The sequence below is a fragment of the Epinephelus moara genome, chromosome 21, assembly GCF_006386435.1.
Source record: "Epinephelus moara isolate mb chromosome 21, YSFRI_EMoa_1.0, whole genome shotgun sequence".
NCBI classification, from domain to species: domain Eukaryota; kingdom Metazoa; phylum Chordata; class Actinopteri; order Perciformes; family Serranidae; genus Epinephelus; species Epinephelus moara.
The window spans coordinates 16,891,137-16,963,225 of record NC_065526.1 but is presented as its reverse complement, the minus strand read 5'-3'; the positions used below and the strand labels follow the sequence as shown (position 1 = coordinate 16,963,225).

General features: G+C 39.5%; 2 protein-coding genes across 3 annotated transcripts in view; both read left to right on the top strand.

The window, feature by feature from the left end:
- Positions 1 to 639, top strand: part of ints15 (integrator complex subunit 15) — a 6,528-nt gene extending 5,889 nt beyond the window's left edge. For both annotated transcript variants that reach the window (XM_050033401.1, XM_050033400.1), the window contains exon 8: positions 178 to 639. In XM_050033401.1, the coding sequence (XP_049889358.1) occupies positions 178 to 412 (235 nt within the window). In that variant the 3' untranslated portion in view covers positions 413 to 639. The remainder of the gene's footprint in view (positions 1 to 177) is intronic.
- Positions 640 to 13,103: 12,464 nt separating this feature from the next.
- tfr1a (transferrin receptor 1a) lies at positions 13,104 to 42,155 on the top strand. The gene is made up of 18 exons (XM_050033362.1): positions 13,104 to 13,219; positions 24,549 to 24,593; positions 27,664 to 27,901; positions 28,880 to 29,063; positions 29,153 to 29,378; positions 29,464 to 29,586; positions 30,705 to 30,800; positions 33,317 to 33,456; positions 33,575 to 33,726; positions 33,824 to 33,943; positions 34,141 to 34,226; positions 34,375 to 34,438; positions 34,723 to 34,790; positions 34,891 to 34,952; positions 35,178 to 35,271; positions 35,758 to 35,979; positions 37,040 to 37,198; positions 38,404 to 42,155. Exons 2-18 carry the CDS (start codon positions 24,561 to 24,563, stop codon positions 38,644 to 38,646), a joined length of 2,310 nt encoding a protein of 769 aa, XP_049889319.1. The 5' UTR covers positions 13,104 to 13,219; positions 24,549 to 24,560; the 3' UTR covers positions 38,647 to 42,155.
- The last annotated feature ends 29,934 nt before the right edge of the window (positions 42,156 to 72,089 follow it).

Below are 72,089 nucleotides of genomic sequence, written 5' to 3'. Positions count from 1 at the left end.
TATATAAAGTGGCAAGTTTAGGACAGTAATCCAGTTTTGAAGCCAGACAAGTAGTCTGTCGATGTGTCTCAACTCTCAGACTTTAATTGCGATGAACAAAATGTTTCCTGTCCCATCTCAACATTTCTTCTCTGTCCTCTCCTCTTTGTCGTCTCTGTGCGTCCTCTGTCCCCACAGTTTGCTCCAGCTGGTGTTGTCAGGCCCAGTGATGTACTACAACAACATCCACACCCCTCCACTGGCCTTCAGCCCGCACGCAGCTCATTCCCCCATCGCCTCGCACCCGACACACCCCGCACACCCAGCACACACCCCGCACACACCTCTGGCCACCCACCCCTCCTCTCACCCTCAGTACCCTGCTCAGCCTTTCATGACGGGGATGCCGTTCCCCTTCAGACCCAGCCACTAAAAAAAATAATGTCCAACCTGTTTGCAGATGTGAAGTTGTGTGTTTATGTGTGTGTGTGTGTGTGTGTGTGTGTGTGTGTGTGTGTGTTAGATAATGAGTGTTGGTGTCTGTTTGTTGAATGAAATCATGTGTGAGTGATGTGTTATGGTGTTAATGAGCAGATCTGCTTCTGCTGAAAGTCTCTGAGGCGAACGTGTTTGTCCAATAAATATTTTTTTTTTTACCTCACTCTGGGTGTTGTTCTTTGTACCGACCACTTGTGGTCGCTGTTGTCACAGCTGCAGATACTGCACACCAGCTTTCAAATGTCATGCAGGTTGGGGCTTTATTTGAATTATTGCAAAGTACAAGATGGAAAGAGAAGCTGTAATTATGAGTAATGCAAAATGTACTTGCTGGTTTCATTTTATGGTACAGAGCAAGAGTCATGGTTAGATTAGACTAAACTCCTTTTATAATCAGCACCAAGCAAAACTCCTGCATTTAAAGAAGATAAAATGGAATAAGAGGAGATACAGAAACGCCTATAGTATAATTTGACCCATGTAAATGCAGACGTACACACCATCAGAGGCTGCATGACATGATGTTGAGCACAACAGACCCCAAAGGTAGACTGTTCACCTCTGTCCCAAACCAACCAGGGTCATTACATAACCAGAGAGCCTTCTGGAGCCAAACCCTGTGTGCATAAGCTTGGCAGTGTTATTAGACAGATAGCATATCATTCCTCTGCAGCTCGCCAAAAAAAAGATGGTCACCCCGCCCCCCTTCAAGGACCCTGGCTGCTCTCATCCAGGGTCAGAATTGCATCATCCATGGTGGTCTCTGTACCGCGTCTGTGACTGCTTCAATATTTAAGTAATTTGTGCATTAGAACAGGTGCAAATTTCAGATTTTGTATGAACAGTTAGGTTTTGGGGATCTAATGGACACGCATGATGTCTGTACATCCCTCTGTATCTCACCTTACTTCCTCATAATCTTTAATGTGTGGTCTACGTGTGCTGAGAAGGAAATAACACACAGACATGTGGCCGTAATTAGCAGTCACTACTTCCTTATCTATTCTATTAGTACATTCAGCCAAATCGGTGCCATTTACATGTTGTAACTAGAATCAAACTTTGTGTTTTATCTTTTTTCAGCACTGTATCTAAAAACACACATTTTAATTAATTGGAATGTGTAATGGTCAATCTGAGGCCTTTTCATTTATATTTTTTCAGTAGGTTTCTACATGGAGGATGTGAGAAACAGGACTGAAAGTAACAGGACTGAGGTTTTAGCATATCATTTGAAAATATGTGAAACATAGCCACGTGACATCAGTGATGACAGCATGATGACACTGGCACCTTCAAGGGGTTTACCAAAACTATATTTGAAAGAAAAAAAACCACTATAAATTTTAAGAAATGATTTAGGTAACAGGATCAGTCTGTGTGGGCCCCCTGCCTGTCCTCTCTTGTTTCATGTCTCTCTCGCACCTTTTGAATTTTTTATTCACAAAGTCCTTTTGCTTTGTCTCCCTTTCTTTCTTGGGGAGAGACATGACAGTGTAAGTTGGTGCTCCAGCAGCATAAGCAGTCATCACTCAGCTGTAGCTGCATGTAAAGACGGGGTGGACTAAACCATTTTGCGCCTTTAAGGGCTGAGAGGGGCCTCAGTGAGCTTCCACTGTCTTTTTTTATATATAAGTTCAGTCTTTCAACAGCTTTTGTCATCAAATTTTAATTTAGTTATGGCACTGTTTACTTAGAAACAGGGCGTTATAGTGGGGGGAAAAGTGGGACTGATTACCCCGTGCAGCAGTTGGAGGGCAGCCCTCTAAATGCCTGGAATAAAAAGTTTGGTTTTGTTTGCAGTTTTTTATTTCTAATTATTTGCTGAATAAATCAGTTGAGTCTTTGAACAGAAAATCATACACACTGCTCTTGCTCAGCTTCACAATTTAATAATAATAAAAATAAATGTAATCCCAGAGGTCTGGAAAACTGCTTTTGTGCTCCTGCTCCTGAGAGGTGGTGACCCCAAAAACCTGAATAACTATAGACCGATTCCTAAGCTCTCTATTTTAGCCAAGGTCCTTGAACACTTAATTAATGACCAGATTAAGGATTGCCTGGGTTCCCACAATATTTTATCACCCCTTCAATCTGGTTTTAGGAAGCAGCACAGCAGTGTCCGCTGCAGTCAAAGTGGTTAATGACATTATGGAGGCCCTAGACAAAAAAGAACCACTGTGCTGCACTTTTTGTCGACCTGTCTAAAGCGTTTGATACCGTTGACCACAGTATCTTGTGCCAGCGCCTGTCTGACATTGGGTTTTCTTCTCATGCAGTTGGTTGGTTTGCTAATGACCTGTCGAACAGTCTGTGCACTTTGGCGACCTCTCTTCCAGCATGCTCAATGTCTCAAATGGGGTACCGCAAGGCTCAGTCTTTTCTGCACTGCAGTCTCAATTTATATTAACAATACTGGGTCTATTTCAAATGCATCTGTTCATTTATATGCCGATGACACAATTTTATATTGCTGTGCATCCTCTGTATTTAATGCCATTCAATCTTTGTCTCCAGTCTCAATCGCATCATCTTAAATTAGTATTAAATGTAGATAAAACTAAAGCCATGCTTTTCTCTAATAGCAAGTGGGTGCCAGCTGCTCTTCCCAGCATTGTTTCTCTTCAGGGTACACCGATTGAACTTGTGTCCAACTACAAATATCTGGGCATCCATATTGATGATGGCCTTTCTTTTAAAGTCCATGTGGATAATCTTTTAAAGAAACTTAAAGTGAAACAAAGTTTTTTTTTTAAGTTAAAGTTAAAGGCTGAACTTAAGAAAAAATAGTTGAAGCTCTCTGACGACCCTCTCAACCCCTTAAAAGTGCAAAATGGTTTAGTTCAACCCTGCACTAGGATCTGTCTTTAAACACAGCTAGAGCCGAGTGAGTGACTGTTTATGTTGCTGGAGCACCAACACACACTCTCATGCAGTCCCACAAGAAAGGGAAATCAAGGCTCCAAAGAGGAAAAGATAGAATGAAAAGGGAAAGAACACAAACTGACTTTGTAAAAAAAAAAAAAATAATAATCAAAAGGTGCCTGAGAGAGACATGGATCAAGGGCATGGGGCCAACAGAGACTGCTTATGCGTAGGGCCCAGAAGGTGATGCTACGTCCCTGCTAAGAAATAAAAAAAACTGCAAACAAAACCAAACTTTGCATTTCAAGCTTCTCGAGCCCCACCCCCAACTGGGGCCCTGGGTAATCAGTCCCACTTTGCCCTCCACTATGACGCCTCTGAACAGGACTGTATGTTGGGACTGACATTCTCACCCATACTTAAAAATATCATCAAAAAGAAAGAAAGAAATTAAAGTAAGAGAACTAGCCTTCCCATGGCCTTCAGGAGACTCAAATGATGCTTCTCTGTTGATCATTTGACTTCTGTAACATCCCAGATCTTTTGGAGGGGGGAATGTGTAGGGTAACAGTAGTGTGGAAACCTGGGGAAACGACTATTTGAACTAAAACATTATGAATTTCCAATGAGAAAAAACAAATTTTGTGTCCGAATTGGAAATATAGTCGCGCAATTTTCTGTGTAGTTTTTATTAAGGTTCTCGACGATGTATCTTTAAATTGCAATTAGGACAAAGTGCAGGACACTTTGCAAGATAATATAAAGTATTATACAGATGCTTTTCATGCATATGGCCCAGTAAAATCTTACAGTCGTGCAGCTGTAATTTGTTTTAACATCAAGTCTCAGATCTTTCCAGCTGTCACCTCACATTGTCTCTCACAAGCATACAGAGGGTACTGTTACACGCTGATTGTACTGTACTGTAGATTGTACCATCTGTGAGTCTCCCCCCTGCAGAGCTCATGGGTGGGTCAGCGATAATGATATCTTTTCTGCGAAAGTGATGCATTGACTGTTAGGTTGCTGGACGGTGACAGCTGATAATATTCAAGTGAAAAAGGCGGGATGGAAGAGAGCATGTTAAAGTGTGTGAGTGTTTGAGGTTTGTTCTTATGAATCATACAGCAGATGTTGGGTGGTTGCAGGCTTGAAGAGACAGGAAATTAGACATTTAAAATGACCTTGTTTTCCACCTAATATATGTGAAAGTTTTCTGATCACGTGGTCGTAACATTTTTTTTTCTTCTACTGCATCTTGTGTTGCCTGATTATTCATCTAACATTAATCAATTGTTTTGCCGGTGTAGCGTGACTCCAAACACGCTGGCCGAAGCTGGTTTCGTCTGTGCACGGTTATATAAGGTCATAATGGGTTTCAGAGGAGATCTTGGTTTGAGTTGGTCCACCTCCCCCTTGCCTTGCAGGTGTGTGCTGTGGTTGCGACTGTCTGTGTCAGCACCTTCATGGTTTCCTGTAGGAAAAAAAGTACCTCTCCCAAGGCCAAACACCAAATCTAAATTTCAGAAGAGCTCTATTTTCCGTGCTGACTAAAAACCAGAGGGTGAGTCCTTGTTTTGAGCCACTCTGAACTGAGCCTTGTCGGTTATTATACAACGAATATCTGCTGTGCATGGAGTGTTATCAGATGAATGTCACAAAGAAGTACTAGAAGTAACAGAACACAGAAATAGAGAAGAGACTTTCATTGACTTCTTCCCCTCTTTATTGTGATTTTGCATAACTAGAACGCAGGTGTTCAGGGGTTCATGTATTTACACTTCCTCTGTCATCAACACAGTAAATCACCTGCAGTTTCATACATATGAATACTTGCAAACCTTTATTGCAGGAAGACAAAGAATAAAAACAAATCTCTTTCACCTGGCGTTTGGGAATCATCTAATTAACGGTGTCCTGTAAGAGATGTGTACACAGTGTAAGGTATCATTAACAGGCTTGTTTTGTCAGATCCTGCAACATAGGATTTTATCCGAAGTAGATTATAAGTCCAGCTGTGGTTGCAGTGAGACCACCCTCATGTGCTTCTCTCAAAGAAAGGATCCCCTCCACTGAGTTTACATCCTGAAAAATCTGATCTCATTATTGACTTCATGTCATAAACAAACAGATCAGTGTTCACCAAAGAGGGTTTTAATGGGATTTAGCAGCATTATGGGAAACGGAAAATGCTTCTTCTCGACTCATAGAGGATTGTGCGCCTCCATGAAACTGAAGCTTTCTCTAAGATCAGAGTGGGTTTCTCTAGCAGCAGCACAGTTGTCACCTTTTTTTTTAGTAAACATATCCTTTTTAGTGAGAAGCAAACAATCTTAAAAATCCAGGATTTTTAAGTACATGAAACGGCATTGAACTGTAACTTTTGTTATGAAAAATGCCAATGCTTGATTAAGATCTTATGCATTTTTAATATTGGTGCAGCTTGTTTTTGCACAGTCTCTTCGGCCCAGCAGTCTCTTTGAGTGATGCTGGACATGATATTCATGATGACCCCGATAGTGAAAGCATATTGTTGATGTCTTATAGTGCAATCAGCACTCCAACAACCACCGACTTTCACACATGGAGGCCGGTGCTCACTTCCCGTATGAATGTAAAACCAAACCCTGTTCTTTTTTCCTAAACCCAACCACGTGTGTGGGTTGGCTAAATATAACCACGAGCATTTGTGGCTGAAGGAAAAAAACATAAATTTGTGGTGTCTTACAGACATAGTGCATTCATTTTGTGTGCAAACTGTACATGTCCTGTGAAAACGGGAGTGTATCTTGAAAGATGACAATGCATGTAACAAGCTGAACTTGACATGGCGTCCCAGAACGTCAACAACCAACACACTTAGGGTACCTTCCATGTCGACGTGGAAAGTCCATGACCCAAACGTCGATATGTGACGAGGTCGGAGTGAGGATGTGTTGCTCTACATGCTTGGAAAAGTAGGGATGAGCAAGTCGTATTCGGTTGGTTGCAACCTCACCACTAGATGGCAAAAAATCTGACACGTTGGACCTTTAACACAAAGTACAGCTGAGGCTGAAGGGAATTAATTTGGCAGGTGGTCCCTGAATATCTGTAGGAAATTTAATGTATTCAATAGTTGTCAATATACAGTCAGTGTCCACTTTATTAGGTACACATACGGTCCACTACAATTGTTCTGCCAAATTGTCTGTCTTCACGAATCCTGTAATGTTCTATTTCTGTCAACACTGTCATGTAGGTGTTACTAATATTATATGTTTTGTCACTGAGGTCATCGTCAGTGGTGGTGTTGTGCGTGACTGCATTATATTTAGAGGTGCTGCACCCCTCCTGTATGTAAATGAAGAGGACAACTCTCAGTATAATGTAGGACAGAACAACACCACCTTTAGCTATGAGCTCAGTCACACACACAGGCTGTTATGAGTTTTGTAAAGATGTCGTATTGGACTGTGGGTGTGTAAAGAGAGCACTGAGTGCATTTGACTGTGAACCAAAATGTCGGCATTGTGTGTGTGGAACAAATCAATTCTGCAATCACTTTTATTTGCAGATATTTTACAACTCAGACAGTCAGGAGCTCGTCTGTGTTTCCTCAGTGATGTTAATTGTTAACATATCCTGCACAGACTCTCTTATCTAACGTCTCTTTGATGACCTTCCTCAGTCGATTACCCAATGATGTCTTGAGCTTTTGCTTTGGACTTCAACGAACAGTTTATTATTTAGAAATATGTAATTTTACGTGACATGGTGCGTTATCCTGCTGGAAGTAGCCATCAGAAGATGGGTACACTGTGGTCATAAAGGGATGGATACGGTCAGCAACAATACTCAGGTAGGCTGTGGTGTTTAAACCATGCTCAGTTGGTACTAAGGGGCCCAAAGTGTGCCAAGAAAATATCCCCCACACCATTACACCACCACCAGCAGCCTGAACCGTTGATACAAGGCAGGATGGATCCATGCTTTCATGTTGTTCACACCAAATTCTGACCCTACCATCTGAATGTGGCAGCAGAAATCCAGACTCATCAGACCAGGCAACGTTTTTCCAATCTTCTATTGTCCAGTTTTGGTGAGCCTGTGTGAACTGTAGCCTCAGTTTCCTGTTGTTAGCTGACAGGAGTGGCACCTGGTGTGGTCTTCTGCTGCTGTAGCCCATCTGCTTCAAGGTTGGACGTGTTGTTGGTTCAGAGATGGTCTTCTGCAGACCTTGGTTGTAACCAGTGGTTATTTGAGTCACTGTTGCCTTTCTATCATCTTGAACCAGTCTGGCCATTCTCCTCTGACCTCTGGCATCAACAAGGCATTTTCACCCAGAGAACTGCTGCTCACTGGATATTTTCTCTTTGTCAGACCATCTGTAAACCTTAGAGATGGTTGTGTGTGAAAATCCCAGTAGATCAGCAGTTTTTAAAGACCAGCCCGTCTGGCACCAACAACCATGCCACGTTCAAAGTCACTTAAATCATTCTGATGCTCAGTTTGAACTTCAGCAAGTCGTCTTGACCATGTCTACATACCTAAATGCATTGAGTTGCTGCCACGTGATTGGCTGATTAGTTATTTGCATTAACAGTGAGTGTATGTCAACATAATCAATCCCAGACTGAAAGGTAGCTTCCACACTTTTTGTCTCAGCACTTCAAGTAAAATAAGATTTAGTGCTAATCTAAAAGCCTGTTCCTATATTCATTCACCAAAGAGGATGTTTTCACATGAAGGAAGGAACTAAGTTGTTGCATGAGGTGTTTCTTGATCATTTCACCACTGTGGTTTAGTCTTGCAGCCTCCTGAGTCTGTGTCATGTGTTTATTAGTTGCTTAAAAAAGAGGTCAGACATTTCCAGTGAAAGCAAAGAGCCACCTCCACCTTGCATTAATACTCATTCTGAGAGGTGCCGGGGTGGAAGTTTCATTTACTGTAATGTGGAAAGCTTGCTGTGCTGTTCACGTCCAACATATTTGCCTCCGAGTTAACAATTCAACCAAACAACACAGGCTCAGGCATTATTACCTGTTGCTCGACAACAGCCACATCAGAGTGTCATGTAATGATTACACAGAAAAAAAGAGACAGTTCAATCTGCCGACAGTCTCTATGGCGACTTTACATTCTTGGCCTGCGACTGCATGAAACTACAACGACGACTCGCTGTGAAAAATGCTGTTGAACTTTCAGAACTCTAAATCCTTGACTGTGAGACGGCTCCTTATAGGGAAGGACAGAAATATCTTCCCATGGAGTCGACTGTTTTGTTCAGCAGGAGATATACAGTTGCTTTAAGTGTCTGAAAACAAGAGGTGGTTGTTGAATACAGCTACCTGAAAAAAGTATAGTATCATAATATAATTTGATGTCACTTGATGGACCTTGGCCCAAAATGTGGGAACATTACGCTGTGGGAAATTTATTAAACCTGAGCTCAGACCTCCCAAAGACTGGTTTGCACAAAATATACATTAGCAGCCTGCACTGGGCATAAACATGTAATTACTGAAGACACCCAAAAGAGCAATTAGAGGGACAGTAACACAACCTTACAGAGGCTGTTTGGGTTCAAGAATCAATAATTAAAAGTGACGGTAAACACAACCCCGATTCAACAAGAGCTGGGACACTGCAAATACAAACAGAATGTGATGGTTTGTAAATCCTTTCTGACCTATATTCAGCACAAAGACAAGATATTTAATGTTCAAACTGATGAACTTTAATGTTGATACCTGCAACAAGTTCCAAAAAAGTTGGGACAGGAGCATGTTTACCACTGTGTGACATCACCTTTTCTTTTAACAACACTCAGTAAGTGTTTGGGAGCTGAGGACAGTAACTGTTGGAGTTGTGAATGTGAAATGCTTTCCATTCTTACTTGAAATGCGACTATAGTTGCTCAACAGTTTGGGGTCTCCTTTGTCTTATTTTGTGAGTCATAAGGCTTTACATTCAAACAGGAAGTCAATACCGGCCATTATTGTTTAACGGCGTTGTGCAGCATCAGGGGGTAATGTGTTGGGACAACAACAAACGTTAATGGGGAAAAAAGTCCAACTAAGGTGGTGTGGTTGTGTCCAACAACCATCGGCTTTCACCCGAGAGACTGGCAACCGGCAGCGTATCATACCAACATGAAAGAACAGCTTTTTGACATGAAAGTCACTGACCAAGTGTTAGTTTTTGACAACTTCAGAGAGACACCGGTCTGGTATAGTACCTGGGCGGTTACTTAAAAGCAGAATGTGTCTCATTGTCTTACTGGGACACTCAGGGACGTCCCTGAAACAGACGTCGTCTGGATGGCAGCATATGTTGCTCCAAAACCTATATGTACTTTTCATGGTGCCTTCACAGATGCGAAGCTACCCATGATGCCATGGGCACTAACACATCCCCATACCATCTCAGATGCTGGTTTTGAACTTTATGCTGGTAACAATGTGGATGGTCTTTTTCCTCTGTAGTTCGGAGGACACAGCGTCTATGATGGACTCGTCAGGCCACAGCACACTTTCCTCCTATCAGTCCATCTCAGATGAGATTCCAGAGAAGTCGGCTGCATCTCTGGATGTTGTTGATAAATGGCTTTCACTTTGCATGGTAGAGTCTGAGCATGCATTGGTAGCTTCAGAGATGAGCTGTGTTTACTGACAATGGTTTTCCAAAGTGTTCCTGAGCCCATGTAGTCATATCCTTTATACCATCATCAAGATCACAGACATTGAGTGTTTGTTTTCAGCCTTGCTCCTTGAATGCAGAGATTTCTGCAGATTGTCTGAATCTCTTGATGATATTATGGCTTGTAGATGGTGAAATCTTTAATTTCATTACAAAGTCCATGCAGTAAACAGCTGAGCCTTTTGATGATGCCTCTTTTCAACCCAGTCATGATACATTAATCTTTTACTAGTTCCTGTTTACATGTGACATGTTCCAGACTTTTGTGAGCATGTCACAACTTTCCCCTGGATAAAGCCCCAAAAAGATTTGCAAATCACTGCATTCTGTTTTTATTTACATTTTTACACAGTGTCCCAGCTTCTTTGGAATCGGGGTTGTAATGAGATTGCAAAACCACCCTTCAAAAAATAGAAAGAGCCACCTGTTTACAAAGACTTACTAATAATTTACCACCACTGGCGTCTGCTCTGCTGCTGCCCACCACAAATGCCCAATCCCAGGAGCTGTAGATGTATCAGCCCTGTCTGTATGGACACAACACCTGGTGGTATAATAACCAAATTATTGATACTGTCTGGGTTTCAAGCTGCTGGAACAGATGTGCTGTTTTTCTGATGAGTAAAGGTCAATCAAACACTGACTTTAACTTTGACTAAATAATTTTGTTGGCTTCCAAATCCTGCACGTTTAACTAAAGTTGTATAAGACTGCATTACTTGTGGATATTAGAAAAGAAGGAGCCCAAAAGGTCCCAGACATCTTAACTGGAAAAAAATCTGTGTGTCTGACTTAGTCAGCACGCTGATGACCAAACTAAATAGGCCTGCACTCACTTTCCTTTACCAGAGCTGATGTTTTCACAGCTGGACTGTGGGTCTGAAAGGTACTAGCGCTCGGCACACTGGTGTTGTGCTTGTTCTCATTTCAAGGTGAGCTGCACATTGAAGTCGCCAACCTGTCTGTGACACACTGGGGGTCATTCAAGGTAATCCATGACTGAGGTGGCTTCTCCCCGACACAAAATACTATACAGGAACCCAAAAAGTTTATTATGCAACATAAGCTTTACTCAATTTATCTCTACTGGTGTGGAGTTTTCATGAATATAGACTCGTCTTTATACTGTCATCATGTCATATGGATTATCCATATTGTAATTTTATCGTGCTGGTTATTCTGCACATCTGTTGCACCTCTGTTCATCCTGGGGGAGGGATCCTTCCTCAGTCGCTCTTCCTGAGGTTTTTTCCATCCTTTTTCCATTGGAGGGAATTTTTCCATCTCCACTGTGAGGGTCTGAGAACAGAAGGAGTTGTGTGCTGCACAGATTGTAAAGCGAACTGTGATTTGTGACATGGGACTATATAAATGTAATAACTTCTCACCACTGACAATGGCCTTATTTAATTTCATGGTTTTCTGTTTACTATCCAAAAGAGCTGTCTGTTTTAACGTTTAAAGTTATCTGCTCACATAAACGTCTTCATTAAAATAAGTATAGAAGCCCATTTTCACCATTATGATGATGAATGAAAAAATCCTGTAAGTTCTGAAAATAATGATTTAGGTAATATCTTGAAATAATGAGAAATGGTTTCAAAATATTGACTAAGTAATGTTTCTAATTTTTTTTAGGTAAGTATTTTCAGAAAGTTTCTCATTATGTTGAGTTGCTGATTTTTTTGTTTTTTAGCTATAACTCACTATTTTGAGAATGTTTCTCATTATTTTCAGATATTAAGTCTTTTTTGGGGAAAAATATCTTTATTATTTTGAGAATGCTCCTCATTATTTTGAGATACCATGTCATAAATGTCATAAATAACATGTCACCAACTCAGTATTTCTAGTTAGTAACTCATTATTTTAAGTCTGTTTTAACGATTTTGAAATACTAAGTCATTTTTTTTTAGATGAGTAAGACATTATTTTTAGAAACAACTCATTGAATGAGAACGTTTCTCAATATTTTGACATATTAACTCATTATTTTTGAAAAAAAATCGATCATTTTTTGAGATACTTATTATTTTAAGAGAACTTCTGATTATTTTGAGAAAGCCTCTTTTTATTTTGAGATACCAACTCAGTATTTCCATATAGTGAGTCATTATTTTGAGACAGTTTTAGTGATTCTGGGATACTAGCTCATTACTTTGAGATACTACGTCATTTTTTTTAGATGAGTAAGTCATTATTTTTAGAATGTTTCTCATTATTTTGAGATATTAACTCATTTTTTATTTATTTTTTTATTATTTCAGAAAGTTTCTCATTCTTTGAGATACCAACTCAGTATTTCGAGATATTGAGTCATTATTTTGAGAACATTTCTTGTCATTTTTAGAAAGCTTCTTATTATTTTGAGATACCAAGTCATTGTTTTAAATACCAAGTCAGTATTTCGAAATGGTAAGTCATTATTTTGAGACACTTTTAATGATTTTGAGATACTAACTCATTATTTTGATAAAGTCTCATTATTTTGAGTTACTAATTCATTACTCTGAAATACTAAGTTATTAGTCTGAGAGAGTTTCTTATTATTTTGTTATACCAAGTCATAATTTTAAGATACCAACTCCATATAGCCTATTGAGATAGCAAGTCAATTTTTTGTGACAGTTTTAATGTTTTTTTAGGTACTAAGTCATTATTTTCATAAAGCTTCTTATTATTCTGAGATAACAAGTCAGTATTTTGATATAGTAAGTCATTTTTGAGATGAGTAAGTCATTAATTTGAGATATATCTCATTATTTTGATTAAGTTTCTTATTATTTTGAGTTACTAACTCATCATTTTAAGACACTAAGTCATTATTGTGATAAAGTTTGTCACTATAATAACTCACAGGATCTTGTTTTTCATCTATAATATGAGTGCAAACATTTGAAGCAAGAAAACCACTTGCTCCTTGTTCTACACTACACATGCACAACCACTTCTCTGACACACCAATGTCAAACAGCACGTGGAGCCCCCACCGAGATCTCGCGATAGTTCTGTGTGTAATTTGGCGCACGCTACAAGGAAGTGACGTTAAAGTAGTACGCTGGTTGGTCTAATCTGATAGGTATAACTGGAAGCAGCGTGGTCAAGGACACCGGCTGAACCAGAGCAGATATCGAGGAAGCAGCAAGCAGAGGAACCTCGTGTCAAAGGCTGACAGAGAAGCTGTGGTGTAGAGAAGGTGAGACATTTATCCGCGACTAACGGAGCTAACGAAGCTAACTAAGCTAACGGTTACTTAGTTACAGAGGTTTCAAACTGAGAGGTGTTAATGCTCATTGTACAGATTTATTTTCAACTAACGTTACTGTGCTAAGACTGCTCTGCTGAAAGACAGAAAACCCTCGTTTGTCTTTGGAGAACATGTTAACTTATGCCAAACATATTATATATCTTGTTAACTCCTTTAAGTAGCTGAAAGTTTGCTACCCTCATGAATGTAATACTAACGTTGGCGCGTCCTAGCATGTTGCGGGGGCAGTCACACCACCTGTCACTTGTGTTAGGACACGTTTCCTCTTCATCGTACTGCAGATATGAGTCTGTATCCATATCGTTGTCACGTTGCCAATGCAACAACGGCGCCATAATGAGGGTAGCCAGTAGTCACGTTAGCAGGTCCTGCAGATCCGCTGAGTGATCCGCACTGTGCGGGTGTCAAACACAGCTAGCCTCCCCTGAGTGACCCTTCCTGCTCAGAGGTAACCGTGTCAGTGGGTAGACATGACACTGGCCCTGTTTACTGACCTTGACAGGCAGCAATAGGGCTGCTGCACAGATAAGCTATCTTTACCACAATATTCATAGCTGGATCCTTCAGTCTAGACTGCTTTTTAAATAAACCAACCTGCTTGTGCTCATTTAGATGCAGCTAAAAAGAGATTGGAAATAAGCACCAGGCAAATGCTGGTGAAATATTAAAGTGACTGCTTGATTTGCTTCACTCACAAGCTCACAATCCATCTGGCACAATGGCAGGTGGACAAAACGGTTTTGATTTGATGCTGAAAATGTCTCTCTTAGACATTATGTGAATATGTGGTAGGAGCGGAGCTATATTTGTTTATGGATGAGCTGTCCCTAAGGGGAATAGTGTGCTATTAGTCATTACTGAAACATTCAACATGCTGTTCAGACTAGCAGCAGGTGAACTCGACAAGCTGTTGCCTTTCATTGTCCTGAAAAGTGCAATAAATTACTGTTGCATGTAAGGTCACATACACAGTAAAAGAGGTATGACTTGTTTTTTATTACAGCAGTAATAAAGAAAGACCTGCTTGCAATTTTAATCACATCTGCAGTGGTGTTAGTCATCTGAAAGTATCTTTTACTGCCTTAACTCTTGACTAGAGATAGATTTGTCTTAGTATTATTTGTGAGAACAGACCGACAGTCTGTGTAATCTGTAAATATAAAACAAAAGTACAAAAACACAGCTGCAAATACACAATTTCCAGAAATAAATGAAAATATCTGTGAATACATTCAGTTAATTTACAAATACATGAAAAGTATTTGAGCATCTTTCTAGCATTTTCAGCTAGCGAACAGATATTTGTGAATCCAGTTTTTATTTGTGAATCTCAGTTCTGTGCCTTCAGCTTTTTATTTCATGCACACTGAGTCTTTATTTTTTTAGTTTTGGAATTTGGGTATTTGCAGAGTCGTTTCATATTTGCAAAATATTTTTTTTAAGTTTACAATCTTTGTGTTTGTAGAAGTTGTTTTATATTTACAGATAACACATTAACACACAGACTGTTTATGCCTTCACATAAAAAACGCTGAGACAAATCTATCTCCATACTGCCACAAAGGCTGTGTGACATGCACACAATGTGGTGCTGCTCGGTGGATCCCCTGCGTGCTGCTGTAATAGAAATACTTGTGCAGGCCCTAATAAATGGGATTTGTCTGCCTCACTGTTCTACTTCTTGGTCTTTTTTTCCCATGAGCTACTTGGAGCTTTTCCCCAATGTGACTCTCACATGATTCCCCCACGGCACAATGACTCCTCCGCACCCCTGACCCCTCTCCCCTCCTCCTCTCGTGCTACCCCTATCTTTGTTCCCTTTTCTCACCACTGCTATTTGTCCACCACACCTAAGTTTTCCCCCCTCGACAGAGTTTCCTAAGTCTGTCTGTCTGTCTGTCTGTCTGTCTGTCTGTCTGTCTGTCTGTCTGTCTGTGTGTGCCTGAGTTCACTCTGCAAAACTGGACAAAATGGGGTGGAAATAGTTTGGCTATGTTGCAAGATGCCTGCAGGATTAGACCAATGTGTGATTTAGTGTCAGTGTCAACATCAGTCTCTCTTTTTTTTTTTTTTTTTTTTGTCACTTGCCTGATCGGGCAAATTGGTTGCCCAAAGTCAACTTTTACATGCCCAGAAATTTTCATTACTGGCTGCTATTTTCTAGGAAGTACCTGATCTGTACTGCACATGTGCAGCTTCCAACTGAAATGAGAAGAAAGCAAGATGACTCAGTCTTTGTCTACTTTCATCATCAGCACTACAAAACAAAAGCTGTTAAATTCTTTTTTCCACAGGCAAGTGAGATGTTGGAATTACTAGTCCAGCGAGGTTTTGTTCCTCCTCCAGGCAATCGGATGATCCCTCTCGTTAAGCCCTGAATGTTAAAAAAAAGTTTTTGCCACCATTATCACTTTTTAAAAGTGATAATGTTCAAGAGGATTTTAATCAGAGAGAAACATTTGACATTAAATTTCTTAATTTGAGGAATTATCTAATCAATCAAGTCAAAGCAGCAAATATCTTATGCTGCTTTGTACATGTCTATAATAACCTTTTGTTAAACCGTATAATTGTCAGTTTTCCAAGTGTTTATTTACAAAGTAAACCAGCTTATTGGTGATACGATTGACACCAGTGAGCTGCAGGTTGTTCTGTTGTCTCTGACTATCATGAAAGGGTACACTATGTGATAATAATTTAATTGAAGTAATGATTTGTATCTACATATAGAGTGCTGACACATTTTTCTAGGGCGACACCAAAGTTAGCTTTACCCTGGTGGCCTCGTCAAAATGCCAAAAGTATTCTTCCATCGGATTTGGATTATTGCAGAAAATAAGCTCTGTGTGTTTGATACCTAAATGTTTTCTTTAGCAAGATAATCTCCACAAATGAACATCACTTATGTGATTTTTTTTTTTTTTTTTTTTTTTGAAGCGTATGTCCAATCACCCGAAGTAGAAAACTAATGTTATGCTATAAATGAACTACACTACTGTGGCATGGCTTCAACGTTATCACTGCAAAGAGGCTGTAACGCTGTGTTTAGCAGGATGACCCTCTGTAGTCTCATTAGCCACTTGTTAGCAACCGTCTTTTTAAAGACATGTAAAGGCTTCAAAATGTCGTACATTTGTTGTAGAACAATACGTGAAAGTCGCTGAACCTTTGTTAACCACAGACCTTATTTAAGGTGTCTAACGGAAAACTACTCAAAAATTCCTCTGATTTTGAGACAAGGAAACTGAGAGCGCAAAAATGCAACTCATTTCCTGGATTAGGAATTATTCCTGCTCCACCCTGTACAGATATGTACAATGTCGTGTAGTTGGGATTGCTCTCCTGTTGCACGTAAGATTTCTCAAATAATTTGAATAGATCTCAAGCTACACACAGGCATGTACAATGCTCAAAATACCATCGATTTAAAACAATTAAGTCAAGTCCAGTGCTTCTCCACAGCAACGCTGCTATTTCCTGATGCTTTGTGCATGTTTCCAGTCAAAGCTCAACCACTAGTTAGACAGGGTTTTCACTTAATTGCATGGCTCCAGGAATCCCTCAAGGCTTTTACTCTAACAGGAAGAAGTCGATATGGCTTTTCCTTTTGGTCGAGAACATCTGATAAAATCCCGTCGTACCATTTAATGAAATCTGATAACATATTATTCTTGGATGAGTTGAATTGCTCTCACCATGCTGGGTTAGGATGCAGTTTGCCTTCTGCACCAGGTCCTGACTTTCCACATAAAAACGGTGCATTAGGAACCTGATCATTTGCTAAAGGCAGAGCCCTGTAAACAAATAGGCTCGGTCTTTAACATATAATGATATGTTTTCATCGTTGTGGCAAATGTATGTTTGCACTGATGAGCAATAATAATTATGCAGTGTAAGGTATGACTTCGCTTGTTGTTTGAGTGTAGTGATCACGTCAGCATTATAAAACATCTACACTAGGCTGTCCACTAACAGTGGACTCGCGTGCATGTTCAGTTAAGTTAATTAGGGAATGAGTGTGATTCACTCAGTTATTGTAGGGAGGGCGTGTTCACCTCCGACTTCTTCGCCCCCTCTCAGCGACCCTTCACTGACTTCACAATAGTTCTGTTGTAATGTTTGAACAATGGTCTTCTTGCTACAGCTTCAGTAACCTATTTATGAAGCAATGACTACGTTTTTTTTTTTCAAAGGGATTTGTTAAGTTACTAAGAACGCTATGAGGAAGCTACTTTTGCAACATGTTTGACCCTGGAAACCAGAGACGAATTCACCTGTCAAACACTGACAGTAGGGCTTCAACTAATGATTATTTTTATTGTCGATTATTTTTCGATTAGTTGTTTGGTCTATAAAATGTCAGAAAATGGTGAAAAATATTGATCAGTGTTTTCCAAAGCAAAAGTTGACATCCTCAAATTTCTCGCTTGATCCACAACCCAAAGACATTCAGTTTCCTGTCACCAAGGAGTAAAGGAACCAGAAAATAGTCACATTCAAGAAGCGGGAATCAAAATTTTAACTTTTTCTTAAGGGGAGACACCTCAGGTGAATAAGGTAAAATTTTAACTAATAGATATCACCTTGAAACTTCCCCAGTTGTTCTTAAGTTGTATGTATAACTTGGCAAGGGATACATTATTTAATTAAATGCATAGTTTGCATTAATTTCCAGAGCAGAAATTTCATTTTGTTGACATATTGGAGTCAAAGGTTTTTACAGAAGGAATTTTGGATATCTCTTATCAGCACATAAATTAGAAAATAATGTCTACTACCGTTTAAAAAAAAAAAATCAATCTTCACTGTGTTTTTAGGAACAAAATGTTACATAAACCAGACTATGAATAATATATGAATAAACCCGCAGTGAAAACCTTCAGAACATAAATGGAAATAAAACTGTAAAGTTTGGTGTATGTTAGTGCTACTGAAGTTAAGATTTTTGGCTCAGAATATGAGAAAAAACAAATTTGGAGAAAATGGCTTTAAAGATATGTATTGTAAAGTTTCATACATTTTTAGACAAAAATTAAGACACTAGGGTAAAAATTTGTTGAAGTTTGACTTCTTACTTGGACACTTTTTCCAGTGTCTCACATGTTTTTTAAGTTTAGTTTCTTTCCCATTCAGTTTGCATTATGTTGAGGAAAACAAGTCCTGATAACAGAATGGCAGGCTGCTCCACGTCTCATTGTTATGGCCTTGACTATGAATGCTCAGAGTGCAGATGAACTCTGTCCAATTACTTTGGCTAAGGTTCAGGGAACTGTGCGGTCCTGCTGTCATTCAGTTCAACTGCCTAACAGGTTTAAGGGTGCGAGTGTGAGCAGGGCGTGACTCAAGTTTACTCTTACTATCTCTCTCCTGCACACACTTGGCTAAAAATTATTCAATGGAGATACAAGTCGAGCCTCTCACTCGTTGACCCCATCAAGGACATGAAGCACACTCTATCACCTTCTAGTGGAGTTGTCAGTGCGGTGTTAAAAGTTGTTCATATGCTGTGTGCGCAGCTATTCTTGATTTGTGTTCTGTTTTATGTTGCTCATATCCATAGGTCTCTCAACTGAAAGAGTAGCTAATCAGATTAAAGTATTAAGGCCCGGTATGTTTGGTATGTAAGATTATAGACATAGCTCTGCCCACCTTAGAGAGCTATTAGCTTTACAAAGCAGCTAAGCCTAGTCTGATACCTTTCCATATTACCCAAGTGTCTTTAAGTTGTGTTGCAAAGCAGGGTACTCATTCCTTTTAGTTTGAGACCTTTAGTTTGTGACCTTTAAGTCTAATGCACTTGGTTCTACCAACCCTCAAGGTTGTCAAGCTCGAGGAAGTCCTGGGGTTAAATGAGGCCAGGTTCTAAAGTTAGCTGTGCTTCATAATGCCTGTCATAGCCAAAGTGTTTTCCAAGCTAAGTTATTATATGGCTGGGTTCCAACATGACTGTGTCCTCATTTGCTTGATTGATACACACTTGAGAGTACGTGTTGGGCGTTTTATCTGTGCTGGCATGGGAGCATGCTGTCAGAGAGGAGCAAGGACCATGCTTTGGTTCTGCAAATTAGTGCAGGCCTGCTTGATCGTTTGTCCCCTTGGCATTGGCCCACACAGGCTCTCCTCACGCAAACCCTAGTTTGGGATCTCCTTCCAGTGGAGCTTGTGAGTTGGCCCGAAGGGATCATTAAGAGTTTCCTTCTCTGCTGTGTGATGGCACAGCACGGATCATAATCAGTGCGGACGAGCTCGATGTTTTCAGTTTTAGCTTTACTTCTGTTTCATCACAAATAAAGTTGTGAGCCAAATTTCACTATGCTTGGAGTATGTGGTTTGTGCATGAGCCCACTGTCAACAAAGCAGTGTTTAATTCAGTCCAAAGTTCGGCAAGTGTGGTAAAGGTTTAACCCCTGCGTCCATATAAGTCTTACATATAAGTGAACTGTGAAAAGCTGCTGATAAACCTACTTCAGAGCTTGATAAGACCGGGGTTGTTTGACAAGTTTTGGTCTGTTATGTTCTTCTTTTAAGGTCAGACAGCGCTCTCAGTCACATCATGCCTTGCTTGTGTCTGAAGAAGTTAGCTGGATGGTTTAAGGTGGAGATGTGTGAAATACTGCTACCTTTTCATGGAAACGCCTTTTGTTAAAAGGGGTTTTTAATAACGAGGCCCAGACACACCAAAGCGACATCAAAGAACTCGTGGTGACAAAGGCAGACTGTTGTGTCGTCTCAAATTGCATGTGTCTCATCATCTTACACATCGCAAAGACTACAACCAACTGTACTCATAGTACATTCTGCGCCTGCAAGAGGAGATAACTCTCCATACCAGCGGGTGGCGGTAGTGTGTATTCGCCATTCAAAAAGGGGAAACCAGACGACTGATAGGACGGATTCAAGACGCTAGTTAGCCAGTTAGCACATTAACAACACAACCTGATGTTAAAAGAGCAAAGGATGAAGTTTGTTTGCTTTCATCACTTTCGTTTTCCGTCTCGTGCACTAAGATGAACTGTTGATTAGAGTGATTTCATTCACTGACAGGCTCCGTCGTGTCCGATGCTAATTCCAACACACTGAATTGGCTGAAAAACAGCTGACAAGGACCGGCTAGTGCCAACAGACACATCGCAAAAACTATGGTGACAGACACTCAGCGACGACCTGACATTGACCAACGGCCGACCGGATTGGTGTGTCAGGACCCTTATATGCAGGTTTTCCAAGGTCATGGAAAGACTGAAATAGTCATGAGATTTCAGTCACATTTTCTAGGCCCAGAAATGTCATAGAATTAATAAAAATCCTTGAATGTTTTGGTAAAGTCATTGAATTTTGTTGTGTGTAATGAAATTGTTACAGTAATCTTGCGTGGATAACCTTCCACATAATGTAACGTAACGGCAAATGTATTTTCTGTAGCTGTCAACGTAAAGTAGCTCTAATATGCGTCTGTGTGACAAAGTTGTGTTTAACATCACGAAAGTTGCTTCATTTTATCCCCGCGCTCCTTCTCTCCCTTCATGTTTTCCAGACAGTTGAAATAATGTTTGAATAGAGTTTCAATCTATGTTTGAAAAGCAGTGGGCAAGTGGGACAAGAAGAAATAAAATTGTTATGGGTCCTTGAAAGGTAACTTTTTTGGGATCCCCATTCTTACTTTTTCATGATTTCATTTGGACAGTAACCATCAATTTGGGGCTAAATTTTGCTCTGATTACATGATGATGCTCCATTATTGTAATATTAGACCAAGTAATTAAATAAGACACACATTATGTTTGCATTAAAATAAATAGTTCCCAGGAAAAACAATTTTTACCATGCATGAAGTTCATTACAGTGTACGAATCATATTATATAGGTCACCTTTTCTTGTAGTCTCGTATGTAAAACATGAAAATTAGATTAGCATGCTAACAGAAACCATCACTAGCTAAATGTCCCTGCACTACAAACAAAGACAGACCCATCACATCCTGAGACACATGAGTCACTTACCTTTGATATCAATTGATTACGCTTTGACAGCTATGCTTTTGTCTGTTTTATGGATAATCTAAGTCTTCGTCAAAGGTGCTGCTCCAACAGAATTTTAAATCTAGCTTTACTAAAAGTCATGGAACAGTTTTGAAATCTTGTTGTGGGAACCCTGGACATGTCACCTACTGAGGTATCTTGCATATGTATTGAATGTGGAGGTCTTGTTCTGGTGAAAAGGATCCCTGGACCCAGAAAATAAAGTTGTTGTGCAGCCGACACTGGTTTCCTCTCTCCAGTGTGTATTTAAAAATACTTTTTTAAAGGAGTTTTAAAAAGAGCCCCGTGTAGCCAGAGAGATGGAAACAAAAGGTCACGGTTTTCTAACCTGGTTACATGGCCTTTTGTTGTCTGTAATGTTTCCGTGTTAACTATCAGACGGCCTTCCTCTAACCCCATGTGTGTTTTCAACATCTGCATTGTTGTCCGTGTGTATTGTCATAGAAACATGGTGTAACTTTGCCCTGCTTCTATTGTCTGCATCCCTTGTTGTATGGGCCACATTATAAAACCCCAACCTTGTGCTTTTATGGTGAACGAGGAAGTGATGCCACTGTGATTGTTGTGCAGCGTTTGTGTTGTTCGTTGGGTAAGTACCCAAAAGGGCACAAAGACCTCAGACCTGTCACTCAACAAGTATGTTTCCAGTGAAGCTTCTGAAGTATGGCGAGCCTGAACATGTTTACTCTTCCTTTTCTCACACCTTTGACTGTTATTGTGAAACTAATTTAATTATCTCAGTGCATGTGTTCCTACATGTGCTGTTATCCTGTGAACCTTATCACAAGGGATGTTTATGGGTGTGATGAGCCTTGTTTAGACTTGTTGACTACTGTAGTTGCATACAGTGTCTTCTACCAAGCCACGGCTAAATTCTGTGTATCTCACTGATGTTACTGACCTGTGTCACCTTTTTGAAGTAATAATAATAATAATAATAATAATAATAATAATAATAATAATAATAATGACTTTTTATTTGGTTACTGTAGGTATTGGCTTATATTGTGGCTCAGGCCGTGTTGTCAGTTGGATGGTCACTATTGTGACTCAGAAGGAACACAGCTGCAGAAGGGCATGAAGTGACTGTGCAGTGTCAGATATCAGTGAGTCAATAGAAATCTCACTGAGTGGTCAGAAATTGTATACTGTAGCATCGTTTGTCTCGCTCCTTAATCTGCATTTATAACAGAAATGATGATTCTTCTGATACGTGTATAATCTGAAGAAATGTGCAGAGAAGAATGAGGTATGAAAGCAAATTTGGTTTATGATTAGACATTGTCAAACACTTGTTTTGTAGTAAATGCAGTGTCATCTGCAGATTGCAACCAGCTGAAACTTCTCCTAGTTAGGATTCCTTCAGTGTTTATTGTTAAGGAGATTTTTACCGGGAGCTGCATTGTCCACTGCAGTCTTTGGAGGCGGCTGTAGCTCAGAGGTAGAAGGGGTTGTCCACAATTTGGAAAATCAGTGGTTCGATCCCCGGCACCTCCAGGCATGCCGAAGTATCCTTGAGCAATACTGAAGCCCAAATTGCTCCTGATGGTTGTTCCATCTATAAAAGAAAGTATGCCAAAAACTGAGTAGCAGGTGGCACCTTGTGTGGTAGTATGAATGTGTGTGAACGGGTGAATATGACTCGTAGTGTAAAATGTGCTTTGAGTGGTCGGATGACTAGAAAGGCGCTATACAAATGCAGGTCCATTTACCATCTTTCTTTGCGTACGCACAAAACGAGGCCTGAGAGAGGCGTACGCCATTTCCTATCTAAGCATGGGTCAATGTTTCTCCCCTCAGTCTGTTTTTATAGATCACAACTTTTCCAAACATTATGGAGACAGGAAATTGGCGACACAGATGGTGAGGTGGAAACATGACTGAAGAAATTGAATATTTTTTGGCGCATGCCATTTTAAGGTTTTGTCCATGCGCACATTTTTAGTAAGGATCCTACGCATTGTTTTATAAATGAGAACCCAGGTGATTTAAACCAGTAAGACCACTGAATAAAGCAGTTTCATGTCATTTTTTATTTTTATTTTTTTAAAAGTGTTTTTCCAACACCCTCATCGCTGAAGGTGGCCGATGTGAAAACGCGAATGGCCCCATCTAAAGCCAGTGTTTGGTTTGTCCATTCTGGGCTACCATACAAACATGGCAGTGCAACAGTGCATTTTTTTTTAAATTATTGTATAAATGATGAATATTAGAAATACAAATTACACTTTTGATTTGCTGCTGCTTTTTCAGTCCACTAGATTCAGTTTGCTGTGATAAAAATTACTCAAGTGACACTTACAGCCTGAAAACTATCTTATTGGCTTAAACAGACGTTGACAAAGTTTTCCTTTGGGGACATAATCTGCAGTTGAAAAAAGGTAATCAATTGCAATATATTTTATCGCACTAATCAGCATCTCAGCATGTTTAAAATCGCAATAATGTTGTATCATGAGTTGAGTATTGTGATAATATCTTATCGTGTGGCCTCTGGTGATTCCCACCCTTATCATACACTAAAGTTTGAGAAACTCTGTGTTAAGAGATGCAGGATTTGACCTATCTGGCCATCCATAGCTGAAGCACCTTACATAACGGGCATCTCTTCTGAGGGCGATCACATACATAGCTCTTATTCCACTGATAGTATATGACAATACTTAAAAAAAATATACAAAAGACTTGTATTTCGGGTCTTGTTCCCCTGTTAATTTGAAACCCTGCTTTGTTTGGCTCCTCTTTCGAATCGAAGCTAGTGGGAAGCTAGTTATTCTGTTATTGTGCTCTTCTGGCGAAAGAGTTCACACGGAGGCACAGAGTCTGTGTTGACCTGTGCTGGACACTGGTCTTTTGTGCCCAGGAACAGTGCTGCCTTTCAAGTTAGCAGCAGAGGAAACCCCATGGATGTTTGGACAAGAGGTGGGACGTGTTCTGTGGACACCCCATTATTCCTAGAAGTGAGACAGTAACACACTGTACTGAAATAAGACCACACTCCACAAAATTCCACCTAAAATCTACCATGTGAGGCTGAAACACTCATCGGAAAAAGAGCTGTGGAAAAGAGACATTTTATTTATAGCCATCAAGTTTGCAGGGGATGAGTGTTTAATACTCAAGGTGGAGTGACATTTTTAAAAAGACGACGACAATCATTCTGTCTCTAGGTGAGATGATTTATTAACAGACTTCTCCTGTTTGTTTCCCTTTTTAGATTGAAGCAGCAATGGACCAGGCAAGGTCAACGATATCCAAAATTGTGAGTATAACATCCTAAATCCGAAAATAACAAGCTTTGCTCCAAAGAATTCTCCTCCCCTTACCACCACTAATGAAATTAGTATTATTGTAACTGCCTGTGTTGCATTATTGAATATTTTTTCCATCTTGTGAACAAATAATTATGACTTTTATCAACAGCATGCTGAATGATTATTAGGCAAAGTGACTTGAAAATATTTTTACTGCAGTTAAATTGCATATTAAGTGCTGTAAATTCCTGTTGAGTTAGTGATGAGATTATTTTTCTAATCACTACAAGGGTCATAAAATACCACTTTTAAATGAGTTGTATTTTATAAAACGTTTTTGTTTCTTTTTTTGGCTCTTGAAAAACAACCATGTGCCAATATGAACTAAAAAAAAATCTGCAATAGTTAAGTATCATGCATCATTAAATAGAGATGCACTGAGTTATCAGCCGAACATCTGCATTAAGGTAAGGTAAGGTAAAACTTAAATGTTCCAGAGGGGCAATTTGAGATACAGACAGTAGTCATTAATAAAACAAAACGGACAGTACAATACATAACACACAGAATCCAGTATCACACACTGTCGGGGGTAAATCATGGACAATTAGTGTCACTGTTGGTTAAGATGAGCGATAGCAGATGGGACAAAGGACGATCTGTAACGCTTAGTGCTGCATTTAGGGAGGCAAACCCTCCGCCCTGATGGATAGATCTGAAACTCAACATGGAGGGGTTGTTGAGAGTCTGAGGCAAGAGACCGAGCTTTAGAGGTGACCCTCTCTTCATACAGATGCTGTAGGTTATTCAAAGCAACACCGGTGATCTTACAGAACAACTTGATCACTTTTTCCAACTTGTTCTTGTTTCAAGGCTCAGATTACCAAACCTACAGACAATGTTAAAAGAACGAACTGACTCAGTAAAAGCAGAATAGAACCATTTCATGATTGTCCCATTGGCTTGTATTTGCCTTGTTGGCTACCATCGGCCTGTTGGCAGTTAAAATGATCTTCACCGATGGCAGTGGCCGACATTTTTCTGTTGTGTCAAATCAGTTTTGCTCAGGCTCAAAAGCAGGGCTTGAGTTTAACAGCATCCTGTCTCCCCAGGGACCATAGAAAACGCGTTGGGGCGACAGATCTTCCGGGGGTGTCTTCAGGACAAAAGAACGTTGTGAACTCACTATGGACATGTCAGATGATGTGCCCTATTGTTTCCCTGATAATGCTAAAAAGGGAACAACAAATCCTTGTTGAAATTGGCGGGAGAGCTAGTTAATGCTAGCTGCTAACTGAGGTTGTACTGGATTGATGCTTTAAGCTCTATTCAATAAAAAATATTAAGCAAAGGTAAATTATAACATAATGTGTTCAAATGTAATCTTGTAAATTTTGGTTTTTGGCGCGAAACCTTGAATAAATAGTTGTTTGAAGGAGAAATTTGTTTTCACAGCAATATCAAACTTTAGAGAGGGGATATGATACATTAAATGTAGTAAAGGCTTTTAAAGCCTGAAGGTTATTTCAAATGTTTCATAAATTCGTATAATTAAATTTATGCACATTTGAAGCTTTTTGAAGAAGAAGATATCTTTATTATATCTTTCCCTGGCTCAAAATGGTGAATACATTACTACAACAACAACAACAACAACAAAATAACAACAAAAATAAATACAACAAAAAAAATTATATAATATAAATATAAATAAAATAAATAATCCCTGAGATTTTGACAACTGTCACAGAAAGTTTAAGGAGACTGAAAATGAACATCACGTAGTCCTGGTTTGACCAATGGTGAACAACTTCCTATCAATGGTGAACTACTTCCTGTCAGACAAATGGCAAAATAAACATTATTCACCATTTAAATGTATATTTTTATTTATTTACTTTTACATTTACCCAGCACAAGCTGTTTGTGTTGGTTTGTTACAATATTTTTGAAATTACATATACAACGAAATAAGAAGTAGACACGGAGACTATAACAAAAACAGAGTGTAGTTTCCATTTCCCCTTTGACGGATCAAGGTAGAAGGTCTGCTACGTGGTGCTCATACTTAGTCATCTACCATCCTTCTTTAAGAGCCCTCAGAAAGCAACTGATGTAAGTTAATTTTGTTATCCATTTGTTTGGCATTCTATATCTTTGCATATTATTTAGTAGAGAGGTTTTTGATTATTGGCACGTGATGAAGTTGTGCTTTGAGGATTATCTGCCATGTTCTTAGGCCCAAAAGCCTTTCTGTGGTTTGTCAGAAACCATAGCCTGTTCGAGTGCAAGACATTCTGATCAAAATAGTGAAACAGTGATCAAAATAGTGAATGCACACTGAGGGATTAGTTAATTACCATACTTTGTGAAAAGACAGAATAAAAAACAGCTAGAAAGAGTGGGTGATCACAAAAGTGAGTCAAAACAGAAACTGAGCTCTTTTGGTTCTTTTTTGTTTTAGTATTTTACTGTTTTTTACTTTATAAATAACAATTAACTCTAGTTGCTGTGACCTGGTAGCCCAAAAATTGGTTTTCATCACTGACCAAAGAAGTGTGTCCTCCGCCTAATTCTCTACTGCTACAGACTATGTCGCCGGTAGCACAGCGGGCAGCAGCTCTAGAGACAGATGCCTAGTTAGCGGCCACAGCAACCTAAATTCAGCCATCGTAAACCCCAGCTCTGGGGGTCTATCCTCAAATTTTAGTGGTTTTTGTTTTTGCCTTTTCTGGAAATCTGCCTACTGCAGCTTTAAGTCATTAGCTACAACCTTTTATACCCATTTATTTAAAGAAGGGCTCATCAGAAAGTGGTACTAAAGACTTGAGTGCTGATGTTGGAACATACAAGGATGATCCTTTATACATTCATACATTCATTCATTCATTCATTCATTCCTTCATTCTACATCAATCGAGTCATAATTTTACAAAAACACTTTATGCAAATTCCTATTGGTCAGAGATTCCAGCTGAATATCTTGCAATCAAAGGTTCCATCTTCAAAAAATATACGTTCTTAGCTAAATTATAAACTGTATTTTCTCCTCATACCTGCATCGGTCTGTCATTACAGTTTAACGGGGAGCCCCACTCCTACACCCGTTTCAACCTGACCCAGAACATGGAAGGCGATAACAGCCAGGTGGAGATGAAGCTGGCGTCCGACGTGGACGAAGAGGTCGGAGTTAATGGCGTGGGAGAGCACCTCAATCACAACTCCACCCGCAAACCCTACGTGGCTCAAAAGCTTGGACGCACACCGAAGAACCTCTGCTTCATGGCAGCAGCCACCCTCCTCATCTTTATCATCGGTAAGAGGGGGTCATTAATGAAGATGCTGCATTTATGGTATTATTAATAATTATAATAATACTTTTCAGAACACAGTTACAAAGTGCTTTATGAGACAAATAAAACAGTGTACACCATTAAGATAAAAACAGCAGTAAAAACATTGAACATAGGCTAAGACTAGATAAATCAGAGTGTGTAATAAAAATATATTAATAATAAAATTAATAAAAGAAGGATAGAAACAAGGTCAAGGTCTGCTTGAGATTAAAAAAAAAAAGTTTTACTTTTGCAGTGTTTCTAATTTGATGACAGCATGATTGCACGACTTTGGTTAGGTCGGGTTGGTCGGGTTGGTCAGGTTTGGCGGTCCAAAAACAAGGACCTCAGATTTGGACTCATTGAGACAAGCCATAACATGAGCGAGACTGTCACTGTCATTAAGTTTGCATCACTCTAAAATGACTTGGTGCTCCTCAAGAATCAATCTTAGGACCACTACTTTCAATATATGTTGATGGTGTCACCAGGAAACGCCGGATGCCTTCACCCTTATTGATGACACACAGCTTTGCGCTTTAAACTGTATTTTAGATATAACTCTTTTTACACTGAAACCAGGAAAAAACGTAATTAGTTAATGTTCTAAGTCTCAGAAAGAGTGTCTGCTCCTTCTCATCTAAAATCTGTAGTGTAAGTGTGACCATGTCTCTCTGAGCAACACAGAGAGACTGAGGTAAGCTTTTATACTGAGCAGTTGATTCAATGAAATGTAATTTACTGGGTGTGTATGTAGGAACGTTCTTGGGCGGTTTCAGTTGTACATATTGTACAGTGCTGTTGTAGTCAGCTGGTGGTATAGCATTTCAAAATGCTGACTGTGCCCTTTTAGGCTTGTAACTTGATGCCTTTAGTCTGTCCTTGGATGTGTACTGTCCTTTCTGTCGGTGTGCTCTCTCGTTCCCTGGTTCCTCATTTAAAACCTATGCCACTTACAGGGTACTTGATTGGCTACCTGGTTCATCGGAAGAAGGATACGGCTCCCATCTGCTCAGCCTCCGTGGTCCGTGTCGAGGGGCCCATTCCCCATGAGACAGGTGCTGCCGCCCTGATGGACTGGGACGATGTCAAAAACCTCCTCGCTCAGAAAGTCTCTGCAGACAAATTTGAATCTGTCTTCAAGTAAATATGAACCCCACGCTGCATTGAGGCAAAATGTCTTTACTTGTCTTACAGTTTTAAACGTGAGCTCTTGTTTCTACCAATCCTAGTGAGTTGTCCCTTAAGGAACACCGGGCTGGTTCTTCGGGTGACGAGTTTCTGGCGAACAAGGTGGTCAAGAAGTTTAAAGAGTACGGCATGATGACCTGGACTGATGAGCACTTTGTTAAGGTTCAGGACCCCCCAGCTACTGGCTCCAACAGATTTAGTTTCAAGAATGGGAGCGATGAGCGCCCAGAGGGATTCCTGTCCTACAGTGCCAACGGAGTAGTAACGGTAATCTATGAGCTGAATGAAGTAGAGAAGGTTTTTGAAAATTAAGTGGAGAAAAAGGCAGTAAATGTATTTGTATTTGCTCCAGGGTGCTGTCTTGTATGGATTTTACGGGCAGGAAAATGACTTGAAGTTGCTGCGGGACAAGAGCATCAACCTGACTGGTAGGGTGCTGCTGGTCAGAGCTGGTCAGATCAGCTTTGCCGAGAAGGTGAGTGGTTTTGGTAAAAATAATATATAGTAATAATTCTAATAATCTTTCTTTATCAAGCACTTTTAAAAGAACTGATAAAAACACTTTAGTGTATAAACACTGTGAAAATAAAAGACAGTTTAAATGAACTTGAAAATCAGGTAAAATCTCCAATAAAGTATGTTTTTAGAAGGGACTTAAAAGAGATCACTGACTCGGCCGACCTGATTTCCTCAGGCAGACTGCTTCAGAGCCTCTGGGCCCTGACGGCAAACGCTCTATCCCCTTTAGTTTTCAGCCGGGCCTCTGGAACAGACAAAAGACAGCTGCCGCAGGACCTCAAAGTATGTCCTGGTGTGTACGGCACGCAGTAAGAGGTCAGAGATATAACTGAGAGAGACCATGAAGAGTCTTAAAAGTAATCAGTACAATCTATTCTGAAACATACTGGGTGCCAGTGTAAGTTGGAATTTATACTTATGTGTTGAATCGATGCCGTAGCTATGGCATAGGCTCTGCATCGATGTAGAGCCTATGCCATAGCCTGACGTGCACCTCTCCAGAATGTAACTACACGTCGCAGCGTCGCAGACCTCCTCTTAAAAGCTAGCTAAAACCGTTTCCCTCCATGGAAATGAAGCTCATATGAGTAGGGGAAATCTCCGCTAGCTGCTAGGCTAATTTATACAATGTAAAATGCCATAGGCTTGTGCTAATAACATTGGCATGTTGTGTTTGTGGGGAAAATGTGTCCAACAAAAGACAAATGCTTTGTCTGTGAATGCTGTGAGTTATAGTGAAGCTGATTTGTGAACTTAACAGCACTTCATAGAAAGCCCACTGCCGACTAGTGTTTTGGAGGTGTAACTGCAGAGTGACAGACACACCACCACACAAGTATAAATGCTCACAACAGAGAAGGTGATGCCATAGGCTACAGCGTAGGGTCTGTCACAAAAGTATAAATTCCGCTTTAAGAGGCTAAAACTGGAGTGATGTGATCGCGTGTAGTATGACCTTTAATATCACTGTAAACTACTTCTTTTTCCCTTCATCAGTGTGTGATTTTTGTCCAAATTCTTTTGCTGTCATTGATAATAGTAATTTCCATGACCTGTTTTTCTTTCTATTTTCAGGTGGCCAATGCTGCCAAAATGGGTGCCTCTGCTGTTTTGATCTACCCAGACCCCGAGGATTACCCTATCGGAGACAACACTCCGCTCTTTGGACATGTGAGTGTGGACAGTCACATTGAGGTTAAGACCTCAGAACAAAAAAACAACTAAAGAACATAATCAGCAAAACAGAAACAACACAGCTACAATAACAGTTTCAATACTACAAATAAAAATCAACATTGGAGACTTAAACTTTAAAATCACCAGGTGGAACATAGACTCAAATTTGAGGGCAGTTCATTCCAGGTAAAGAAAGGTAAAGGTGTGTAGCACCTGGAACCAGTTCTGCCTGCATTAGTTGGGACATGCGGGATATCTAAGGTTAAGTGGTTATGAAACGTGTACTGTGGTAATATGAGATGGCTTTTTCTTCTCACTGTAAGGAAGTCCATTCAAAACCAAGCACGGGAGGAAACTGCTAATGGTTCCACATTAGTCCATTAGTGGTGGTGGTCATTTGCGTAGAATTGTAGTGAGCAAAAAGCAGGGAAGAAGGGATGACTTGTCGTTGTAAACATGGAAGTTTACAATGTAGGTCTGCAAGTATTAAAAAAGATAAGCTTTGCCAATGTTTTGTGAGGAAGAAAATGTATTTGACATGCTTGGTTGGACTCAAGGACAGTTCATACACTGACCACTGAATGTAAGCAAAACTGTCCATGAGAGAAAACAGGTTCCAGCACGCCAAGGACAGTTTATTTATGTAGCACGTTTCAGCAACAAGGCAAAGTGCTCCACGTAAAACATCAAGAGGGTGTCTGCAGGTCCTTTAAAAACTCAGAGAATGTCAGTTTTTTTTAAACTATTAGGCCTTAAAGGTCAATAAATGTTCGTAAATTAATTGAATTTCTGAGTTTAATTGCCACAAACATTTTGTCTAATTTAATTTATCCATCTTTTAATTACTTTTTGTCAAAATCACTGAACCTAATACTGTCTTATTACTTAATACTTGTACAAACGTTTTGGTCAAATGTGGCATAACCTTACTCACTCTAATAACCATATTCCTACATAAAACCTGCCTCTACGCAGGACCACATATACTACTCACCTTCATACTTACCTGCAGTGTTTTAATAGGAATAAAGTGATTTGTCTAAAAATCAGTTTTAAATTTGGTTAAAAGTTATCTGGAAAATGTCTGAAAAAGCGTCAAATTAAAGTGTCTGATACCTGTAGACATGCTGAGACATATGAAATGACAAAATGACATTTAACTGCAATTAAAAACATGAATTATAGAGCAAGAAAAGAGAAAATTAAAACAAGCTAAAATAGAAAAAGACAAGTATAAAAGTTACAGTGCAGTGTAAGAAATAAATAATTATTGATCTTATAAAATGCAGCCACAAACAAAAGTTTTAAGCCTTGCATTGTCAAACAAAGCCATCCTTGGAGCAACTCAAAATCTGGTGAAGGTGAAATGCATCAGTTTTATCAGTCCATCAGTTTTAAATCTGTTTTTGGAGCCATGCTAATAGTTTTTTTTTTTTTTTTTTTTTAAACCTGAAAACTTGACACAGTACTTTTCTAAAAATAAACATTTGTCACAAGTACAAGCCAGCCAGTTAATAATAAGCCAGATGGGGGGAGCCAAAGCCTTAAAACTAGTACTTGAACAGGATTATTTCTAATGGGAGTAATTTGTTTTTTGGGTTATCTGTCTGTGTGTGTTCCATTCTCATGAACGCGATATCTCAAGAATACCTTTGGCACAAACATCCGCTTGGGCTCAACAATGAACCAATCAGATTGTGGTGATCAAAGGTCACTGTGTTTCATTCTCATAAACGCATCGTCTTTGCCCATCAAATTTGGCACAAACGTACGCTTTTGGTCAAGGATGATGTGATTAGAGTTTGGTGGTCAAAGGTCCAATGTCAAGGCTACTGTGGCCTTGCATCATTCTAATTCTTGTGAATGCAGTATCTCAAGAACACCTTAAGAGTTTCTCCAAATTTGGTACAAACTTCCACTTGTAATAAGTGAATAGAATTTGGTGGTCAAAGGTAACTTTTTGTCTGCTTTGAGTTTAGGATGATCTGATTAGATTTTGGTAGTCAATGGTCAAATGTCAAAGCCACTGTGACCTTGCATCATTCTCATTCTAGTGAACGTGATATCTCAAGAACACTTTGAGGGAATTACTTCTATTTCGGCACAAACATCCACTTGGACTCCAATGAAGTGAATAGAATTTGGTGGTCAAAGATCATTGTGACCTCACAAAATATGTTTTTGGCTCTAACTCAATAATTCACAGGCTAATTATGTCAAATTTCTGAAACTGAGCTGATAGTATAGATTGCTGTACTGTTGGGAGGGAAGATATGTGTGTGTGAACCATCCAATTCACAGACATAGATGCAAACTGTAACTGCAACTTAACAGGTTCGCGGAGGCAAACAACTGCGAGGCGGTAATTCTAGTTTCCATGTAATTTTCCTAATTTTAAATTTAGAAGTATGCGCAAAAACATTAAAAATGTCAGTCAAATCATAGCTGTTGGCAAACTTGGTAAAACTTCTATATTTTTCAAATAACTATCTTCCTTCTGTCTCCTGCAGGTCCACATGGGTTCAGGTGATCCCTACACCCCAGGCTTCCCCTCCTTCAACCACACCCAGTTTCCACCTGTCCAGTCTTCAGGTCTTCCGAAAATCTTGGCCCAGACCATCACAGCAGGCATGGCCACCAGAATTCTGAGGTATGATTCATATGCACTGTGTACCATTTAAAACAATGTATGTATGTACTCTGATTATCTGCTACAGTTGACTGCAGGATCTTACATAGCATTCATTTTTACTGTCTGCATCCCGCAGGCAGCTGGGGGGGCAGAATGTGCCGGATGGGTGGGGCGGTCTCAACAGACTGGGAGACTTGAGCGATGTTATCACCGTGGAAGTCAGGAACGTCCTCGCAGAGAAAAAGATAAACAACGTCTTTGGGGTCATCAAAGGCTTTGTGGATGCAGGTACAACGAGCTATTCATTTTCATTTTACCGATCGTTTTCTCTCGGTTGTTAAATAAACAGTTTGAGTGATGAATGTACCCTGTCTGGTTTTTGTAGATCGATATGTTGTTATTGGCGCCCAGAGGGACGCATGGGGTCCAGGTTTTGCCACATCGACAGTTGGCACCAGCGTCCTCGTTGAACTGGCACGTTCCATCTCAGATATGGTGAAGAATGGTGAGTCTCAGTGGCAGCTGGTGTTTAGTGTGTAATGTCAGACAGTGCTAGATTTTGAGATATTACTGATGGATCACTTGAGATCATATCAACATGAGTCACTGAACAACTGAAGAAATATTTAATCAAAATGAGCATGTCCTGTTTAGTGAGGGCTCTGCTCTTCTGTTAACGTGCATTTCTTATCTCCTTTTCAGACGGATTCAAACCGCGGAGAAGCATTGTGTTTGCGAGCTGGAGTGCTGGAGAATATGGGAGTGTTGGCGCCACCGAGTGGCTGGAGGTGAGAATTGCACAAGGATTTTATTTACTTAGTTTCCCAACTGAATTTTTCTTAATCAGCATCTTTTTTTGCAATAATAGTTCTGATAAGTGTTAGTACTCCTCCTTAATTCTGTTAATGCATTTATTTATTTTTTCTATATATCCAGGGTTATCTTTCCTCTCTGAGCATGAAAGCATTCGCCTACATTGATCTGGATGGAGTTGTAAAAGGTATTTTCTTCTTCTTCTTCTTCTTCTTCTTCTTCTTCTTCTTAAGGCTTTTAAATATTTAACAGCCTACTATACCAACATTTTGTCAAATCCAAAATATGAATTTATCGGAACATTATTAAATCTTTCATTGAGTAATATTTCGGTAATCGCTTATCCTGTTAGTGGCACTGTATCAAAGTAAGAAATTCCAGTAAAGCGACTACACTTCCTTCAATATGTATGTATGTATGTATGTATTTGTGTGGTTTTCAGAAAGACTGATTATAAGTCTTCCTTTCCAGGTCAGAAAGGATTTAAAGTGGCGGCCAGTCCTTTGATGCACAGCCTGATCGAGAGCACTCTGACTGAGGTAAGGCCACATCTGGATTAATGAAGCACATTTAATACAAGCCAGCAGTATTGTCAATTTGTTTGTGAATATTAAATACATATAATTGTCTTCTCCTTAGGTGAAGACCAATACAGGGACTCTCTCTTCTCAATATGGAAGGGGAAACTGGGAATCAAATGTGTAAGTCTGACCAGGCTGTTGGTCCAGTCACGTCCACAGTGTTTATACATCACCATGACATCCAAGCTGTTCTCACTAGTATTACATCCACAGCTGGAATGTGTAGAATAGCTGTCATTCACATGCTTGGCAAATGTTCGCAACCTAATCTTCTTAATCCAAATATTTACCTATGCTGAGAGAAAGGGCAGCGAAAGCTTCATCTTGCATGCCTTTATTTTACAGGTTGGAGCCTTTGAAGTTGGATAGTGCTGCCTATCCTTTCCTTGCCTTTACTGGCATTCCCTCAGTCTCTTTTGGTTTCACCGCTGGTAACTCAGTAAGTCATCCTCTTTTACTACTATTATTTAAAAAATAACTTTGGTATTTTTCAACTTGGACCCTTTTCCTGTGTTTTTGTGTCTAAGTGACTAACGAAGACAAGGTTTCTTTGAAACTTGTCCAGTACTGAACGAAAGAGCTTCAAAAACAGGCTGCAAAAAGTGTTTGTTTATGCCACTGACAGGCTCAGATTGTTATTCTAAGTGTCTGATAACATTATGGAAAGGATCCCTACAGAGATAGATTTTTTTGTTAGAGACTGAGATGCATTTTGTTTAACCAGAAACAGCCATGAAATCACCTTAGACACAAAAACATGGGAAAACACAGTCCAGGTTGAAAATGTTGAAATTACCCTTAAAATAAATCCTTTTAAGTCAATACCCATAGTCCAGGACATCCTTGAACACTGAGCCGTTTGGTTCATCTTGGAATTTATTTTTCCTCGCTGTAACTCTCAACACATCTTCCTTGTCCCTCTCAGGACTACCAGTTCTTTGGCACAAAGCTGGACACCCGGGACAGACTGAACATGGCTACGGGCAACCAGGTTCCTCAGCTGGCTAAAAAATCGACCCAGTTCGCAGGTCACATGGTGCTCAGGCTGGTCCATGATCATCTGCTGCGGATGGACCTGATGAAGTACGACAAGATCATACGTACTCACGTGGCTCAGATCAACGGGAAGGTCAAGGCTGTTCAGAGGGTGAGTGTCCCGTTGTTTTCTTGCTGACTTGGATTAAATTTTCCCAACAGTTGATTGTTATCGTTGTTACCTCAAAGACTCAGCATGTGCATGCCGTGTCTGTCTGCATAGAGATAGTTAAACAGTAAATTTGGTATATTTAACTCCCCATTTTAAATACAAGCTTTGTAAAGGAAACAGTTTAACTGTTTTGATGCATTTTAATTGATTTTGTTGTTGTTTTTTTGTCTTAAAGGAATACTTTACCCTTAAAGGAATACTTCACCCTTGTATATGTACCTACTTGTATATAAATTACTCACCGTCTGTTGTGTTGAATTCATAAAGAACATTGTTTGCCTCCACAGTGAGCAAAGAATCCAAAAAAATGGGGAAAATTCTTGATGACTTTAAATAAAAGGAGACCGCGTTTAACAACAGCAAAACTATATCAAAACTAAGGGTGGGCAATATGGCCCTAAAATAATATCACGATATTTCAGGGTATTCTTGCGATAACAATATTCTTAACAATATGACAAATTAGTAAAAAAAAAAAAGAATTTCAACACAATAAGTGATATAGTTTTACAGTTTGCTTCAAATATTCAGTAAAAACTAAACAAAGATAAAAAAATTTCTTTAGCTTGTAAACAACAACAGTAACTCAGATTCTGTATACAATATTAATAGAAATCACTTGACGACACCGACTCTGTATGGAGTGCGAGAGAAGAGGGAATTATACGGCACGAGTTTTGTGAGAGTTTGTAAGCTGATTTGTTTTATATAGTGTTGCTGTTCTGAAATGCAGCCCCTCTTTAGTTCCATTTAATCAAGAATTTTCAGTTTTTGGATTCTTCGTTCACTGTGGAGGCATGTGAGAAAAACAACATTTTTTGTTCGAAAATCAACATAACGCGTGGTCAATAATTGATATACCAATCATCATTTGGTGGGTGAAGTGCTCCTTTAATTGCTGCTTTGATTATGTAACCTCAACGTGCCCAGACGCACATCCATTCAGTTTTGTTTATTCAGAGCACTAAATATCCCCTGTGGATGCTCCATGTGCTTCCAGATGCAGCCCCAGCTGCTGCCCAAGGCTCTGACAATGCAGTGGTTGATGTCGGCCTCCGGCTCCTACAGCCGCGCCTCTCGCCAGCTGGCGTCAGACATCCAGAACAGTGACCTGGAGGACATTGAGATGTGCCGTGTCATCAATGACCGCATAATGACGGTAAGACCAAGACTAGATAAGTGCAATAACAAAATTATTGCTGTATATTCTGTGGTTATGCACCCATGTTCAACCCTTAATGTGCCTCAAGTGTGAGGTATGAGATATAAATAATCCGAGTTGTATGTACTTTACTGTTCTGCACTCTTGCTGCTGGCAGGAAGTAATGTGTTCATGTAGGACAGTCATTGCTCATAGTAAGACAAGGTTGGAACAGAGGTTCTGGGGGTTTTGTTTTCACTGGTTTGAAGTTGATGGGGCAGTTGGGAAAAAGTGATGTCACCTACTTCCTCACACTTAACCAGAATCCGAAAATATGATTACGTTAATGAAGTTGGTTGCTTATTTTGCCAGGTCACTAGAGGTCAGTCAAACCTGATCGAACCTCACGTACACAGTCCTGATGAAGCAGATCAGCGTCATCATCAGCTTTAGAATGTTTAACTAAAAATCTGTTTTCACGATCTTTAATGTTGATTGTCGCTTTTATAGTCATCCATATTTATAGTGCAGAGAAATTCTTAAAGGGACAGTTCACCCAAAAATACATATATTTCCTCTTACCTGTAGTGCTATTTATCAGTCTAGCTTTGAGGTGAGTTGCAAAGTGTTGGAGATATTAGTCACAGAGATGTCTGCCTTCTCTTGAATTAATATATATATCTATCTATCTATCTATCTATCTATCTATCTATCTATCTATCTATCTATCTATCTATCTATCTATCTATCTATCTATCTATCTATCTATCGGAACTATTTTCTTTCTACTAAATTACACCCACTAACTGTATCACCACGCAAAAGGAAGCATCTGTCTACTGCTAGCTCACCTGGCACCATTGAGCTAGCTAATAGGGCTGTCCCCTAATAGTTGACCAGATATTAGTCGTCCAGAAAGGTCATTAGTCGGCAAGATGTCATCTGTCACTTAGGTGCACGAAAAAAAAAAACTTTAAAAAACCCATAAAGCTCTATTAGGAGCTGCGCCTTGTCAAAATAAATCAAAAACTATATGACTGGACCATGTGGGAATTTAATTTGAAAGGACAGACACAGGAAGTGATAGGATCTATGTGTTATCTTGAGTAACTATAACTTTTTTTTTTTAGACTAGATATAATTAATGATGAACAATGACTTTTAGAAACCATCGTGGTCTTCCTTCTGTCCATCATCTCATTTTCCTGCTCTTGTTTCTGTAGGTGGAAAGGAACTTCCTGTCCCCCTACGTGTCTCCCAGAGAGAGTCCTTTCCGCCACATCCTGCTGGGCTCCGGACCTCCCACTCTCAAGGCCCTGTCCAACCACCTTGAAGCTCTCAGGACCGACCACCCTGACGCAGACGCCGACCTGTTCCGTAACCAGTTTGCCCTGGCGACCTGGACCATTCAGGGCTGTGCCAACTCGCTGGCAGGGGACATCTGGGCTATGGATAATGCAATCTAAAAAAAGTAGTTTCCCCCCAGTCTCCTCTGTTAATAATTTGACCCTCTTATTACAACTGACAGTCGGCTGTGATCATTAACAGTCACAGATGCACAGCTTTTTAAATTTAAGATGAGGAAATGATCAAAGTGGAGCCGTTACTAAATGAGAATCACCTCTGTTCCATAATTTCAACACTCGAGTGATGAGCTCATTTTATTTCCATGAAGCCAAACATTAATGATAAAAATGTACTTAAGCCTTACGCCTTAACAAAAAAGTTTAGAGGGTCATTTTCTTTTCTTTTCTTCACTTTAGAAAGAAAAATACTTCAATAATTGCCACATTCTGAATACTTTGGTGCTACTAACGTCTACCTTCACATCGCCACGTCATGTGGCAGCACTTCTTGAATTGGTGTTACCCAACGAATGAGTTGAATGTAGTGACATTGAGGCTTTTTCAGCACAGTATCAGGTCATTAATACAGGAGAGGCTGTGTTCTCCGGCTCAGAGATGAATGAAATTCAAAAGGCCAGTAAGACATTATAAGCTAACGTCCACCTGTTTACCATAATTAATACAAATCTAAACTGCTGATATTAAACCCACTGGTGCTGCCAAATCCTTGTGTTCACATCTGAGCTGGTTTCTGTTGGTAGCTCTAATTTCATACTGTGCCGAAATCTACTACTCGACTTATCATCGGAGATTCACAAGTTGCTGAAAAGGACCGCAGATTAATTAACAATAACACAGCAGCAGTGTTTTTCACCGAACACAACTAGGAGTAGATTTTGGACAATCAGCTGATGTTACTTGGCACCGTTTTACACCTGTGCTGCATTCATCTTTTAAAAGAGTTCTTCACCTTCAAAATGAACTTTTGTGTATCAGTTACTCACCATGTCACCTTGAGTTCGTGAAGAAAACTTTGATTTTCTTGATTGCCTCCACAGGGAACGAAGAATCCAAAAAGGCGAATATTCTTCATGAATTAAAGTTAAAAGGGGCGGCGTTTAACAACAGCAAAATTTTATCAAAACATCTGTTTACAAACAACTCTTGTAGTATAATCCAAGTCTCATTAATCCAGTCATATGCTCAGTACTTCCCAAACACATGCACTTTTGTTAAAACTAAGACTGTCGAAATACTGGTCCATGGTGCCCTTTGACCTGGTGTGTCATTGAGGCCACAGTGGCTTTTTCCTATGACGGAGGCAGACGAGGTGACGCTGCTTGGACCCGTGAATGGAACATTTACATTAAAAAAAATGCCCAAATGGAACAGTTGATAGGAGCACTGTTCTCTGCAGTTTCTGGAGTAAGGAATATCGTACCACCCGAGCACTTAAAGTCTGAAATATCACCTCAACACAAAGCATTTAGCAGTGAACCAGGAGGTCCAAGCTAGCACAGCCTATGATGTTAGCGCTAGCAGCCAGCCTCGTCAAGCCACACTCAGCCAGGCGTTCAGACACAAGCTGAGTGTGACTGCCTGTGACCGACTAACTCACTCCGTTGCAAAATGGACTGCAGGCCTGTTTCTGTGTTAGAGGACAATCACAAAGTTTGATACGATTTTGATCTGCGATCGATTTGAGATGAATATCTTCATTGTCTCTTTCTGGGCTGCTCTTCATTGTCTGCCTGGCGCTATGCCGTTAGCACTGTTTGAATGTTTAGGAAGATGTGCTAGAGGCAGGGTACACCCTGGGCAGGTCACCAGACTATCACAGGGCTGACACATAGAGACAGACAACTATTCACACTCACATTCACACCTACGGACAGTTTAGAGTCACCAATTAACCTGCATGCAACCTAACGTGGTGAGTAACTGATATACAAAGAGTCATTTTGTGGGTGAAATATTGCTCTAAAAGTCCTAACTTTAAAAAAAGAAATCTGAATTTGATTACCTCAATCGGCCGCCTCCTGACATTAATTCTCTGTAGGCCTTTCAAAAAACAGAGGGAGAAGGTCTCCAACCATGTGGCACTGAACAAACCGTACGTCTATTTATTGTGTTATTTATTTATCAGTGGCAGGGTTCACTATAAATAGTTTTTTTTATTGCCTTTTTATAAGAAAAAAAAATAATAGTGTATAATTATCGGGAGCAGTGCCTTCCATAATTATGACAGTTATACTGTCGAAATGACAAAAGCAGCATCTGCTAACAGAAGCGTACGTGTCGACCGACGGCCGGTACTGAGCACTGAACGATCACTGCACAACTCTGAGGTCATTTTTTTAATAACTGACACTGGTTTGGTCTTTAAGACAAGATCAGCTCACATATCACACCTTGGAAAGTATTACCGGGTGTCAGTAGCGGTCCCTTGGTACACGTACGCCTCTCATCCTGACAGCATTATCGGGAGCAGTGTCTTCCATAATGTGAAGAAAAAGAAGAAGGTAGTTTTTGCCTACCAGTGTGCGTTCGTATCGGAGGCAGTGCCCTCCATATTTCACTGTAGGAGTGGATGTTTTTATTATCGGGAACAGTGTTTCCCATAATGTCTGTATATACAGTACATTGCTACATGTTCTCTGCATCTTTAGATCACTTTCCATGCTTGTGTAGTTTCCTGCGAGGAAAAGTTTTAACATCAGCTCTTATGAAAGCATCTCCCGTCCGTCTCATTAGCGAGGTGAAGAGGCCGTCTTTGCTTTGTCTGGGTTTCCTTTGTGAGCTCATTTTAATCAAACGCTGATAATGTGTTGTCTTTTCTTTGGGCTTCATGATTTGGAGGGTCTTTGCTTTAAAGAAAGAAAATGTTACAGACATGTTGGGACCACTGGTTACAGCGGCGTGGTCCATACTTCCAGAGAAGATCACACTCTGCAAATTTGTGTTTTGAAAGTTCTTCCTGCTGTTTTGATGTGTTTATTCATTCAGAGATTTTTCCTTGTGCCTTTTTGTTTCACGACTGCATTTTAGAGCTGAGTTTCTACAGTACAGTACTTACAGAAGTTTTGGAGGATGTGTATTTGGCTTGTTTAGTTTAGTTTTGACATTTCTGTATTTTTCCCCCCTGTTGCTGGCTAGAATCAAGTTACTGGTTTAAAGGCCTGTTATGCTACAGCAGCTTTAGATAAAGTATGAAAATTTGTGAAATAGAAAGTAAAAATCAATGTAAATGGGATTTAAAAATTACATATTGAATGTTACAGTCCTTTAGCTAATCTGCTAAATCTGGTCACTCATATTTAGTTTTTTATTTTATTGTATGAAAACCACCATGTCTCAGCAGAAAACCCTGAATCAGTAACAATTTTAAAATGATGTGTTAACCATTCCTACATTCATGGTTTGAGTGATTAAACTGATGTGCTGGGATATAATGAGGTATGTTCTACATGCACACATAAGAGTTGATCTACAGTATTGGTTCATGTTTGACAATGACAACATGGATAAAGATATTTGGAAATTGTTAAAATAACAATCCTTTTTTTTTTCTGTATACAGATTTGCTTAGCTTCACTTTTTTGTTGCTGCAATAAACGATCACATCACAACTGTCGAGTCATGGTTTGATTATTCCTCTAAATTATCTATCTGCTATCAGTTGTTCCTTTTTAATTTTCTTTTAGAGTTACATAAAGCATTAAAGGGACAGTTCACCCCAAATCAAAATACATATTTTTCCTCTTACCTGTAGTGCTGTTATCAGTCTAGATTATTTTAGTGTGAGTTGCTGAGTGTTGCAGATATCAGCCATAACATTGTCTGCCTTCTCTCCAGTATAATGGAACTAGATGGCACTCAGCTTGTGGTGCTCAAAGTGCCAAAAAATCTATTTGAAAAACTCAACATCAATGTCTCTTTCCAGAAATCATGACCTGGTTACTCAAGATAATCCACAGACCTTGTTGTGAGCAGTTTCATGTAGGAACTATTTTCTTTTTACAAAACTACATCCTCTGGCATATGTCCATAGACCTTCAGCTCCGTTGAGTTACGCCAGTCCAGTGTTTCAACGTCCAGGTCAATAAGACCATGCTTGCCATTCGGTGGCTGGTGTTTGGGCAGCTGGTCATTATGTGTTCCACAGTTTGTAGAGGATCCTGCATTCGTAGTTGGCACTGTCCACAAGACCCCGTTTTTGCATTGCTGCCCCGGCGCGTCCTATGCCTGTGCTTAGGTGATTGACGGTTGTCCATTGCTTTCGGGTCAAGTGCTGGCGAGGCACATCTGTGGGGTCTTCAATGTAGTGGTGGAGCCTGATGGTTCTGCTGACTTTCACTGGTCCCTCCATCTTGCCTTGACCCAGGCAATCTTCAGGGTGTCAGATGGTGTTGTATGGAGCAGTTCTTGGGCATGTGTGGCAAAGGGGTGCCGGGACTTGAGACACAAGCACTGTGGTGTCTCCAAAGCGATCTTGTGGAAGAGGTGGGATGAACTTGTCTGTGCATATCGAGCGAGGGCCAGCGTGGCTACTTCTCGTCTGACCTCTGTTCCTCATCCTTGAGGAGTTTGTCCATCTGTGCTGCCCTTCCCTCCTCACTAAGTGCGGTCTGAGTCACAACTTTCAGCTTCTCTTCCAGCGCCACATTGAAGGCCTTGGCCTTTATGAATCTACAACATACAGACAGAGTTTGAGTAGTAGAAGAAGTGTGCTCTCGCTTGTGTCAGCTTGAGATGTAAACATTAATGGTGTCTTCTTCGGCTGAGCTGTAATGTTAGCTAGCTTAGTGGTGCTAGATGAGCTAGCAGTTGATGCACACTTCCTTCTGCGGTGTGATACAGTTGACAGGTGTAATTTGGTAGAAAGAAAATAGTTCGTACATGAAACTGCTCACAACAAGGTCTGTGGATTATCTTGAGTAACCAGGTCATGATTTCTGTAAAGAGACATTGATGTTGAGTTTTAAAAATGTATTTTTTGGGCACTTTGAGCACCACAAGCTGAGTGCCATCTAGTTCTGTTATACTGGAGAGAAGGCAGACGTCTCTACGGCTGATATCTCCAACACTCAGCAACTCACACCAAAACAATCTAGACTGATAAATAGCACTACAGGTAAGAGGATAAATATATATTTTTGATTTTGGGGTGAACTGTCCCTTTAAGATGTGTCCGTACAACATGATAATGTGTAATCACAAATAGTTTGGAAGCCAGTCATGGTCCAATATGTAACTTCGACAAGTGTGATGTGGAAACATGAAGCCTCCAGTGCACATATTAAACTCTGAGATTGGACTTTTCAGTGAAGGAGGGACATCTTGTATGCATCAGTTAACCTTCTGAAATGAAGAATGTTAGCATGTGCTTACATTATGTATTTTTGAGAGAATGAGAAAGAAGTAGAAGACGTCATTTCAAGAATTCTTAACTCGTAAGTTATTGTTCAAAGCAGAGCAAGGTCTTATATTTTTCTTGTTTCATTGGTGATTCCCGTCCAACCAGTGAAGACCCTTTTACTGAAGGACCTGACAGGCACAACCCAGAATAAACAGCTGTAGTGACAATGTTTGACCAGATGATGGAGACAAAGTAAACCATATATTCTTATTCAACTATTTCAAACTGGTACACCACCTTTAGTGTTGTTATTGGTGAAGTGAATAGTCCAAGTGAAGGGTCCAAACATTTTGTAGGAAGAATTATTTACCATTGACTCCCATCACTTGTTGCACTTCAGCTTGAATGAAAGAAACCCTTAATAACTTTACAAATTCTGTCTGTTTTGAAGCCAAGTTTTTACTGCCTGTGAGTGAAACAGCAGCCATGATTTAAAATCATATGTCTAAAAACATTTGAAAAACCAAAGCACTAAACTTGTTTGTTGTGGAGAGTTGCAGCCACACAGTGGAGCAATATTGCAAAATTGTGTCATGTTCCTTTAAGAGTGGGCTGACAGCCTGAATGTGGACTAGAGATAACAGAAACACGAAGAGCTCTCACTCGGTGCAGAAAATGTTATCACAAAGAGTGGAGCAAGAAATGCAAAACAAAGTCTTAGATCAAATGAAATGAGAAAAGACAGGAACTAAAAATGGAACAAAGGGAAATGTGTAAATGTTCCCAGCTGTCACCAGCCAACAACAGGGCTAAGACAGATTAACAAAGCCTGTCACTGCTATGAGTAGGACCTAGAACAGCGAGCACATGTACATGAACACAGAAGCAACATCCAAACTCTACAGAGAAATCTTCTTGTAGTGTCAAAGGAAATATGTAAGGACAACGTGCAACAAAGCTGCATTAGCTTTAGTTTAAACTAAACCTGGTTTCCTGACAGGAGGCTGCAAGGATATTAACTGGTGGTAAAAAGTGTGAGCTCATCACCCTTAGTACGAACGTCTCTTCTTGGCTCCTAGTGCTGCTTTCAAGGCTCTTAATGATCAAGTCCCATCTTATATCACAGATCATTTTCAATGACACTCAGGCCCCACAAAGTGTGTCATCAAAAGAGCCATTTGGACCAAAAATCATAAAGTGTAGTGCAATAAAATATAGAAAACAAGGATGTTTACTAAACATGTTTATTCATTAGAATTTCCAGTGGGAAAATATCACAAAATAAAAAGGTGAATTTTAACAAAACTATACATTAAAGGGACAGCTCCCTCTCACCTGAAGTGGACGCCATTAATGTTTACATGTCACGCTGACATGAGCCTCTTGTCCATGAGTAGATGCACGCTTCCTTCTGCACAGTGATATAGTTGGTGAGTGTATGTTGTAGTAACTGCTAGCTCACTTAGCAACACTGAGCTAGCTAACGTTACAGCTTATCTGAGGACGACAGCATTATTTACATATTGTGCTGTCACAAGCACGAGCCTCTCGCTCGTCCGTGAGTAGATGCACGCTTCCCTCTGCGCGGTGATACGGTTGGCGGGTGTAGTTTGATAGAAAGAAAATAGTTCCTATATGAAACAGCTCACAACAAGGTCTGTGGATTATCTCGAGTAACCAGGTCATGATTTCTGGAAAGAGACATTGATGTTGAGTTTTTCAAATGTATTTTTTTGGCGCTTTGCGCACCACAAGCTGAGTGCCATCTAGTTCCATTATATTTGAGAGAAGGCAGACATCTCTATGGCTGATATCTCCAACACCCTGCAACTCACAGCAAAACAATCTAGACTGATAAATAGAACTACAGGTAAGAGGGAAAATATGTATTTTTTTTATTTGGGGTTGAACTATCCCTTTAAAGCTCAGGGATCAAGCCACCCAAAAGAGAAAGAGGTTTCATTAACTAACCAAAGTCTCTGTGAGTGTAGTGATCCATCTTGAGATACACAGACGATCTTTGTGTTGTACAAAGACAGCAAAGAAGTGACGCCAGCAGCCTGAGCTCAGACCCGGGCTGTGTTTTCGGACAGGGCTGTAGTGTCAGTGAACCATTCAGCAGCGACTGCTGCAAACTTCACCCAGCCTCCTCCACTCCACGGCCCAGGCCCTGTACAGACTCGCAGATGTCGGGACTTGTGGACTTGTAGCCGGTTTGTTGGAGTGCCAGGACACACCGGAACAGGAGGTGACAGCAAGTGACAGGAGCTGAGATTGACAGGTAGGCGCACTCACTGGGAGGCAAACACAACCAGAGCTTCATTAATCATTTCCGTCGTAAAGTGTGAACTATGCAACATTAAGACAGGACAGAGGATGCTGCTTTGGGATTTGACCACTTGTCAGAGTCTTGTAGTGTCCGCAGACACGCTGTTGGTTTGTTTGCAGTGTTTGCGGGGAAACTTTGCCTCGTGAGCCACAAAACTTTTCTTTCTTTGACACAATGCCGCGAGACAACTTTTATGGCTCCATGCTGACACTGTGCTGATGACACTGAAAGAGTTAATAACAGGAGGAAACGAAAAAGGAAAGGTTAATTAAAATGTAATGATGATGAAATTGCTTAAATGAAACAGGAAAAAAGTTTTAGTGGTTCTTTGTCAGACTTAGGAATTGTCTCTTAAATAAAAAATTTAAAAAAATAAAATGATGGTGATGATGAAGATGAAGATAATAATAATAATAATGATAATAATTATTATAGAAATAATAAAAAATAATTAGGATAATGATAATAATATTAAGATGCACTGGTTAGGAATTGTCTCTTAAATAAATAAATAAAATAAAATAAGATAAAATGATGGTGATGATGATGATGATGATGATGAAGATAATAATAATAATAATGATAATAATTATAGAAATAATAAAAAATGATTATAATAATGATAATAATATTAAGATGCACTGGTTAGGAATTGTCTCTTAAATAAATAAATAAAATAAAATAAGATAAAATGATGGTGATGATAATGATGATGATAATAATAATAAGATGCACTGGTTGTCTGTCTTAAATAGATTTTTAAAAATGAGTGCAGGCAATGCACCAAACACAAACACTATGATGATAAAAATTGCTGAAATGAAACATTTGAAAATTTATAAACAGATGAATAAATAAAATGGTAATAATGATAATAATAAACTTCTAACTAAGAAATTATTACAACCAAAAAATCAAAAAGAAGAATATCAGAGAAGCCAGTGAACCCTTTATTTAACTATTTATAAATGCATATAAATCAGATACTAACAGAGGCGTCATCTCCCGACTCTGTAAATCTCCCCACAGTCTAAAAGTTTATTCAACAAAATATATAAAGGTCAGATGGAAAAAGGAAGGAGACCTGTCAATAACAAATGAATAATGGCAACATATCTGTGTATTTCAATGGAGAAGCACTAAATCTAATGCATGGAAAGAGGTTTTTTAAACACTTATAGAGATTTTTCATTAACGTACAAAACATTAACATAGGTTGTCATCTCAAGTTGCAGTTATGTGAAAAAAAGGGATACTGGAGACTAACAACAACCAAAACAAAGAGACCAAGTGGAGGAAAAACAAACAAACAAAAAACAAACAAACAAAAAGGCATAATATTAGAGTTGTGTGCCTTGAAAATGGTGGCGTTTAGTTTAAAATGATTTGTCCCAGTGGATTTTAACAGTCAGCCATTTACATGCCTGACTCACACACCTGTACCTTCAAACCAAATGGTAAAAACAGCCTGTATACATGTCTTTATACAAGCCATGGAGGAGAAGAGGTGTAGCCTGTGGTGACAGAGAGATTTTAAATTGAAATGACATTGCTGCTTCACCACATCCTCTTGTTAAGTTTTAAGTTTTATTTGAATTCTATTTTATTTATAAAGCCCAATATCACAAATCACAGTTTGCCTCAGAGGGCTTTATAGCATGCGACATCCCTCTGTCCTTAGGACCCTCACAGCGGATAAGGGAAAACATCCCAAAAAAAAATTTACACAGGGGAAAAAAATGGTAGAAACTTCAGGAAGAGCAACTGGGATCCCTCTTGAAATAGATGTAGTGTGTACATAGCAGATCAACATAATAAATGTGCAGTGATCCATATGACAAAATTATATATTAAGAGAGGGAGAGACAGACAACCCTCACGTAATCCAGCTCAACCAAATTATAGCTAAAGAAAAAGAAAACTACATCATCTATTGGACATCTACCACAAAAATCCAAATATACTTCAATGCTATTTGGCCCTAAAGAGACAGTACAAAATGACAAACTATCTGACCACTGTGACAGATCAGACACTAAGAAAGACTGACTGACTATGTAGTGATCACATCCTGGACATAGAGATCAGCAGACACAGGCAGACCTGAGAAGACAGGCTGTGTCAGCTCTGTCCTCAGAGACAGGTGGAGACACAGCAACATGTTCTGCTACAGTGTAGCACATATGAAGACATCACAACAAAGTTCTTTTCAAAAATTAAATACGAAATAAGATAAAATTGTTGTCAGTTGTTTTTGAATTTCCACTGTCTTAAATTGCAATTGTGCTTTAGTAACACATAAGAAATGTTATGCCAATAAAGCTTATTGAATTGAGTTGACAGAGACAGACAGAGAGGCATGGCAGTAATGACAATAGCTGCAATAACATTAATTTTAGTAATAACATAAAAAATAATGTTAATAATATATTGGCAGTTTATATGTTATATGTATAGAAGTTAAAAGTTAACCTCCTCTGCATGTAAACACAGAGGCAAGAGGACACTTTAAATCCACTCTACCTGAGTGTAAACAAAATGGACAGTGCGTTTGCCCAATCACGTTCATTGTGGGCGTCGGTGTTCAATTGTCCAATCAGATTTCTTGTTTACTTCCGGTTGCACAAAATAAGAGCCAATCGTGTGACGATTTACAGATGAAGCGCTGTTTTTAGAAATGCGGGTTACAGCTTGGCTTAATTTTTTTTATCAGCAGTGATTCTGAGAACTTTGTATAGCTTAATTATTTATTTAAAACTAATTTATGCAAGTAATGAAAAGATGAGAGGCGAAATCGAGCCGTGAGGTCGGTTAAACCGGAGTTACGCCGCGGCGCGTGCCTCAAGCTCACCGGAAACTCCGCCGGAGTTAACGGAGTGGGCTCGGATATTTCTTGCTAGCTGTTTAGCTCGTTATGACGCTGCATGGCGGGAAGGAGCCAACAGGTGAGAGGCACTACTTGTTGTAAAAGATTTAATTTGCAAACCCGAGGTGGCGCTACATGTTGTTAGCTACAATAGCTAACTACATGTAGCGCCACCTACGGTATGCTAGCTAACAACAGGTAAAATAAGGTAGCATAACGTTAACCAGAAATAGACAAGGAGACTCCAAGTAGCAAAACAGTGTGCTATAATTGATTAACATGCCCTTTTCATGAAGACATTTTTGACATGTGACTGTAAGAAAAGCACAAATTTAAATGCTAACTCTGTTTTTATATTAAATCTTTGTAGTCAGTCCAGAAAATACACAAACAAAGCTTTTGTAGCTTTCTTATCTATTGAGTAAAAAATGGTCTTAATGTACCGTTTAGTTTAAATTTTTCAAATACTAAATATAAAGGTTCAGAATAAATTTGGATTTATGAATACAGTACTTTGCTACAATGATCATGAAATTGATTAAATGTGAGTTTATTATTGTTATTGCATATACCAAACAGCACATTTTCCCAGTAAAGAGAAAACCCACAGTTATCAACAAAATACATCTTTCCAAAATTGCTAAGACATTGCCAAAACAGATTAAGCATTGTTTCTGGATACATTAAACAAAATCAACAGTTAACAAAAATGTCTTTCTCAAATCTAAGTAGATAATGGCTTGCAGGATAATATTTCTGTCTGACTGTGAAGGAAACTCCCCTTATTTTATTGGTAATAGTGTTGCAGTGGTCTGAGATTTTCACAGTATGAGAAATGCCTCAGAAGATATCACGGTTTCATGGTATCACAGTATTACAGAATTCATTAAGAATGCACAATTTTTGATTTTTTTTTTTTAACGATAACTGATATGCCAATATATAACAACTCATTGGGCTGATAAGCAATACGGATATCAATATATCCACTTTTTTTTTATTTTTTATCCTCACCTAATTTTAGTGATCATCAGGTTTCTTCCGTACTGGAGTTAAGTTCATATTATGCATGCATGCTCTTATCATGATGGCCCACCAGCTGATGGAGACATGAAATACAATACTTTTCAATGTATGTAATCATTCATTGTGCAAATTAAGAAAAAGCACGTTTGTCGATTCATTTTAAAGCCAATATCAGTCAATACCGATGACGTGCTGATATTATTGCGCATTCCTTGAAATTATATTATTGTTAGTCTGAATGACCCTTAAAGGACTGAAAATCTAAGGGTTAAATGTGGATAAACTCCATGGGGACTTTACAGGGAAAAAAATACTCAAAAACCTCAAAAAATACCATTTCCACCAATATCTGTCAAAATAACCGCAATATGACTTTTTTGTGTGTAATGCAGCTTTATAAAACTGAAGCTATTATGAAGGTATATAAAAAGTATCTCATCCAAAAAATCAAATCACACAGGATGAATAAAATACCTGCACGTGTTGGACATCAGAAAGACAAAATACGTAATTTAGCTCTATGGGGGTTTTCTTGTTTCCACTTGTTGTGCGTTATTTCCCTTTTTTCTTCTTCTTCTCTTCCTTTTTCTCTTTCTTTCTCTCTCTCCCTGACACACACACACCTGACACACCTGGTGTCAGATATGAGGCCTGAGGGCGTCAGAACAAAGTTTCTACTCCTACTCTTCAGATTAACCACCTCAGCTGGGCCTAGCCTCTCTAAATCCCACAAAACACACGCACGCACGCACGCACGCACGCACGCGCATGCGCGCACACACACACAAACACACAAACAAACTCATCCTAATAGAGAAGTTACAACAAGCAAGAGCAATCATCAGTTGCACTGAAAAACACTCTATCCTTCTCTCTGTCTTTGCCACACACACACACACACACACACACACACACACACTACCAGCTTCCTGTACTAACAGCTGTCATTATCTGTAGATCTGTGAGTAATGCTCATAGTTTTATGCTCAGCATTATGTAACCCTTTTGCCCATTACTGTTTTTATTGGTACTATTAACCTTAATGTTGCCAGTGTTTGACTATAAAATCCGACTGACCCACTGTCGTCCGACAGGGTAAAGTCCAGGTTACTCTTGTACAGTAGACCGTTGATGAATCAGGTAGTCGTTGCTGAACGCCACACAGCTCGGTGTGATTTGATTAACTGTGTGTTTTAATGTTTACAGTAAAGTATAAGAATGTCTAACTTGCATGAATTTAGCTTGGCGCAGTCAGTCGATACACATTTGAGTGTCTGACTGTAAAAAGCTTGTAGTGTGATGTAGGGGTGTTGCCATAACATATTGTGTATAATTTTTATAAATGATATGTGATATGTGATAGGAAAATATATATAAATAGGAAAAATTCATATCGTGATACTTGCAATATTTTGACTTGTTGATATATCGATGTCATACTGTTACCCACGGCAACAACAAGCATGGCTGAAAGCTAAATTATTACCGACTCCGCGGTGGTTCCAAAAAGAGGAGCAGCTTCAGTAGTGTGGAATAAACTGTGGCGTCCTGAATGTTTTATGAACAGTCCCGGACTTCTCAGACTCTTTTAGTGACTTACCGCTCAGAGGGAACTCATTCAGCGGCTCCTCTGGCAGCAGCACAGCGTCTCTTCCTCTCCTCTCTCGCCGTGCACACACAGGAGTCGGTGTCGTCAAGTGCTTTTGTCATAAACCTTTGGAAATGTAAACCTATGTGACGCTCGCAGCTCGACAAAAAACTACACGTGAATGTGTGATAGTTGTGGTATCATAACAGCCTGTCACAGGTTACAGTGTGATGATTAGAGGAGAAATGGCAGAGCATAAAGGTCCAGGTGGGAAAAAAACAACTCAATCATGTAGGATTTTACTAAAAGAAGGAAATCACCTGTTGATTTATATATATAGATCCATGGGGACACTTTTTTGTATTTGGGAGGTGTTTAAATGCCTAATTTATTTATGTTATTGAACTATTGATATTGTATACAGAATCTGAATCTCACTGTGAGTCACTGAAATGAGAGATCATTTTAGTTTTTACTGAATATTTGAAGAAAACTGTAAAACGATATCACCTATTTTGTTGCAATTCTGTGTTCTTAAATTATAAATAAAATTGTATATTTTAAACTAATTTGTTGTATCGTCAAGAGTATCCTTTTCACAAAAATACCATGAAATATTGTGATATTATTTTAGGGCCATACACCCGCCCCTAGTGCGATGAAAATTATTGGCTTTCAGTTTGACAGAATCAATATTTCACTAGTTGATGATAATAATAAACTTAAATTATAGAGAGATGAATCTCAGAGTGCTTTTAATGAAGTTTTAAAAATGACACACATTAAAACAAGGGCAAATAGACAGTAAAATTAGACAATAAAAAGACAGTAGATGGTAATATAAGTAAAAGTAAGAAACAAACACCAGTAAGTAATATAAATGAGAGAATCAGTACAGAAGAATAATGACAGTGACAGTTACAAGACAAATTAATTTGAGCTTGTAAAGGTCTTGAAAGGGACATTTAAAGCAATGGGAACTCAAACTGAAATGTTACCTCACTTGCTGATTTAATGCAGGATTTTCTGAACTACTCTTATTATTCCATGGTCTCTGTATTTGTATTTTACCACAAAACTCTGCTGGATAAGTCCGTGTTATATACATGGTACTGTTGCACACTTTGGACAATAGACAAAGACAGAAAATGATGCTAGAGGAAATGTCTGATGTGATGTTCCTGCCACCGTGTTGAAGCTTTGGTGTGGTTGAAGTGTCAGACACGCTGTTGTTGAGCTGTCTTTTAATCAGTATGATAGTGTCATGCAAAGGCTGTTATTAAACACAAGCTTCAGCACACAGGCTGCATGGCTTCACAGCACTTTTTGGGTCTGGTATTGTAGCAGGAAGCTGTATGATTTCATTAGATGTGAAAGCAAAGCTGCACTGATCTTTTTCTTAGTGGAAATACAAATAATACCACATCCATCAATACAACATGAATTTGAGTCATTTTTAATGCTGACATTATTTTTTGTTATTAACATTTTTATTTCATTTAAACATGGAAATCATTAACAAAATTACATGACATTCAAAAACAAAAACAGACTTGCAGGGAGCACAGTAAATATTCACAGACATTAGTACAGGAAAGGCAGCTAATCATTGCAGTGGTAAGCCAATCATTAGTGCAACGTGTCACTTACAAGTGTACCACATGGCATTATCAGTGTCTTTACATGATCAAATAGTTCCCTCCAGACATTCATCTGCTGAAACATTCCGTTGTTCATTAACCATATCATTTTTCCAATTTAATCTTCCCAGCATCTTTTCACACGCATCATTTGAATTATCCACATATTTAGTGAGGCGTTTGAGGTTCCTTCCAATACCGTAGAGTCATCTGAACACAAGTTATGAGGCCATATTTAATATTCTAAATACAAATTTATTAAATTCGGCACTACAGTTTTGTCGCCACTATGATGTCTGGTCTTGGTTTCTGCTATCAGGGTTGCATGCTGTTGATTATATGAAGAGTATGATTTCCTTTATCTCCTGCCCCTACCTTGACCCTTCACATTGTCACACACCCAGATATGGCTGTAACTACTTCCACTTTTCACCTGCTGTACCTTGTAAACATCTCCGCAGGTTTACTCCGTGTTTGAGGTGGACATGATCCAGTTTTCGACTGAATATGACACACTGTTGGTCTCTGGTCGTAATGGGAGTGCTCACATAAATACTGATGCTGTATCTTGTTGAGGTATTTCCAGACTTCCTGTGAAGTGCTCGTGATGTCATCTAGTCATCAGAGGGGCTTGATATTGTGCAGCCCACATGTCCTGCGAAAGTGTCCTTGAGGGGAAAATTGAACTTCCAACTTTGGACTGGATGGGAGCAGCAGCAGCAAAACCTATTTTAGCCACCTAAATAAATTCGGTGTCAGTTAAAAGTTCTACATTTCTAATATTTTCACTGCTTTACCTTGCCGTCAGATAGCTCTTTCCTACGGGGGAACTGAAGCTGTTAAATCCATCAAGAGGTGAGCAATATATCAATTATACTTGATGTTCCGCAGCTTGTTCCACATGGGATATATAAAATGACTTTATCACGAACGTTGAATATAAATTGTCACATCTTCTTTTTTAAGCTATCGGCATGAGACTTGCCTCTGCATTTCGGTCCTCCTGCTCTCTCCTTTCAACTCTACTTCTCACAGACACACAAAAAAAAGACTCACAAACATGATACGTCACACGCACTCCATCACCCATTCAGACCACTTTTTCCTGGACGATGGTGTGTGAGCAGGCGATGCGTGTAGGGCTCTAGACCGCAACTGTTTTCTCATTTTGCAACCATGGAGCACCAGTGCGACTTCAAAATATTATCAATACATGAACTTGAGAGCTGTTAGTTTGTTTTCAGCTCACAGTGAATGAATCCTCACGTTTAACAGTGCCGCTTTATGGTTTAACTTTCCCCTAACTGCTCACAACTGTTAACGGAATTTAAGTTCACAGCAAACACATCAAGCGTGAAATACTTCAGATTATAAAAGCACCAGTGGTACTGCTTTGATTTGTTTCATTATAAAAATATTTAATTTAACTCAAGTGTAACAGAACTTTTTTTTAACTTTATTTTAACAGTACTTTATTTAGTATAGGCCTGTCGCGATATGCGATAAGTCGGTTAATTGCACAATAAATTAAAAGGGAGACGATAACTTTTCTGGCCGCAATTAATTGCCATATTCATGCGTGTTTGTTTTCCTCGTCTGTCTCCACCAAAGAGACTGGACGACAAGAGCGTTCACTGCCGTGCATCGTCTGGCAGCCAGGTGAGTTTCATTAGCGTAATGAACGGAGGGAAAGCTCTTGTCATCGAGTGTCTTTGTCTCTGTGGGGGAGGAGGGGCTGGGCTACAGACACAGTGCGATCTTCGTGAGGGGGAGACGAGGCGGAGAAAAAAACAGAGTTGAGCGTAAGAGAAAGACAGGGAACTTGTTCCTAAACCAAATGCCACGGCCCCTGTGTGGGAGTGTTTTGGATTTAAACCAAATGACAGAGGGGAACCCAGTAATTTGGACGAGCCGGTATGCTGGGTTTGTTCTAAAACTATCTCAACAAAAAGAGTGAATACGAAGAACTTAACTGCACAGCTGAGAGTGAGAGACTGAGAGTCTATTTTTTTGTATTTATTTATTTATTTATTTAGATATTTTTACATGTTATTTCGGATATTTAAATGTTCTTTTTTGCAGTCCATAATATTCTTGTTAAATAAGTGTTTATTTCTCTTTTAAAGGCTGTACTTGCATCATTATGCCTTTATTATTATTATTATTATTATTATTATTATTATTATTATATAAGTTTAAAAAATGGCCTAAAAACAGCATCACTTATCGCAATAATTTCTGACGCAGTTAATCGCCCAGCAAAATTGTTATCGTGACAGGCCTAATTTAGTAGTTAAGTATTTTAGTAGTCTATTTAAGAGGTGATTTCAAAATAGAAAGATATAAATTGTGTGTTGCAAAATAGCCTAAAAATATTGCAATATGATTTATAGGTCATATTACCCATTCCTATATCTATCTATGCTCTCTTCAAAGCCAAACTCCACTGACAAAAACAGTCATTTTACCTCCAGAACACAGGAGTTGCTGGTCTACTGCTGCCTCTATCAGTTAGTTAGTGTTATTGTGTGACTTTGGTGAATCTGAACTAAACCTTTGAAACACCAGAAACTTGTAAAACCATCAGATTTACACGTTTTTAAAATGCTGAAATAGGTAATATATTCATCCTTTAGAAAAAATGGTTTGTTTTCTCTTAGTCTTCTGTTATATTTTGTAAACGACTCTGTTTTGATTGCTGCTCAAAAATCCAGCTCTGATGTTATTCCTCGCAGGATGTTCAATTAACCACTAAACTAGTAGGGTGAGGCTGACAGTCATATGACATAAATGCAGTTAAACACATTTACTGACACAATGTCAGTCATGCTCTCCTCACTAAAGACTAATTCAGTGGCAGACACACAGGCCACGGTTGTATGACTCTTACTGATGTTAACATTTACATGAAGGGTTGACAGTTGGTTTCCTGCGTGTGTTTTATGTGGGCCGTTTTATGAGCTGTGATTTATGGCTTTTTACTAATTAAACAAAAATGCTGTAAATTTGAAAGGCCTCTGCTGACTTTCAGGGTCAAGACACATGAAGCATTAGGTCCTGATCACTGTCTGTGCCTTTTTTCTGTAATCAATCTACCATTTTTTACTGTATTTAATTTTATTTCACAGTAATTAGCAGCTAGTTACTAAAATGTTCAAGCAGAGGGTACTTGCTGTAGCTCTGGTTGAGGGTGAGAGGCTGTCGGTAAAATAGTTTGTTGGGCACAGGGAAACAGATCTGTGTGGGTACATGAGACCCTAAAAAAGAGGGTGGGTTACGGTAATTACAGTATGTCACAATTTTTGAAATGAAGGAGCTGAAATCTGTACAGCCACCACTCCTGTGTTGTTGTAAGGCTGTGTGTGTCTGTCATAGTGGATGTCAAGGTGCTTCCTCCTGCATTGTAATTCCTAGTAAGGGTCTTCGAAAATGAAAGGAACCAGACATGTTCAAACACAGCCCTTTAAAGATGGTAGCATTAAAACTCTTATTACTGCCCTGAGACAGTATAATTACAGGTGATTGGACATATGAGATCTATTGAGAGGAAACTATCTGTCAGTGCTGGCTCGATGCCCAGCAAGCAGTTAGAAATACAGGAATAGTGTCAAATGAGGGCAATTCCCCAACAGGATGTGACAGTTAACAGCAGTGTTACACCACCTTCCTGCAGGAATTAAACACTCGATGACTCAGAGCAATTCAAGCTGTAGTTTATAGTGCAAGTCCAAAATGGTAATTCAGAATGACAGCCGGGGGATACGATGTCAGTGTGCAAGTTTTACAGTGCTGCAGAGAATGAACAGTAAAATGATATGAAGACTTGAAGCTGTTTTACTCATTGGAGACCATGTACAGAAATCATACATCTCTTTAAACAGAAGAAATGTACCAGATTTAGCAGTTAGCAAATTTTTATACTTTGTATTATTTTGTGAAAAAAGCTATTAAAAACTAAACAGTGAACAGCACTGTTGTCATGTTCCTTCATTATGATAACCACAAACAGTGTAGTTTATTTTGAGTCAATCATAAGCCGTCCTGGGGCTGTAAATACTCGCCAGAACACCAAATCTGTATTAATCCGCAGCTGAAAATAGTCCCCAACAAAAGCACTATTTACTCCTGTTTTCAGTTACATTTGATTTAAAAAATGACAGCATCCAGTGTCATTTAAGAAAAATCTTCTAAAAAAAATGTAACTAAACATTTGTTAACCTTTATAAAAAAAAAAAAATAAAAAAAAACTTGCCACAGAAGGGTAGGGATGTTGGAAAGTATTAAGAAGTGGTCTAGTTTTAAAGGCTGCCCCCTTAAAGCTGAAGATTCGAATCATCAGTCAGAGACCCCTCAGTCGAATGAGATTTTTTTTTTAAGTCGAGCAGTTGTGGGTTTTTGGTCAGTGAGTATACTTCTTGAGAGAGTGAGTGCTCCTCATGTTCATGCTGCTCTGCTCTCTGGTACAGGCAGCTGCAGACCCAGACCCAGGCTGAAGCTGAGTAAGACTGAGGCAGCTGTCCCGAGAGGGCAGAGGGCTGAGATAATTTGCCCAGTCAGGCTGTTAGATAATGTTAAATTCTGCCTTGTGCTTAGAAAGGATGAATTAAAAGCTCACAGCCACTTAATACAATATAGTCTCTAGCTTTTGTTGCAGATTTCTGTTCCAACGTTAGCATAGTTAGCATGCTCGAAGGGTTAACTTGGCTTGTTAACTATGTTACGTGAACATCACCGTCACCCGGAGCGTCCTGCTGAACCTCATATAAACTCTCAAACTCTGTGTGGAAAAAGAGGAATGGATAGTCAAATATTTCGTATTGAACAGTTGTTTCTGATTTGCGTGACTAAATGCAGAATCGGGTGTAGCCCTACAAATTTTGGTCTTCTCATGAAGTTTGTTGATAGTAAGACAAATACAAATTAATTGTAGCTGTTGATCTGTCACTACTAGCGACGGTAAGATTTGTTGACCAAGTTTACTTGCACCAGACATTCCAGTTTTTGCCCTTATTCTTGAAGAGACAATATGCCCACTCAGCTGTTTACATGGATGCTGAAAATGAATATTCCCCTAATATTCCTGCTTAGACGCAGCTGTGCATACTCTGATTAACGCGCCCTTATCTGTCATTTATCACTTCAAAATATGGAAAAGTTGAACGGCTTTAGCAGCTTATGCCATTTTGCTTCTTTGCATTAAAATAGGAATTTTTTGCAGTTTTCCCCCGATGGCAGACTTGTTGGACAGCCTCCCTCTTTAATTGCTTAGGTCACCTTCTTGAAATTTGCGCACATCCAAAAACCTGTTGATATGCAAGTCTTTTATAATGTTAAATGTAAGTATGTTTCTCGTATGTCACAAACTGTGGAAAAAACCCTGTTAAAACTCATGTTCAGAATATGCTGTGTACGTGTCCAAATAAAGATCCTAAAAAGTGAATAATGCTGATATATCCCACAGGTCTTAATCGGAAAATGCTAAATTTGGAATAAGGCCTAATTTGGGATATCTGAACAGAATATGCTGTTCACATGACCCTCATCAAATTCAAAATATTGTCATATTGGGAATAATAATGGGATATTAGTGTGCGTGTTAATGTAGTCATGGTGCCCATCTGATATAGTAACTAACAACTGATTAGGTGAACAAGGCTCTAATTTATCAAGTTTAAAGTTTGCAGTAATGTCTAAATATGACGAGTTGTTAGTGAAAGTCTATTGACGATGTTACACTGGTTTATTCTTCTTTTCTGTCCACTGTGTTACTCATACACACTATAGCTGTGTGAGTGTGAGACATAGCTGTAGAGAGAGTCCTGGTTTTCCTGGACTGTCTCCTCTGTTGGTGGGAGAAGATTGTGTTTCACTCCTCTCACCTCTTCATGGTGTCTCGTCTTCCTCATTGTAGCTTTGCTTTGTCCTCAGGAGAGAATAGAGTTGGCCTGGCCAACTAGTTCAGCTCTTATTACCATAGTAGCCTGATCATGGAAGTATTGTCATTCAGTGTCTATAGAAACATCATCAAAACAAGAGTTCTGTTAAGAAACTAAATCAGAAGTTAGTATATTACACATATACCATGTCAGGTTTTAATTCTATGGTTAAGTAAGTGTCATAAGTATGATGGTGTAGTAGGACCATCGCAGGTTAAAAAAAAGAGCCAGGGAGGGGGAAGTATTCAGAGAAAAAACAATTTTACAAGAAAATGTGGATATTCTGTAAGATTTAAGTGTTAAATTTCCGAGACAAAAGAAATCGCAAATTTACGCTAAAAACACTTGGATATTCTTAAAGATTAAAGTGGTAATTTTACGAGAAAAAAAATATTGGATGTTCTGTAAGATTTAAGTGGTAGATTTGAAGAAAAAAATATCACACATTTACAAGGAAAAAACCTTGGATATTCTTTGAAATTTAAGTGACAAATTTATAAGAAAAAGTAAACACAAATTTATGAGAAAACACTTGGATATTCTCAGAGAGTAAAGTGGTAATTTTATGTGTAAAAAAACTCACAAATTTACGAGGAAAAACTTGGATATTCTTTGAGATTAAAGTGGTAATTTTACGAGGAAAAAAACTTGAATGTTCTGTAAGATTTAAGTGGTAGATTTGCAAGAATCTAAAATTTACAAGGAAAAACCGTAGATATTCTTTCAAATTTAAGTGACAAATTTATAAGAAAAAGAAAGATTTAAGTGGTAAATGTACGAGAAAACACTTGTAATTTTATGTGAAAAAGTCACAAATTTAGGAGAAAAAACTTGGATATTTAACAAGATTTAAGTGGTAAATTTCAGAGAAAAAAAAAATCGCAAATTTACGCTAAAAACACTTGAATATTCTTTAAATTTAAGTAATAAGTTTATGAAAAAAAAATCACAAATTTAGGAGGAAAAACATGGATATTCTCTGAGATTAAAATGGTAATTTTACAAACAAAAAATTGGATAATTTGTAAGATTTAAGTGACAAAATTATAAGAAAAAAAAAAGGATATTCCCTGAGATCAAAGTGGTAAATTTATGGGAAAGAAAACTGGGATATTCTGTAAGATTTAAGTGGTAAATGTACGAGAAAACACTTGTAATTTTACGTGAAAAAGTCATAAATTTAGGAGAAAAAACTTGGCTATTTAATAAGATATAAGTGTTAAATTTCAGAGAAAAAAAATCGCAAATTTATGCTAAAAACACTTGAATATTCTTTAAATTTAAGTAATAAGTTTATTCGAAAAAAAATCACAAATTTAGGAGGAAAAACATGGATATTCTCTGAGATTAAAATGGTAATTTTATGTGAAAAACTCACAAATTTACGAGAAAAACTTGGATATTCAGTAAGATTTAAGTGGTAAATTTAAGGGGAAAAAACCCCCAAATCTCTGAGGAAAAACTTGGATATTCACTGGGATGATAAAGGCACAGATTTACAAGAAATAAACTCAGAAAAACAGTGTTTTATTTTTTTATTTGTTTTGTCAAGGGACCACATTGTGTCTTTACCTTGCAATGTTGGCTCAACCTCATCAGTAAATCAGGAATCCTAGCAAACGTTGAGATGTTGAGTGAACGTTGTTTGAATGCCGAATAAAGACATTGTGTTTATTTATCCATTTATCCACCACAACGTCCTCCCTTTATGGACTTTGACGCTCTTTATACTCCGTCATCTGACTTTCTGACAGAAAACCCAAAAGGCAAACTTCTGAGAAATTATTTACATTTTTGTCTTGTAAATTTACAATTTTAATCTCTGAATTTTCTCTGAATATCACACAGTATATTACAAAATGTTGTTCGTCTGAAAATGATTTACTGTATAAATGGTTAACAGACGAGTTTAAAATACAGCACAGTCTAAGACAAAGGCCATTGTCAGTGTTCAAGAGGTCCTGGTAAACTGAAGATGATGCAATTCAAAACACTTTTTTTTTGGTGAGTGGTGCCATGTTGACTTCATCAGTGGGGGGAGGCAGCATGAATGAAAGGCTTTTCTGTTGACAGTGGAGTGCATGAATCAGCAGTGACTCTGCAATGGAAAAGACAGGAGAGGCAGGCTTTCTATTCAGCCTGACCAATCCTAGTTAATTATAAGCTTATTTACAAAGACAAAGAGTCAGCAGACGGGATGACGAGCTTCATGTGCTAATATTGTTTCAGTAATGCCGTAACATGTATAGATGATCGTGTTTCATTTTGTGGTAAACTGGTATCATCATACTAAGTTTCATACAGCTGGACTGTGGGAACAAATTTAGCTTTGTTTCTGACTGAATTTGCATCATGTAAACTTGGTATGAAAATGTTGAGTGCAAGTCAGTTGCTTCCAAGATGTTAGTTGCTGACCACTGATGAGGTGCCAACAAGCAAGGCGCATGAACACCAGTGGAGCTTTGACTGGTCATGCTGTAATCAAAGAGGACAGACATGTCAGAAGTGAGCCAACATAAGAAAGGAAATACACACACTAATGTATAAAACATGTTAAGGTGTCCACAGCCATGCTAGCGGCTCAGTGAGGCCATATTTGCACACAGTGGTGCTTTGAGCTAAACGCTAACATCAGCATGCTAACATGCTCATAATGACAATATTAACATGCATGGTTAGCAGGTAATGTTAACCATGTCCACTATCTGTAATGCTAGCTTGCCTACATTTGCTAATTTGCATTAAAAACAAAATTGAATAGGAACATCATTAGTTTTTCAGGAATGAGGTCATAAACCAAAGTAATTGCATATTCGTTTTGGCCTGATACTGTAAAATGAAAATATGAAAATCAAGTTTGTAACCCTGTTAATATGTCCATGTGTTGTTCATACTACAAGATATATCATGAGCAAAATAAGCAGTTGACACCATGGCTGAGCATTCTCACCTAGAAACTGCAGTTACCAATCACAGTCCCAAAAACAGTGATCCTGACAACCAGGGTTTCATATGTCACATAGCTAAGAAACCAATGACATAACGCCATGGAGAAACAAAGGCTATCAGAGGAAAAGCCAGGCTATGTATGTGTATGTATGTAAGTTTCACATTCACTTCAACTTGTCAGAGCTGGCGATGGGGAACATGGTTTATTTAATCTTTGTAAAACGTTATTAGCATGTTAGCTGCAAAGTAGTCATACTATCTATTACCCATTAAACCATGAAAGGTTTATGAGTTTGATGAGCAAAGTCAAAGAAGAGTAGGTATGCTTGAGCTGCAGGTGAGCGACGGGAGGGATGTAACAATTTCCGCCAGTCGTGTGATGATAAAACAAAGATCCTGTTAGTCATTGTAGAAAGAATTTTTCTCAAAATAATGATTTAGTAACTCCAAATAATGAGAAACTTTCTCAAAATAATGATTTCTCGTTATTTTGAGATAAGTCATCATTTTAATAAAGTTACCCAGATTTACTGGATCTTTTTTCTTTCATCACACTGGTGTTAAATGGTTTCCACACATGCTAAATGATGGTGGAGAAGTGACGATGCTAGTGCGAGTTACATATAAGGCATTTTTTCATGGCGAAATATGATGAACAGAGATTCATTTTTAGGAGTGAAATCAGTGACGTGAGGGAAACCTTAAGGGCTCACCAAAATTGCTGCAGGTCATCCTGAGGAGAACATGAACGTCTGTACTGAATTTCATGACAGTCCCTCCAACAGCTGTCAAGACATTTTGCTTGAAACCACAAATGTGAACCTTCTGGTGGTGCAAGAGAAAAAGTCAGAGGATAATTAAAGTCATTAGGATTTATCCTCTGAGGACCACAAACAAAAATTCATCTGGCAGTTGTTGAGATATTTTGTGTACCAAAGTGGTGGACTGACTGACAGACTGATTTTAAGCATAAGTTTAATCCAGTAAATTCAGTCAGAGCATGCTCGTAAATAGACAGTAAACACTGCTCTTTTATTGACGCTGGTTGTCACTGTGGTTTTTTATTTGACCTCAGTTGGGCAATAGAGCTGTTTTTCTTGTATATTTGCAGTGTTTTAAGTGGCCTCTGTGCTTGACCGTGTTTGTGCAGTTTATTTTGGGCCTTTCTTACGCTCTCTAGTGACAGGGTGGTGTTTGTGTGTCTTTATGTGCCAGGGTGGGGGCTGCAACCACAAACTACCTTCTCCTCCCTGCCCTGCCCACTCACAGAGTTGCATAACAAAAATGTAAAATCCGCTGGGCTTGTCACCCTCTGGCATGTTACAGATTGTTGTCAATAAAAAAACATGCAGCCACTAATGTGTGACCAGCACATGTATCGATAACTGAATGACATCCCTGTGGCTGTTTGTCACTGAAATGCTGCCAGACTGTTGTGGTCATTTGTTTATGGTTCACGCCCATGAGCTTGTATGTGATTGGTGTGTGTTACTGTCCAGCGTGCTCGTGTGTCTCCGCACACAGTTATATACGAAGTCTTTCTTTTCTCACAGACAAAGGAGTCATTTGTGTTGCGTGTGCAGGGAGGAAGAATAGCTTGGTGTTTCTCCTTGTTGTGAGCTTCCCCTCTGACACTGTAGGCTCCAGTCAGCTACTTCACTAGGTGGTGGGTGGACTGTGTCCTCGTGTGTCCGTGAGAATTGCATTGATTCATTCATACTGCCCTCTCCTGCACTGGGCCCCTCAGGCATTCCTACCACAGCCCCCAGACCTGGTTGGAACAACGTCAAGTCGATTCACATCAGGCATTGGAGGTTGCTTCCGGTTGTAGCTTACTGTAAGTTATTGATTCAGCAGGCGACAGTGAAATAGAGTTTCATGTGAACTTCAGAGTTGTGCTTCGAGCTGATTATACTGTAGATTGAACCAAAAATATAGTTTCACTTTTCAGTTCTACAGTGTTAGAAAATTACTCATCTCTGTGGTTTACACAGGTGTTACCAGCAGCACTGTGTTTGGTCATGTGCAAAGTGTGAGTGGGCGGATGGTTGTTGCTCAAACCTTGGCTTCCGCTGCATCTTTACAGATGTACAGTTTCATTTTCTTTGAAAGAGAGAGGAAGAAGAACCAAACGGATGTTAAACTGACATCTAAGAATTGCTTTGAGGGAATACCCCACCCCGCAAAATTACAATTTGTACATCAGTTACTCACCCTGTGTTATGTTGAATTTGTGAAGAAGATTTTGTTTTTCTTGGACGCCTCCACAGTCTGAGAAAAAACTGAGAAAATTCTTGATGAATTGAAGTTAAAGGAGACCGTGTTTATCAACAGCAAAACTATATCAAAACCTCCATTTACAAACTCACATAACTGAATCCTCAGTACTTCCCAAACACATGCATTTTCACTAAAACCACAGTATTTAAACTGAACTGACAGTGAAACTTACCTCTGCTCTCTTCAAAGCCAGACTCCATTGACAAAAACAGTAATTTTACCTCACTGAACACAGGAGCTGCTGGTCTACCACTGCTGCAGTTAGTTAGTTTGTGTGTGTTATTGTGTTATCATTATGGGGGGGGGGGGGGTATTCCTTTAAGACAGGGGTTGGCAACCTTTAAGATCAAAAGGGCCATTTGTGGCCAAAAAAATAGATAAGCCACAAAACATATTTGAGCCTTACAATTTAAGTAACACAGCCTATTAAGTCTTAGTTAGCCTATAAAAATTACTAATAGGTTTAAATGAGCATCTATTGATATGTTTCAAGGTGGCTGCTCTTCAGGTTTTAACAAGTAGGAACTGCTGCCGTGTTTCCACAGAACAAACTGTGCTTATTATGAGTCTGTGAGTTCAAACTGAGTGTGTGTCTGCAGGGGGCCCTCCAGGGCAGTCAAGTCCTTTTCTGTTGAAACTCTGTAAACCCCTCCAGAGTCCAGGCCCTGACTCACTCTCTCATCACAGTATTAGGTCTCTGTGGGTGCACAAAGGCCCATGGGCGCTCACTTTCAGTCACCCAGGACAGGGGAGACACGGTGTTTGTAGAGGTGTTTATCTGTCTCATATCATCAGACTATAACGTGACAATTTTTGTTGTTTTTTCTTCCCTCAGGCCGGTCCTGACACATACTCCTGGGTTTGTGCTGACCAATGGATGAGGATGAAATCATGTGAGTGTGCCTCGTGGTGCCATGGACTTGTAGCTGGGCAGAATCTCACCTCAATGGACTGGGGGCCTCGTCTGCACGTGTTTGACCTTCTGTCATCAACCTGAGGGGAGTATCTGACGGTGTCAGAACAGACGCTGGACTCAGACCAGGAAAGAACAACCTGGTTTCTATGGCTCAAATATTGCAGGTAAGGAGATAATGTGCAGTGTGTCCGATACAGCAGCACTGTATCAATGCTGTCTGTTGTCTGAACTCACTGCAGCTGGGTGTGACTGTGTGCCGTGCATGTTTTTGCTGTAGTGTGCACTGTTTAAACACACACAGGTTTGGTTTGCTGTTCTGTCTCGGTGTGTGTGAGCTATGCAGACATGAGATCATGCCAAACAGTGACTGTGCTTTCCTCAGCTCATTCTGTGTCTGAATGGGAACTATTCACCTTTTGAAATGCGGGGAAGCAAATACCAAAAATGATGTCATCTTGGGTCTCACTGTTGGTTTTTAATGTGATGAAGAAAAACAGAAATTCTTCACATCTTACAAGATTTTATGGTCGTCTTGCAGATACAAATAGGAGGTGGATGTGGTTGACCACTTCCTGTTTCATCAGGCTTGTGTTTGTGTATCCAAAGGAGGATTTGTCATGTCCCAGATTTGTTTGTTTTCTATTTGCGGGACACAGTCACAGAATAACAATTCTTAGCTGATGAGGTAGAGTAGGAGGAAGTTCGAGTCACACTGGTGGCTTTTGATAGAAACCCCTCTGTTACTCGGGCACAAACAGACCCACACACAGGATGCCGGCCAGCCAGACACTCCCAAACAGGTGTCGTCTGCGAGCCTCAGTACAAAGAGAAATAATAATTGAGTGTGTGTTTGAGAGAATGAGGCAAAGTGAGAGGAACAGACTATGTGAGTGTGGAGTGTATGCATGCCTGTGAATGGTGGAACTGTGCCAGCATGCCTTTGTGTGAGTGGGTGCACTCACTGACACTTTCTATATGCTTTTGTTTTGTGAAACACCACGCGAATGACCGAATGCTGCTGCCAGGCCGCTTGTTTACTTATCAGAGGCAGGCCATCAGTGTTTAGGTCTGCAAATGGCTCTATAAGTGGAGCAGGTAGAGCGTTAAAGATGCTTATCTCACAGTACCGTTTAGGTCAGGCCTCCTTCCTCTGCCAGAGGGGATACTCTGCTCAACACGGGGCTGACGTCTGACTGAATCATTGCGTTTGTAGTTTGACCAATAAAAGATTTGTCAAATTGGAAACAGACACCTTTTCAACTCACCCTCTGGTGTCGATGCCGCTGTTGCAAAGACAACCAGAATGCTTTCCTCGGCGCCTACCAGCTACCACAGTTCTTACTACCATTTCTGCTACTGGGGAAAGTAACTGCAGTGAACTCACATTGATACTCTTTGGTAACTGGAGAAAGTTACCGATAGCAGCCAGGGAAAACAAAAGCGTTATCCTCTTCCTGTTTTGGTTGTGCAATGGTTGACACACTTCCGTTGTTTCTTAAATCGAGCCTTCATTTCCCAGGAGGTCGTACCTAGTAGCAGACAGAACTTCATAGTGGAAGTGAGGCTTATGGGGAACATATCGAATCACCAGTGGGTCATTATTGTAAAACTATTCCATTGTGCAATCACCATTTAATGCATAATGATTAGTTAAAGCGAAAAGCTTGTCAGTTTCCTCTGTAATGAAGGTGAAGAACAGTGGTGGATGAACAAGTACTGCTGCCCTCAGCTGTTACTTTAGGTTCTACATGCACTCAGAGTATTTCAATATTTTGCTACCTTATACTTCATTACATTTCAGAGAGAAATACCTTACATTTTATTCAACTACGTTTATTTAACAGCTGCACTTCCTGGTTATTTTTCAGATAAAGATGTTTACATCATGGATGTATTAAGAGACCTGGATACAGCATTGGCGGCTATGAAAGTTGCTCAGTAGTGCATTAAGCCAAAAAGCTTGATTTCCGAGGTATAAAATTCTCCAGATGGTCGGTGCTGCTTGCGCATCATTAGGCTGATAGAGGAAGTGCACTAGAGACTTATTGCGGCTGAGCACAGCCGAGCAGCAAACTTCTGCCAGCCGAGGGGCTTACTTCCAGTTTAGCGCTTTGCTAACTTGAATGGGGATGAAATAATTTAATTTTGCTGCTCTTGTAGAGATTGCAAATGTTATCAGATAGAATGGATTAAATCCTGATGGTGTTGTGACCTTCCAAAAAATGTATTCTGTGGTTTACAGCCGTCTCTTTCCTGATATAAGTCTATGGGAGAAGGTCTTTTTGTCCTCATGGCATCATGTGACGTACCCTGGAAGCTACAGCACTGCTGTGTGGCCACTACAAAAATTGGCTTCAAAGCCCGGCGCACTTCCTGGGGGCCTGGATTACATACACATTGACTAAATATAATTGATTGAATTGATTGCCAACTAATAAAATTATTTACTGTATCAAACAACTCAGCAGTGTATGAAATAGTTTATACAAAGCTTCACTTTGACCCGTTACATCACTAAAATGCTACAGAGTAGTGCTTATAGTAACAATAATCTAACTATATAGTATAACAAGTGCCATTCTGCTGCCTAATGAGTACTGTGAATCACACTTTTACAAGTATATTATTGTAATTTTCGTACGTAAAATTCTGAATGCATCATCTTGCTACTGAGATGATGTTAATCAGCTTGTTGAGTCATTCCTGTCATGGATGTTGTGTTTTTATCAATGATTCTTTTCATGAGATAGCATGCTGCACAGGAAGTGATGAGTGTTTATATGAGAAGAGAAGATAAAATCAGTGTTGTTTTGGTTTCATGTGTGCTTTGGTGAGCCACTTCAAGCCACATACAGCTCAGGCTTGTTTGATAAATGTTATCTAGAATGCAGCAGAATGCAGTCATAAATTACTGGAGCTCTGAGTTGGCACCTCTGCTTTGATTTTATTGAATTTCAACAGGCTGTTCTCATTCACTGTTTGCACTTATACCTGTGAAAAGTAATGTGCTATAAATTTTATATCGCCCACATAATAATGAGCGGTCAGGGTGTGATTATGTGATCTACGTGCTCAAGGCCCGTAATATGACGGGAGTGCAGCAGGAAGTCAGGTCACTTAGTTTAAAGTGTGACAAAGTTTGCGTAGGGTGGAAGGTCAGGGTGGATAGAGGGCTCAAACTAACACAGGACTTTGACCGAGGAGACCAGGTTCGCATCCCATGTCAGGGCTCAACAATAAGGATTGCCCGATTGCCCGGGGCAAGTAAAACTCACGGTCGGGCATGTAAACTAACAACTCACTTGCCCGATCGGGCAAGTTGCTAAAAATAGTAAAAGTTAATAACTAATTGATAAAATAAATGTATTTTAAAACGTGCTCTTCTGCTCTGAATCGCGCACGGCGGAGTTCCGCCACACACACAGGTGAGCACGCTAGAGCGGCTCGGGCCGCATTTTCCTGACCAAACCTGACCCCAAGCCCGGTGCAGTTTGTCAGCTGACAAAGTTATTGTTATGGACACTGTGTAAATAACAAACAGACTGCTGTTACGCACAGACAAACAGCTGCTCGCACAGCAGCTCTCAGCACGGCACTCATGCTGAACTTGTGTTGCGTTCAGGCGTTGTCACGTAAATAACAACTTCCAACACTTAAATAGGTCATAGCACAAAACAGCAGCATGTCATGTGACTTTTTACTTTAATTATATTCAATACAATTGTATGTTCCTAAATCTTGAGACACCTCATATGTAAGCTAGACAGACATTTCACCTGCTCATTACTGTGCACACATGTACTGTATATACTTAGTCCTAAAGAGCCCTTCTGGTGCCAGTAGATACACAGAAACATCCCAGCAGGCTGTGCTTTGCAAGCATACAAAAAAGTTTCACGCATGTGAAAATTATTTTTCATGCGTGTGCTTCACCTCCGCTGCTACAACTCCATCCTAAGGGAAACACTGCTGTGTGCGTTTTGTGCAACAGGTGGATGTGGTAGTCTACTTAGACTTAGACTTAGATTTGCTTTATTGTCATTCAACAAATACACCATCGGTGCACATATTAAACGAGATTTCGTTACTTTGGCTCCTGAGTAGACGTATAAATTATGTAACATACAATAAAAGAAATTATAAAACACTGGTATGACTTAAAATAAGGGGGGGCTGTTACAGTCCATAGATGAGTGTTTATTTATTGTATGTGAGTGTTCAATAGTCTTACAGCCAGGGGAAAGAAACTGTCTCTGAATCTGGACGTCCTGCTACGGATGCTGCAGAACCTCCTGCCAGAGGTCAGCATGGAGAACAGTCCATGGTGGGGGTGGGTAGGGTCAGAGGAGATGCGTTGGGCTCTGGTCAGGCAGCGCTTATGCCCAATGTCCCGGATAGAGGGGAGCGGGAGCCCGATGATTTTCTCCGCTGTCCTCACCACTCTCTGCAGAGACTTCCAGTCAGAGGCCTTACAAGCCCCAAACCAGACAGAGATGCAGCTGGTCAGCAGACTCTCGATGGTGCCTCTATAGAATGTAGTCAGGATGGGAGGGGGGAGGGAGGCTCTCCTCATCCGTCGCAGGAAGTGCAATCGCTGCTGTGCCTTTTTCGCCAGGGAAGTGGTGTTGAGGGACCAGGTTAGTTTGTTGGTGATTTGCACTCCCAGGAACTTTGTGCTACTGACGACCTCCACCGCAGTGTCGTTGATGAGGAGTGGTGTATGACTGGGCCGCGATTTCCTCAAGTCAACAATGATCTCCTTTGTCTTGTCAACATTGAGGATCAGGTTGTTGACTTTACACCAGTTCACCAGGTGTTTCACCTCGTCCCTGTAGGCCAGTTCGTTGTCCCCCTGGATGAGGCCCACAACGGTTGTGTCCTGTGTGTGTACTGGTAGAGTAGAGAGAGAGCTAAGTAGTGTTGAAGTAGAGTAGAGCAGGGCAGAGAGATGGAAGCAAAATATATTAAACCCGGTGTTAATACAGCAGAACTGGAGAGGGGGGTGAAAAATAAATAGAGGTGGGCATGGCTCAAGTAGGGCGCAAAATTATAGACGGAGAACGATTGACAAATTTTTCACTTTAAGCCCTGACATTGTCATTTTTGTGTAGGAATTAAGCTACAATACATGACATATGTTGTTTTAATTAATAAATACAGTGTGAATAAAGATTACATAACATAAAAATAACTGCAGTCTTTGTTATTTGATAGCCGCTTAAATTAAACAATTCTTATAGGGCAAGTAAAAACTGACTTCGGGCAAGTAGATCTCTGACCTACTTGCCTGACCGGGCAAGTGAAAAAAAACCTTAGCGTTGAACCCTGCATGTGAAACCAAATTGAGTTATTGTTAGGCTTGTGTGATATCTATTTTTTTATATCTTTATACCCTCCTGACATTTCACCGGGGTCCACAGGGTTTATGTAGTTTTAGCTGGGAGATGTGTTTGAGAAGAGAGTTCGCTACGCATCACAAGCTCAAATTTCTGTGACATGTCTTATTAAACAGGAAAATACACAAAAGTGTTACCTCTGAATTTAAGTTTCTCTCTGTCACTGAGCTAAGACTAACTTATTTGCTTTGTTAACTCGTAAAGTTCACTTCATTCAAATTTAACAGAAACAAAATAAAACTCACCAAACCTGTCTGGGTTGCTTGTTTTTCCCAGCTGTCTCCCTCTCTGCCTTTGCTGGCCCATTTTTCATTCGTCCTGTAACGTTATCACACCATTCTCAGCTTGGCTGCCTGTTCCACCAGTAGAGACTGACCTCTGGTGGTGTTTGCTGTGCACTACATCGCCTCGATACAGCATCTCCATGTCAGTTCAATAGAAAGAGGAGCAACTGTATTTTGAACGGTTTTGAAAATCATAGCTTTAGGATTTCTAAATACTTTGGTTAAGTGTATTTCCGTGATTCCACCCATAGTCTAGTTGAGTTATTATGTTACGTGTGTGTGTAACATTTCGTTGTCACATCGCCCAACCATGATTCTTTTCCTAAACCTAACCTGCAGGGGCAATAATTTGTAAAATCATACGAACCAGAACTTTTCATAAGATATCATACAAACATGAGGATGTGTTGCCATAACATGGCTGCGTACTTTGCTGGGCTTGAACTCAGAAGAACAAATTTACCCCCATTAATCATTAAGTGTTTTCAGGCAGTCTAAAGAGGAAAATTTAACTCCATAATTCCAGACATTCAGTCATTTGTCAATAAGCAGCTGAAATAGTGACTTCCAGCCAGAGAGGAGAGCTTTGGGAACAAAAATGTACTTAGTAGTAAAGTTAAATTGCTCTAAGTCTAAAAAAGGTGTGTTCACAGGTGTTAGTGCCTTTTTTTGTGCACAGATGTCTTGAATAAATAGATGATTTTTGCGTTGATGTCAGCCTGTGGACATTTTTGTGACTCTCTAGCCCCGTTACATTGGTTTGCGGGTATCTCCTTTGCTGTCCCTCCTTGTTTGTCTACCGTACCGATGCACCCAAGACAAACCTTTTTGTTGCCCCAAGTAGGCGCAGTAGACTTTGCAGTAAAGTCAAGTTGACGTTGAAGAGGTGTCCTGTACGGTTTACTAATTTACCATTCATACTGGAAGTTGTCTGCCCACGATTCAGTTCCTGGAAATCTACACAACTGGTAAAACAGTACAGAGACTTTTAGGT

Excerpts from the sequence above, each read along its gene's own strand:
- tfr1a (XM_050033362.1), top strand. The coding sequence starts at position 24,561 with ATGGACCAGGCAAGGTCAACGATATCCAAAATT. Across the intron at positions 34,227-34,374 it reads GCGCCACCGAGTGGCTGGAG|GGTTATCTTTCCTCTCTGAG; the intron begins GTGAGAATTGCA and ends CTATATATCCAG. Across the intron at positions 37,199-38,403 it reads TCAATGACCGCATAATGACG|GTGGAAAGGAACTTCCTGTC; the intron begins GTAAGACCAAGA and ends TTGTTTCTGTAG.